General features: G+C 34.5%; 7 protein-coding genes across 9 annotated transcripts; 4 read left to right on the top strand and 3 right to left on the bottom strand.

The window, feature by feature from the left end:
* Positions 1-216: 216 nt before the first annotated feature.
* Positions 217-8,790, bottom strand: LOC132052661 (outer envelope protein 61). The gene is made up of 11 exons (XM_059444301.1): positions 8,555-8,790; positions 6,333-6,563; positions 5,226-5,282; positions 5,009-5,137; positions 4,382-4,459; positions 4,196-4,266; positions 4,003-4,052; positions 3,701-3,908; positions 2,442-3,003; positions 1,583-1,726; positions 217-739 (listed from the first exon to the last, which is right to left on the bottom strand). The coding sequence occupies exons 1-11, from the start codon at positions 8,648-8,650 to the stop codon at positions 593-595; spliced, it is 1,773 nt and encodes a 590-aa protein (XP_059300284.1). The 5' UTR covers positions 8,651-8,790; the 3' UTR covers positions 217-592.
* A 2,705-nt stretch (positions 8,791-11,495) lies between these two features.
* Positions 11,496-12,780, bottom strand: LOC132053999 (uncharacterized). The gene is made up of 2 exons (XM_059446086.1): positions 12,757-12,780; positions 11,496-12,656 (listed from the first exon to the last, which is right to left on the bottom strand). The coding sequence occupies exons 1-2, from the start codon at positions 12,778-12,780 to the stop codon at positions 11,496-11,498; spliced, it is 1,185 nt and encodes a 394-aa protein (XP_059302069.1).
* A 9,128-nt stretch (positions 12,781-21,908) lies between these two features.
* On the top strand, positions 21,909-22,803 carry LOC132052660 (putative calcium-binding protein CML19). Its single transcript, XM_059444300.1, has one exon. The coding sequence runs from the start codon at positions 22,009-22,011 to the stop codon at positions 22,582-22,584; it is 576 nt and encodes a 191-aa protein (XP_059300283.1). The 5' UTR covers positions 21,909-22,008; the 3' UTR covers positions 22,585-22,803.
* A 2,009-nt stretch (positions 22,804-24,812) lies between these two features.
* LOC132052659 (ubiquitin C-terminal hydrolase 13-like) lies at positions 24,813-45,704 on the bottom strand. Of its 2 annotated transcripts, none has more exons than XM_059444297.1 (32): positions 45,545-45,704; positions 45,306-45,372; positions 43,272-43,416; positions 43,023-43,180; positions 41,749-42,014; positions 41,450-41,668; positions 41,258-41,366; positions 41,048-41,163; positions 40,736-40,834; positions 40,381-40,490; positions 40,091-40,165; positions 36,279-36,357; positions 36,028-36,174; positions 35,860-35,940; positions 35,651-35,770; positions 33,268-33,390; positions 32,628-32,705; positions 32,447-32,535; positions 32,257-32,365; positions 31,303-31,371; positions 31,110-31,220; positions 30,173-30,228; positions 29,872-30,049; positions 29,693-29,794; positions 29,523-29,594; positions 28,959-29,024; positions 28,643-28,708; positions 26,777-26,863; positions 26,485-26,601; positions 26,292-26,366; positions 26,086-26,172; positions 24,813-25,357 (listed from the first exon to the last, which is right to left on the bottom strand). In XM_059444297.1, exons 1-32 carry the CDS (start codon positions 45,572-45,574, stop codon positions 25,316-25,318), a joined length of 3,348 nt encoding a protein of 1,115 aa, XP_059300280.1. In that variant the 5' UTR covers positions 45,575-45,704; the 3' UTR covers positions 24,813-25,315. The 2 variants fall into 2 exon arrangements, with proteins under 2 accessions (XP_059300280.1, XP_059300281.1); XM_059444298.1 differs by having other exon boundaries at positions 43,272-43,407.
* Positions 45,705-55,083: 9,379 nt separating this feature from the next.
* Positions 55,084-58,241, top strand: LOC132052656 (uncharacterized). The gene is made up of 5 exons (XM_059444295.1): positions 55,084-55,411; positions 56,153-56,206; positions 57,018-57,133; positions 57,222-57,380; positions 58,080-58,241. Exons 1-5 carry the CDS (start codon positions 55,271-55,273, stop codon positions 58,162-58,164), a joined length of 555 nt encoding a protein of 184 aa, XP_059300278.1. The 5' UTR covers positions 55,084-55,270; the 3' UTR covers positions 58,165-58,241.
* A 60-nt stretch (positions 58,242-58,301) lies between these two features.
* Positions 58,302-59,461, top strand: LOC132052658 (uncharacterized). The gene is made up of 3 exons (XM_059444296.1): positions 58,302-58,446; positions 58,544-58,651; positions 58,796-59,461. The coding sequence occupies exons 2-3, from the start codon at positions 58,643-58,645 to the stop codon at positions 59,285-59,287; spliced, it is 501 nt and encodes a 166-aa protein (XP_059300279.1). The 5' UTR covers positions 58,302-58,446; positions 58,544-58,642; the 3' UTR covers positions 59,288-59,461.
* Positions 59,462-63,147: 3,686 nt separating this feature from the next.
* LOC132052654 (small ribosomal subunit protein uS17) lies at positions 63,148-69,850 on the top strand. Of its 2 annotated transcripts, none has more exons than XM_059444293.1 (6): positions 63,148-63,278; positions 63,357-63,397; positions 63,750-63,850; positions 69,167-69,311; positions 69,392-69,481; positions 69,566-69,850. In XM_059444293.1, the coding sequence occupies exons 1-6, from the start codon at positions 63,267-63,269 to the stop codon at positions 69,654-69,656; spliced, it is 480 nt and encodes a 159-aa protein (XP_059300276.1). In that variant the 5' UTR covers positions 63,148-63,266; the 3' UTR covers positions 69,657-69,850. The 2 variants fall into 2 exon arrangements, with proteins under 2 accessions (XP_059300276.1, XP_059300275.1); XM_059444292.1 differs by lacking the exons at positions 69,167-69,311; positions 69,392-69,481; positions 69,566-69,850 and adding exons at positions 65,423-65,567; positions 65,660-65,749; positions 65,830-66,140 and having other exon boundaries at positions 63,149-63,278.
* Positions 69,851-71,291: the final 1,441 nt, after the last annotated feature.

Genomic DNA, 71,291 nt, shown 5'->3' with positions numbered 1-71,291 from the left:
ATGTCATTTATGAACATGAGTTACTTTATATCAGATCTTTGGTCACATACTTAATTTCACATGTGACATTGTCGTTATACTCTTTAATACTCGAAACAAACCAAATACAATGGCCCTACTATTGCAGCAGTTGCCGTTATAGTTCACCACATTTACAAATGTCCATATTCTATATTTATGAAATTACTAAAACTGTTGGGAATATGTCACCAGAGAGATGCAAAAAAGAAATTGTTATTTTCTGTAATATGAATTATATCTAACACAGTCAGTTCATGACTTCTGAATTTGGAAAAAGAGTAAGTCTTACAAAAAATCATCTTGAAACGGCGGGTTCTACTGCGAAACAACGAACTAAACAATTTGGCAAGTTGCAGATACAGCCTCATCAGCACACCCAAAAATCAAGAAACAGGGAGAAATGTAATATAATAAAATAACTGGTGTCATCTTCAACCAACTGGTTACACTTTCATCCACTGATTCCCATTTCAAGTGCATTACAACAAAGATTCCAAACTACTACTCCACTTGTCGAACATGGGCATACTGGCAGCTCTTTCTGCTAATCTTTGGCTAGCACCCGTAAAGTCTAGCGCCCGATGAAGCCCAGCCAGTGAAGGACGAGTGCCAAAAGAAGCACAAGTATAGCCAACATCATGCCAGGTTTACCTAAGAGGAAATTTTTCGTCTTCTTTGCGCCTTCCACTCCTCTCTGAATTCTGTCAGCCCACTTCATCTGCAACATTCAGAAAAAGAAAAAGATTTAGCATGTATATATATATTTTTTTTGATGAAGTAAGATGTTGTCATTGATATAGGGCGACTGGAAGGTGCCATAATACAGATTTAGCATGTATAGAAGGTAAGTATACATTTACACACGGAACAAAAGCTAGAATAGAAGGTTCATCTATGAATTTATCATGAATGTAAAACAAAGAGATGAATCGAACCATTTGGAAACCAAATAATTACGAATACCAAGAAAATAATCTGATGATGGAAATTTCTCCCCAGCTAGCCCATTGGTTCCAGTGGATTCTCGGGGTTAGATATTTTATTTATATAATAACGAGATGCTAGAACATGTGTTAACATTAAACATTTAACATGGCTATAGCAAATTTTTGGAATAACCAGTGGTTATTTCATTGAAGAATCCAACTCATAAATTCCTAAGTATGACAAAACCTCATAATCCATAGGCGTGATTGCTTGACACAATTTCATCTAAAGAGTTCAAAAATGTGCACCCGCTACATAGTTAACAAGACAAAGCACCACTTCACTCATAAGTGCTCCCTTTTTAGTTATAAGACCTTTCTCCTACGACTTCCCGCGGTTCAATGACCATTTATTTTTGTTTTGGACTAACATTAAAGTGACTTCGCATATCATTTTAATCCGGGCAAAAACAAGATACCGGTTCTAAGTGAAGATGCATTACAAGTGCCAATCACATGAACTAGAGATGAGTCATTATGATGCAAAACAGCTTAGTAAGATAAGGGCGCATCTTCTTTAAGGAGAAACAGAGAAGGGGGCGATACAATCACACCAGCATATTTTGAGTAATTACCATTTTTTCCAAGTCATCTGGTGACAAAGATGACATCGCCTGTTGAGCTTTCTCTGCATCTGCCTGACTGAGCTTCATACCAAATTGTTCACTCATGTTAGCCATCATCTCTGGACTCATGTTCTTAATCATTGAAGAGAACATCTGTCAAATTCAGGAAACCCAGGCGTCAAGGTGTAAATCAACGAAGACCCAGATACATCAGCATAGTAACAGGTATAGGCATGTATAATACAAAAGTAGTTAAAGGCACAACCTGTCTAAAAGCTCATAAAAGAATAAATGTAGAGGACAGAGAAGTTTAACCCCCACATTTGGTATTTGTTAGAAAAGTAGATGAAGTTGTGAAATATTCTGGAAAAGAACATAGAAGAAATGAAACATGCAAGGATTACTGACTGAACAGGATCCGAAGCAGGGTATTAGCAACTATGCTTAAATCACGTATCATGAAGATCTTTTATCACTGGAACTCATGGTGCATCCTTGCATGTGCTTTTTCACATAATCTTTTAGGTATTCTCTTCAAATATGGATTGCCGAAAAGTCAAAGTGGAGTGGTATCTAAAAACAGTTCAATCAAGTTAAAACAGAAAAAACTAGGAAATAATGGTTTGGTTAGTGGAGGGACCAGGGTATTTTACAACTTTAACTCGGGGACTTTTTGAGTTAGCATTGGGAACATTGGGGAAAATATAAATGTTGGATCTTTAGTTATGGTATTTGCAATACTTAAATACATACCATTTCCAGTAAAAGAATAAAGCCCCTAATCTGCATCAAATATTTATTAAAAAAAAAAAAAAAAAAAGAACAGAGGACATATACTATTTCCACAAGAAAGGACCAAAGTAAACACCTGTTTCATGGCTGGATCTTTCATTCGGTTTCTCATTTCTTCTTGCAGATCAACATTCGAACTTGATAAGCTTGATTGAGAACCATTATTTGAAGTAGAAAACCCTTGTGATGAAGTGCTTGCACTTGTACTGTCATCCACTTTGAAATTTTCCCTAGTGTCTCGAGGTTTTGACTGCCAACTTGACCCATTAGAATCTATAGTTGTTGCAGCTGATACTGGACTTTTCTCTTTTAACGAAGATGCCATTTCAAACATCTTCGACATTTCATCTGGAGACATCTTGCCCATCATATCAGTTGCCATTTTCAGCATGTCAGGTGTTACATTTGGAGGGACTGAACCAGGGCCAAGGTTACCCGAGGAACCTTTTTTAAGAAACGGATTTTCACCTTGAAAGGAGGAAGCCATCTGGACCATCCTTTGTAGTTCTTCCGGTGACATCTTGCCAATAACATTGGAGGCAGTCTTTACCATTTCAGGAGGTATGCCTTCAGCATTTCCACCACTTAAGGCAGATAGGGTGTCCGGATCAGCGCGAGAAATAAAATTCCGGAAGGATCTATCAACATACAAAAGAATTAAAAGTTGGTGAAAGACTGCGGACATTGGTGAACACAATCTTATACAAGGAGAAGAAGAAAAAGAAAATGATTGCTATAAAGAAGAAAGGACAATGTGTAGAGGATAGGATTTCTCATAGGAAACTGAATTTGATCATAAGCATGACATTTCAGCACCACCAAGCAAAGGAAAGATAGGACAATGGCAATATTAGACACTGCACCTAGACGAGATTTAGCATATCTTACCACAGACCAATAACCTAGATGCCAAATTATGTTTATGCAGTATGAGAATGAAATAAACAAGCGACTCTGATCGCAGACAGCTATAGTAACTCTAGTTTTCAATATAATGTCAACAACACTCATGCAAGGTAAATAAAACATCCAAAAGATAAAGGACTATCAGTGCATGAAAAAAGTTAGAGAAAGATGACTTCAATTTAAAGAACATACTACATAATCAATATTCAGACTTTGGAAGTGAAAGGGGCGGGCAATTTGAGAGTACCAAATAGCATATATTTTTGTTAAGGGAGCAATTTTGCAGCATCATGGTCATTATTACGTCATTCTTCAACTAAATGACCACACAAACAAGAGACAATATAGTTTCAAAATATGATGGGAGAAGCAGAATCTTCTCATGATTTGTGAAAATAAGGAATTACACCCCGACATCAAGAAACAAACCTAATGGATTCTGGGTCATTTTTCAAAGCTTCCAAGGACTCTGAACTTGATAAGGGAGGCCCACCAAGAATTTCATTTTGACTCTTAGGAGGGCTGATCGCTTCACGTGGTTGTGAGGCAACATTTTTTGCAACAGAACTATCCGCAGCTTCTGAAGACACTAATGGTTCTTCTTCAGTTATTTCTTCAATAACCAATCCTCCTCTACCTGCCCAAGAAAGGAGAACTCAAGTTCAATTAACATAGGAATTTAAATAAATACCACGTACAGCTAAAATATGGAAATGCATGAAATAACATACGTCTTGAAGCTCCAGCACCACCTTCTTTCACCAACCTTTCCTGGACACCCCTAAATCAGAAAATAAAGATTCTTTAGCATGTCAAACCTGACGCGCACTAGAATTTCAACAAAGAGATCTAAATAGAGAAGGGATAGGGATACCCCTTCAAACAAACATTTACCAGTAATTATAGAAGTGTAAACAAGGATACCTTAAGACATCAGCAATAGTTTCATCATCAGGAGAGACTTCATGTGCTTTACTCAAGTCAGACACAGCATCCTGTTTATGGTTCAAACCAGAAATAAGAGGCTTGGCAAATATCTGACATTGTAAAGGAAGCACTGGAACAAAAAACGAACAATGAGAGAAGTCACAAGAATCAATAAATACTCACTTCTAACTGTCCCAGCTCTCTATAAGCTTGACCCCTACGATAAAGGGCCTTGATATTATTGTCGTCATATGCCAAAACCTACACCAGCCACACATTATATAACCACCATAATCCATATTACTGCAGTTGAGATTCATATTCAAGTATGAATCAGTCTCAAAGCTGAACTAACATGACTTGAATGTCAAGTTTCCACTTGGCATAGATTTTAAAATGAGAATGGAAAAAAGTTTAATATACAGCTTTAATGAGTTAGACTTTCAGGCCGTTAAGTTATTCTTTTGATATTTCTGAGAATAATTTTTTTTTAAGAAGCTGTAGCAAGAAGTGTAAAAGCGACCTCTTAAATTATGTATTATGTAATTACATTTCTCTTTTAAGAAGGTGAACATAATTTTGAAATAGACCAGAAGAAAAAGTGGACATTCATCCCGGGATAGAATAAGCAACCCCAGCCCTTGGACAACTACAACAGAAACCCACACACTGATATACAAATAACAAGGAAGCACAACTGGAGACAGATGCACATGTTCCCCGCCATGTTACGCAAAATGTACAACATTAATTAGAATCATTGAACCTCAAATTTAGGCAAACTTATAGCACTATCTATTACTCCCATACCTCACTACCTTCCTTTATGCAGTCATCGTATTGTCCAGTTTTTAAGTAACACGACATCATGTTCAAGGAACAAGCCAATGAGATACTCCTGCCTTTCGCGGCAGGAATGCTTGACAGATTTTTCTTTGCCTGATAATGGAAGGAAAAGAAGTAATCAGAACAGTAACTTAAGTTTGTGTAGACACAAGCAAATCAAAAGGGCAGAGGTTATGCTTACAAGCGAATATTTCTGCAGGGCCTCGTTAAACTTTCCCTTGGTGTGAAGATCATTTCCCTGCAAAGATACATAGATATCCTCAAATAATTTAAAATCGGAAATAAACCAAAGCTTCCATCAAGTACCTCATACTCATTGTTTAGCATTGAAATTGAAATGCATAACAGCCAATTTTATTGCAGTATCACAGAATGTAATATTGCATCCAAGACCAAAATCATAGCAAACGAACGTAATTATGTCGGAAAGAGTAACTGCTCAGTAATGATATATACAATAGTAACTGTTATAAATCAGGATAGACCACCCATATAAAGAAAATCAGGGTCGACCTTCAGCTTACAAGTCACAAATTATTCATCTCGTGTAGAGATTATAGAGATACTTTTGCAGGGTAACTAACGAGTTACATAACCAAACATGATAGGGAGTTGTATGCAATGGTACATTATTTTTAAAAGTTCAAAGCTGGTTTGATACTACAGCTAATAAAAGATGTAAATTCCAGCTCACATGTTCTAATAAAAGTAACTCTCTTCTTATTGATCATAAGAATGAACTCATTGTGTTATTGATCTGATTTACAGGTAAATGTTTCCAGTGATTCTGTAGTATACTACTCCCTCGGGTTCAAAATAAGTGTCCACTTAGCCTTTTTATTTTGGTTCAGAATCATGCTTACAAAATCAAGAAGGAATTAACTTTATTTTTTCAGATTTGCCCCTATTTTACTCAAGGCAATAAATAAGCAAGAGTCTTATTAGTTAAGGATAGTTTAGTCAAATTACCTATTTTTTTTTTCCCTAGGAGTTAGTGTTTTCTTAAGGGTGTGAAAAAGCCTAAGTGGACACTTATTTTGAACCAGAGGGAGTATGTAATAAAAAAAGCTTGTAATTCTTTTTAAATGAAAAAAGTGACAGAGACTATCACTTCTTAACCAATAATGTGTTAAATAGGAGACAAATTCTAAAAAGCCTCAATTAACCAATCTGGGCCAGAACATCTCAGAGAACTATGTGTGCAATGAAACAAAATATACACAATTGAAGCCAAATGAGTGCAAAAACGGAATTAACGAGCATCTATGTGTATCACAAAATAAATTACCTGCTTCTTCAGCAACTCAGCTCCACTAATTTCATATTTAACCTGTGCATCCATTTGGGCACGCATCGTTGCTATTTCTTCAGGTGATGCATTAGCCATTTTCTTACCAATCTCAGCCATATCCTCCGGACGGGTATGCTTCAACTGTTCTGCAGCAACTTTTAAATCATCTGGCCTCATGTTTTTCATGCCTTCAGTAGCCATTCTCATTAAATCAGGATTAGACATCATCTGTAGATCAGCAGTGTGTCAGGACCAATAACGAACTGGTTATCCAAGTTCATTTCAAATTAGAAACCAAAAATGGTATAAAATACGTAATTAGTCTGAACGAATCAAAAATGTGGGGCATGCAGAAGTTTCATTATTGAAACATATATTATCAGCTACAATTAGTCAATTTCCAAAAAGATTGATCATTTGAAACCGCTAATCAATATCTAATACTTTATCAAGAGGTTTTCACTTCAACACAAGTTTGTTCTTTCCGATAACTGAACATCAAAAAGAAAATATTTTGCCCATGAAGTTATTTGGGTAGTGTTAATTAATTTGATATTGGCTTAATGTTGTTGCCTTGTTGGCTAAAATTCTGAATTGACCAAGCTAAGAGAATTGTGGTAGCAGATCAAATTTTCCCACCAACGATTGTCAGACGACTAGCTAGCACTAGGAGGGAACACTACTTCTCGACTATGGGTTACTTAAAGTACTTGAAACAAAGTTCCTTGTTGAAACATGTAAAGAGAAGGGTTGTACTATGACTAAGTATTACTCCCTCCGGTTCAAAAAGAGTGTCCACTTAACCATTTGCACACCCCTTAAGAATATACTAACTCCTAGGCAAAAATAGGTAGTTTGACTAAACTGCCCCTAATTAAATAGGTATTGGGATTTGATCACTTAACACTTAATAAGGACAAATTTGGAAAAATAAGGTTAATTCTTTCTTGATTTGGTACGTGGACACTCTTTTTGAACCAAAAAATAAAGGCTAAGTGTACAATCTTTTTGAACCGGAGGAAGTATTAGTCAAAGAGGAAAGCCTGTAGTATAGGCTTGAAAATTAAAAGGAAATTAGGCTGTAATTTAATTAGTGAAATGACTTCATTAAATTGATACGAAATTGAGATATGTTCTTTCGACGGTGGATGATGTTCATTATATGTACCAAATATACTACCGATAGCCAAAAAGACCAACCATTTCGGGCTAAAATCGTCTTAATGTCGTGTCTGTGGATTGTTCTCTATAAATCATTACCAAAAATGACACATGTCTCTATATGAGTATACTCTCTAAAGGCCAAAAAAAAAAAAAAAGAAGATGTAAGTCTGACCAATGCCTGGTGATCAGGAGCAAACATATAGGAGGTTTTACCCACTAAAGTCCACTAGTCCCAACTAATTTCATTACTAAAGGGTCGTTTGGTTGCTGGTTAGAGTTATGCAGGTATTAGTTATCTAGGGTTTAATTATTCATGTATTAATTATTCCATCTTCTATCCTGCATAAAATAATGCATAGATTCCCTCATAATTTATACATGTATTAGTTATGTGGGATTCTAAATTGCTAACCAAATATCATATTTGGTGTGTTGAATTATATACGTAGCAAAAGAATGCTGCCAAACATGGTACAATCACCTCCTAACCAGCAACCAAACGAACCCTAAATATTTGCATCTATACCAGTCCTTGTGACTCCAACTAATTCCATTACTAAAAGCTTGCACCTATACCTTTTTCCCCTAATGGCAGCGTCTGGAGTACCGATCATGTAACCAAATTCCTCTTGTTGGTAACCTTTCTATTGACTAGTATCTTTATTTCACATTCTTTTTTATTCGTAAATATCTATAGCTACAGCATAGATATTTATACTCCCTCCGTTCACTTTTACTTTATCACGTTTCACTTCACGAGAATCAAACTACATGGATTTTTACCAACATTTTTAACATGTAATTTTTCATCATATTATTATGAGAAGAATTACAACTTATAGTATTTTTCCTTAAGCTAATCGGCTGTGCAGTTGAAATGAAATTAAACAGGGATCTACCATTGTACCCACAAATGATCCGTCATAACATGCTACCAAATTACTAAAACTCTTTCAAAGACAAATTATATCCAAATAAACAAAAATTATTCAAGCAACCAATTAAAACTCAAATTCATAATTCTAGCAAAAAAAAGGATATCAAATTATACGAACCTGTTGCTGCATCCGAGCCAAATCTGCTGGGGACATACGACTCATTTGCTCTTGAGCCATTCTCATCAATTCTGGATCCATCATACCATTAAACATTTCTAATTGTTTCCTAAATTTTCCCAATTCAAAAATAAGGAGAAAATTGGATCGTTAAATCGTCAGATTTATCAGATATTTGACCCGATTCGAAATTTTCGTTTGAATATATATATGATTGTGTATGATAGTGATCCGTAAGAAGAACGAGAGACGTATAAATGAAGGATTCTAGAAAATAATTTTTTAACTTAGAGGCGAGGGAAAGTGAAGGCCCTCCAGCTTTTATTTGTGACGATATACACCATAAACTAATTCTAACTATTACAATACCCCTCTCACGTTTGAATTTTTTTTCTTTCTCGTCCAGTTTTATCGGTCCTGCTATTCATGCGAAACATCATGAAGTGTTACTTAATAAAGACGATTCTATACTCATGATTCGAATCTAATATTTCCTCCGTATTAAAAAAAGAGTTCACTTAGTTTTTTTTTTTTATCAAAAAAACAAAATTATTCCACCAATTTCATTTGTTTGCACTATACGAACTGTTGCTGCATCCGATCGAATGGTTGAGCCATTCTTCAATTCTGGATCCATCATACCATTAAACATTTCATTTATTCCTAAATTTTCCCAATTCAAAAAATAAAGATCTAACGGGATTTATCAGATATTTGACCCGATTCGAAATTTTCGTTTGAATATATATATGATTGTGTATGATAGTGATCGTTAAGATCTTGAACAAAGTGAAGGCCCTCCAGCTTTTATTTGTGACGATATACACCATAAACGAATATCATTAAGTCAGTTTTAGGCACTTTGTATGGATCATTTTTACCACATGCTTCACCCCACCACCAACCAACCACCCACCCAACCCACACCCACACCCAACCTTACCCCTATTAAGTGTTATATGATCAAGAAAAAATTAACCTTGTTTGTCCATATTTGCCCCTATTAAGTGTTATATGATCAAGTCTCAATGCCTATTTAATTAGGGGTAGTTTAGTTAAATTACCTATTTTTATCAAGGAGTTAGTATTTTCTTAAGGGGTGTGCAAATAGCTAAGTGAACTCTTTTTTTGATCCGGAGGGAGTATTTCTTTAAGGAGTACTTATCACATCACAATTTTTATTACTCCTCCGTTTTTAAATAAATGGTGTTTTAGGTTTTTTATTTCAAGAAGAATTTGATCTTATCCTTCCAAAATTATCCTTATTTACATAAATAAGAATCATTAAGTCGTTTTTCTTTTCTAGGCATTGATTAGGGGTAAGTAAGTAAAAACACTTCTAATTTTCTAAAAGTGACCAATTTTTAAAGGGATATGTATAAGCTAAAAACACCACTTGTTATGAAACAGAAGAAATAGTTGTTTGAATAATCGTTTAGATTTTTTATTTTGTCTTTTTAAAAAAAACTCCTATTATTACTAGTGAATTAGAGAAAAGGAAGGAACAAAGAGGGTAAAATAGAACCCACACAAATGTCCCCTTCATACAAAGTATTGCTCATAATCAATTATTTTATTCTCCACAAACATCACTTCTTTCATAAGTGCAATTATTTTGTTCTCCACAAACATCACTTCTTTCATAAGTGCCTTCATAAACTTGGATTAATTTCATGTGTACTTAGTAGTTTCCTAATTAACAAATATGAAGGAATGTCACATGCAGAGCAAGCAATTCAAATATCTGTTTTGGTGTCTCCTTTCTTGGTATTAGGCTTATTTCTTGTAATCGTTGCTCTCTTCAGTAAAAACAAACTTTCATTAATTTTGTTCTCAATCCTCTCTTTGCATATTGTGACTTATATATATATATATATATATTTTTTTCATACGGCACTAACAATCTAATCTAGCGTATGAAGGGACCTCCGTGATGGAATTAAAATAACATGGTGTCATGCGGTTTTACACGTAAACCTTAAACGATGATAAATCAGATGACAAAGAAAAATAAACTAAAAAGCATAATATTATAATATGATTTGGTCAAGTGATCTACATGAAAAACTAATATAAAAGAAAATATTAAAACTACGAGAGAGTAAATCTCCCCCTACATGAGACTCTTTTAAGGACTACATTGTGGATGCTACTGTGTTGTGTATGAGAAGAACAAATCTTCTATTTATAGAAGTCCGAAACTTCTCCTCCAAGAAATAGTATAGATATAACAGAGTCCTTTTCCACAAAGAAAACATTTTCTATAAATGAAGTAAAACACAATTATGATAGAATTCAATAAAATAGGAAATTCAAGACAACCTAACACTCCGATTGCCGAAAAGTAATCACACGAAAGCTAGATTTGGAGTCCGGAGCCTAAAGGGTATAAAAATACACGGTATAAATCAAAAGGGGTAAGCCAAAAATATATATACCAAAAGGGGTTTAACGTGGACTGATCCACGTTATACCCCAACTTTTTTTTTTCCTTTGTCAGATTCACCAAACAAAAAAAAAAAAAAAAAAAAAAATTGTATAACGTGGATCAGTCCACGTCATACGTTTCATTAATTTTTTCCCCCGACATTTTACAAATAGTTTGTAAGACGTTGCCTCTATTTAAATCATATTCGGCTGTGTTTTTAATAAAAATTTTTTATTGATTTTTTAAATTTTTAAAGCATATAATTAATTTTAGTGAATAACTCAAATAAATATTTTAACACATGCAATAATTAAATATGTGTTATATAAGCGAACGTAAATAAAAATAAAATATAAGTTAAATAAACGTCACACATTAACTAAGTAATAAATGTTAAATTACATGATAACTATTAAACGGCACAAGACATGTTATATATTCTTGGAAGATTACATAAGGAAACAACAATCGTACAAGTTAAAAAAAAACATAAAAACCAACAAGCAACAACAACTACTGATTTCTGTCGGGGCAGCGATTCTTGTTATGACCTGTTTGCTTGCACGTACTACACTTTCTAGCCATGCGAACAGGAGCTATATCCATTTCATTCCTCCTTCTAGTTGTAGTCCGCGTTCTTGAAGTTCGCTCGTATTCAGTGTTTGCAATTAAACTGAAGGGAGAAGGTGGCCAATATGCCTCATCACCCAACGGTGAAAAATTTTCACTGTACGTTTGCTTGTAAAACCTGCAACTGTAGTACTTGCTAACATAGTCCTTTGGTTGAATTCCGCGGATATCACAAAATTTAATTGCATGTGAACATGGCATATGGTAGTTTCTCCACTTCCCACACGAACACTTTTTCCCTTCGGCAGAGACTTTATGGATATTTCCGCCCTTACCTTCGTGTGCAAATGTCAGAATCTCAAACACCAGTTCAGTTGCATTGTATTGCTGCATGTCAGTTTGCTTTAGGGACCTCTCCCAGTATTCATCAAACTTCTTTTCAACAATGCGCGGCCAAAACTTTTTATCCGCAATCAACAAATCAGCAAGGGTGCTTCTCTCAACAAACCGATCAACAAGATTTTTAAATGTATAACGGTTCATAAGCGTGTCGGGCAATCCATGAGCTTTCTTCAATAAACCGTTGTAAGACTCGGAGACATTCGTTGTCATAGCCCCCCACCTATGACCGTTGTTCTTATGCCATGTCCATTTATCCTTCGGAAGAGATTTTAACCACAGATACGCTAGAGGTGACATTGTTTTGATTTGTTCTATCCTCATTTTATACTTCTTCTTCTGGTGCTCTGTAGCCGCCAACCACATTAGCTTCTCATGGTCACTGTTGAGGAACTTTTTATTGAAGTTGCTTTTCAAATGCCGAATGCAAAACCTATGGTGTGTGGATGGTGGTTGTAACCAATCATGTGTTTGGACACATTGCAAGATGCCCTGATGACGGTCAGAAATAAGTCCAATTCCTTGTCTCTCACAAACAATATGTCTCCACAACAACACAAGGAACCACGTCCCCAGAGAGGCAGCAGCCATGGACCCTGTATTAATGCGGCTAAACATCTTTGCTATTTCCTTCACTTCATTAGACTTGGTTGGATCTTGGATAGTCTCCCGGAGCCAACCGTACGATTCTTGATGTCCTAAAACCTAAAAAAAAAAAAAAAAAAAAAAAAAAATAACAAGATTTGATAGTGGTCTAAGATACCTATAAAGACATCAAACATCTAATGGAATGTAATGTACATACCAGTGCCTCATGCCTGTCTGCCATGTGTTGGTATCCTCTATGCACATTATGCGCAAGATTTTCTATAAAAGTGCGCGAGTGACGTCGATACCAACAAAAATACTCTGATAATGACTCTGGGTCTTGAGTTTCATACTCGGTTTAATTATCCTTGTCGACGATTTTCCCACAAAAGTCCGTTTGTGCAAAATTTTTCTTGATCCTCCACCGTTATAGCATACGTTTGTCATGTCCGTAATGAGAAGGATCAATCTCAGCACATGGTCCGGGAATATGTTGCTTCCTACCGAACTGTCTGAGAACGCGGTCTGGCATTGCCACTCTCGATAGATCCCACAAATAAGGGGAACCTGCGCCATCCAAATAACTTGGCCACACTGACACCACTCAGAGAGTCCATTAATGATGGCCTCTGAATAAGGCTGCCACACAAACTACGATAGAAAGAACATAAAATTACATGATAATAAAATAAATAAATTACACATAAGCGTAACTATTATATCAAAACGCCATTAACAACCATAATCATGATAAAATACCGACCATCGTTAGGTTGTCCAATACATCCTACATACGGGTAGCACAACACGTGCCTCATTTTCGCGAGCTTTTACGATGAGTCCACTTTCGTGCAAGCAGTGTGTGTGGTCGAAGGGCCACAGGTGGTGGTCGCATCGGTATAATTCGCTCCCAAGCCCAAACCTATATTAAAATTTTAAAATAAATACATAAAAACCTTATAACTATCAAATAGGACAACCAAATAAAATTATATAATTTTAAAGGTCACGTACCTGCAATAAGGAAATGAATTCACACACATCCTTGGCTTTCTTCAACGAAGCGCGGCATAAACAAGTATACAAATATGACAATGCGGCCGCCCCAAGCTTGTCTACTCATTGCTCTGGGTCACACATGTCAAGCAAATAGTCTAAATTAAGTAAAGTCTTAGGACTTATCAGGAATATCGTCGCTCACAAAGCCATAGCAAGTACAACCTAACCGCCGTTGCACAACAATTTACGGGGTCCGATCCGTAATGTCATCTAAGCCTCTAACATATTCAATTAATTTATTTAGTTCTAACCTACTAACACCATTAAAACAATCCGGACGAGTATTTTGACCAATAAGCTCGTACGGATTAATTGTTGCCACCCAACAATACTTATATTTCTAGCATTAACATCATTCAAGGGATTACCATCAACAACCATGCCAAACATGATCTCAATATCTTGTAATGTGATGGTCGCCTCACCCGTACGCGGATGAAATGTGTGCGTCTCGGTCGCCATCTCTCTATAAGTGCGATGATCGCCCAATCATATGATACACATCCTACCTCTACTACTCCCCTAAATTCACACAGGCCAAAGTAGTCAGGGATGCGATGATGAAAAGGATGACGCTTCACGTGCTTCCAAAATTCGGTATCCGCGCAGCGTGGAAACAGGCATCCGGTCGGTCCTCTCAAGGCACCATCCCACACAGCCTGTGATCGATGCTTCTCCTGGAGTGTTAACACATCATACACTTCGGCCCGAATGTACGCATACCGTAGAAGCTCCATACCTTAGATAAAAAAAAAAAAAAAAAAAAAAGTAAAGTCAGGATCAAGCTATTTGGAGTAACTTACTATTAAAAAAATTATTATTCAATTTTAGCGCGAACAAATATCTTGGCTAGATAAAGTCGACTTCCATTCGCCTTATTTAGAAACCGGCGATAGTGGACCACATTAATACCTATAAGGTATAGACAAAATAATTGTCCACCCACTTAGACTTAGGTCCCATATAATAAAGCATTATCATGACATTTTAAGTATCTTTTTTTTGGGCTACTGAGGCATCAATTAAATTTCACTTTTCTGACTATATAAATATCACATTAAAGGTATAACAATCCACAAAAATAATGTTGGACCGTTGATAATGTTAGCCACTTAGGAGTAGATCTTCCTAAAGCTCTTATGCAAATATCTAAGCACACTAATTTTTAATTGGAGAAAACATGTATTCAGTTGAGCATTGAAAAGGAAACACATGTATTATCGAGATAAGAGTGTCACCAAATCGCCAAATTTTATATAACAATCCACAAAAATAACGGTAACATAACAACAAATTCTTCAAAAGTGCTACTAAACAAATCGGACCTTTTATATAATAATGCTTCTAACAATCATATCTTAAGTTCAAACTAAAATAACACAAATAAGACAAACATATATCTTATACGTATTAAAATAACACAAATAAAAAATAACAATTAAGATATATAAGACAAACAAATATTCTACATCTACTAGAAATATACAATTATATGAGCTAGAAAAGATACCTTAATTTGGATAGCAACAAAAGATAAGGATGAAGAAGTTGCTCAAAAATTAGTATGTACGCAAGGTTTAAAAAGAAAATAAATGGAGGAGAAGGAAAAGGAGAAGGAGAGGAGGCGGAGATCAAAATGCGTAAGTTCGGGAAGATGGAGGTAGAGGCGGAGGAGACGGAGAAAAATTTAGGGCAATAAATGCTGAATGAGTCGTGGTCAGTACCACGTTTTACAAATATATTTGTAAAACGTGGACTGATCCACGTTATACAAAATTATTTGTATAACGTGGATCAGTCCACATTATACAATTTTTTTTTTTTCGTTTGGTGAATCTGACAAAGAAAAAAAAAAGTTGGGGTATAACGTGGACTGATCCACGTTATACCCCTTTTGGTATATATATTTTTGGCTTACCCCTTTTGATTTGTACCGTGTATTTTTATACCCTTTAGGCTCCGGACTCGCTAGATTTGTCCTAAATAATATATTACCAGATTTTAGCCCCCTACTTGGACCTACCTGATTTGTTTGTGCTCTCACATTCCTAATAAGTTAAGCTATATATATAAAGCTAGGAATGAAAAAGGTGATGTGGCGTATCGTCTGTACAACAACACTATTTATCTTTTTTCTCATAATTTTAAAATTTTCCTCATTTTTTGGCACTAAAAACCTCCAAAAATATTTAATACATCTTTCCTCATTATTGGTATTTATTTCATTTCTTGGAATCCCTCTCTCTCCCTTCTCTATGGTCTTAAAAGTTGTAATAAAGTAGGTACTTAAGGGGGAGGTAACGTGCGGTTAGGAATTTTAATGGATAATTGCAATATATTTAATAGTAAAAAGTCTACGAAAAGGTAAAAAGATAAATACCGCAACATTAATACCTATTATTAAATGTTAATTATGGGAAAGGGGAAGAGATAATTGAAATCAGTTTACTGCCAGAAAAATTTCAATATGGCAACGTGGAAGTGATTTTTCCCCTCATTCTTTTTGGCATTTACTTCGCATTAATCTCCTATTAAATATATGTTTAATCTCTTCCTTCCAAAGGAAGAGTACCGTAATGGCTCAATAATGAATATAATGGTGCAACTACATCCTGAACAATGGTCTATTTAAATTCCAGTTAATGAATATATATGGTGCAAGATTTCCTTTCATGCATCTCGGCTAAATTCTTAGAGAACTGGCCCTCCTTTTCCGTTGAGGTTTTTTTTTTTTTTTTTCTTTTTTTTGATTTCTCATAGGTGTCCGTCCTGCACTGCGGTGGGCCGTATCTGGATTACGTGACGAATAGCCCCACCTTTTGGGTGGCAAAAAAGAAATTTCACTAAAAAAGGATTTATTAATGTGAACTCTCTTATCTTTTTTTTTTTTTTTTTTTTTTTTTAGCTTAGAATGTATTTTTAATAGTACGCTATTAACTATTCTCAATCTGCATTCAATTTTTTTCATTCAATACTAATTTTCTTTATGTAGTAACAATCTTCTTTTTTATTTTCATTGTTAGCTTCATCAAAATGATATAGAATGATAGCTTTGTGTAATACTCATAATTGGACAATATGTTTGCGCTTTATGTACTTACAGATAATTATTTGAATATTCAATTTTATATTTTATTATAATATATGTAATTTATTTTTGTTATTTTGATTACAAGGAGATTCCTCTAACAACACGTTTAATTTATTTTTTGTCAGACAAGCGAGGGGAGAGTCAAGAAGATCGCATGAGAAAGTAAAAGTGCAACCTTGAAAACTAAAGAAAGGTGCAACCTTGGAAACTAAAGAGTGAGATTTAATTATTTTCTTTTATATTTGCTTTACAAATTCGGAACAAAAGGCTTTTGTTCTTCCCATGAAAATGGTGATGTGGCATGTCTCTTTGGCCAACAACACTATTTATTTTTTTTCTCATGATTTTAAAATTTTCCTCATTTTTTGGTACTAAAAACCTCCAAAATAAATTTAATACATCTTTCCTCATTATTGGTATTTATTTCATTTCTTGAAATCCCTCTCTCTTCCTTCTCTATGGTCTTAAGGGCCTGTTTGGAAAGCCACCCAGGTAATTGTAATTGGGTGTAATTACACAGTTTGGCCTGTTTGTTTGACCAAGTAATTACACAGTTAGGTGGGAATTGGTGTAATTGATAGGGTGAAATTACACTCTCCAATTCTCGGGGGGGGGGGGGGGGGGGCGGAATTGGGTGTAATTACACCCTGTAATTGGGGGTTACTTTTTAGTTTGTTTATTTTTTTACTTTAATTTATTTTATTTCTATTATTTTAATTTTTTTGATTTTTAATATTTTTTTATTTCTATTATTTTAATTTCTTTTTTATTTTTACTTTTTTATTATTTTTATTTTTTGAAATGTATTTTTCTTTTCTTTCTTTTCATTCCCAACCTTTACTTCTTGTGATTCCATGTAATTGCTCGTATTTTTTTATTTTATTCATTTAGCATAACCGTGTTATTATTCTAATATTTGAAACTACACCTCTTAATATTGGAAAGAATGAGTTATTAACAAACTTGACATATAACGGGTGACGTTATTAAAGTAGAATTTCATTGTGAATGGGGTTATAGACTTATATTTTTCCTTTTTTTGAATTATTTACTTAAGTTACGTTGGAACTTACTTATGTAATGTTGGAATTTGACATAAGAGTATTATGTTGAACTTTTTCTTTTGGATTTTGAATTTAGGTTATATTTTCAATTTTAAGTATTTGCTTTCACATTGCATGTTGTTGTTTTTTCACTTACATTTGATGGATTTTTTGTGTCAAACATTTGAATAATGTTATGGCATTATATTTATTAATATTATTTTTTTGTCAAACATTCAATCCATGACGTTCTCACAAAAAAAGTCTTCTTTTAAGTTTTATAATTAATTAAAATTAAATATTAATTTGAAAAATATATATCAATTATTTTTGTTACAATATTAGTTACAAATATATTATTATTAATTAATATATTTTCAAGAAACTATGTGTTATTAAATAACTAATTTAATATCATTTATAAAGGCAATATTTTTTAAATATTAATTTTAAATTTTTATAACTAAATTTTATTTTTAAATTAAACTGACTGTGTAATTACACTGGTACAACCAAACAGCAAGGTTATAATTACACTGTAATTACGTTATGACAAACAAACAGGTCGTTGTAATTACTAGGCTGTGTAATTACTACCCTAGTAATTACACCAATTCCAATTACCAGGTGGCTTTCCAAACAGGCCCTAAAGGTTGTAAAAAGTAGTTACTTAAGAAGGGGGTAACTTGCAGTTAGGAGTTTTAATGGATAATTGTAATATATTTAATAGTAAAAAGTCTATGAAAAGGGAAAAATGTTGTTTAATTTGTGATTACTGCAGTTTCTTTCTATAAAATGCATTTACAAAATTTTCTTTTGAGGGTTAGTAGATGATTACAAATCATGTTCTAAAAGCATTCATAAATTTTATATTCAGTTCTTAACATTATGGGAATTTCTTTAATATCTTGGTAAACTTATTTAATTTAGGGAGAAGAGGAGTACCATTTTCTACATGTTTGACAACTTAACTCTTAGTTTTAAAAGTTGAAAATTAAAAGGTAAACATCCAAGTCTCTTAGATCGGTATTATGGAGGTGTAGATGATGACTTTAGGAGCACTAAAGAAACTCTTAATAAAATTACATAGCATCTGATCTGCGAAGAATGATCAAATTTGTGCCACAAGCGACAATAAAGAGTTCAAGCCGCTTTAAAATTTATACGAAATACAAAAATTTCTAACCCATTGACAACTCTCAGTAGGAATTTATGTGATTTTCTTAAAAAGAATTGAGTCTCATACATTTAAATACTCTTTGAACTCTTCTTAATTAAATAAACTCCATATATTGAAAATAAGAATATGCTCTAAATAAAAAATTTAATTAATCAATCCAAATATATGCTATTTATAAATGATTCTTTCTCATAAAAAAAAAGATAATTTCTAAATTAATTATTAGTGTGTTGATTTTTTATAAATTAATTTATGTTTTTATGACCGCGCGAAGCGCAAGCGAATTCAATATATATATATATATATATAGCATTTCATTTAGTCGATTCCTATAGTACGATTATTTGTTGAGGTTCTCTTGGATGAATATGTTTGCTTGTTTTGTGTGTCTTTCTTTTCTTCGGTATTAAGGTAATAGTTAAATGTAAATACTTACAAGTGGAGTCATATTACTATTGATAGTACATGTATAAAATAAAATGATAGGAGATAAAAGAAGATATTGCTAGTCGAGTTATAAATAATTAAATACTCAATGCGAACTTCTACTTCGCTCCTATCTCTAAAGGAACTTATAAAACTCATGAGCAGAGTGACTACCTCATCTTGGTAATGTTTCTTGTGAGCTTCATTTGCACGTTATTCATTCTAAAGTCACCGCATTTTAATTGCTCCATATAGGAAGCAATTGACTTCTATGTCGGCGGTCTAACGTTGACCTCCAAATTCATGATTCTATATTGAGGAAAACTGTTTTTTTTAGTTTATCAAGTCTTATAATACATATGTGAATGCCCATACTATTGCAGGTAGCAAAATACTACATTAATTAACGTACCCTACATTAAGTCATATTTGTCTATCCGTCTAAACTAAGGCCTCGTTTGTTTCATTTAATTAAGGTCTGAATTTGAATGTTCAGACCTTAGGCTATTAAGTGTATTTGGTCATATTAGATTTAATTGAGCACTTATTTGGTCTGAATAGTTTTTAATCATTAAGATCTTGAACAAAGTCTTATTATAATTAAGAGGTATTTTTGTATGAATAATTTTTACCACTACTCTGGCCACCACCGCCCACACCACCCTCGCCCCCCACACCACCACCACTAACCACAGCTTTGTCATCACAATCACCATCACCACCGCCACCATCCCTACCCTGTGGCGGAGCCAATGTTTTATTAAGGGGGTTAAAAAATATAAAGAAGAAAACACACGAAGAAGCCAAGGAGGTTTAAAAAAATATTATTTTTTTAAAATCTGTCAGATTATAAAAGCAATACATGACAAGTTAAAAGTCTAAATTAAACAGGACAAGGGGCATATATGAAAGCAAGCTTTAAAAGTCTAAATTAAAAAGGTTAAGGGTGTGATAACATGCGTCATTACTAAAAAAAAAAAAAAAAAAAAAAAAAAAAAAAAGACTTTTGAAACTATGTGAAAGGACATGAAAATCTAACTCAAAAAAATTGAGGCAATGACTGAGTGGAATGGCCCAAGGCCTTTAAACCCCTTTGAAAGCCTTTACACCGCCTATCTGGAATAAATGGGTGCATTTCAAAGAATTTTTTCCAAAAGCTTCTTTTAAAGATTTTTAAACAATGGGGAAACAAAAGAAAATGATGAGCTTCCTTTTTGGTAGTAATTTGTCTTCCAAATTCTTTGCTTTTGCGTGTGCATTACGTGCAATGTACACTTTGCATTCGTGAAGTTTATCATCTTGTTTTATTCTACTAATTTAGATATACATGCAATATAAAACGAAATGGCTAACTACTTTCTTTACAAGAAAACTATCAAGGTTCAACCCCCCCAGCGTCCTTTTCTCTAAAAGTTTTATTTCGTGAAACATTAAATTAAGGAAGAGAACAAAAATTTAGACAAGACTTACTATATATATTTAAAGAGAGCCTCCATGTGGCATGCTGTAACATATATATAGTACATGACTCGATGATGGCAATATCAACATACGCGTCTTCCCATCCCCGCAAAAGAAAAAAGAAAGCCATCTTTCTTTTTTAAAGAATTTCCCACAAGCCAGCTTTAGAAATTCCCCCCTAAATATGCATTTTAGGCTGCCAAATTTTAGAAATGTGCATGTAAAACACATGCAAGAGACGTGATTTGCATGCATGCCTCCTAGGTTAACTAAGGTAACATGCCGTCTGATATATGTCGTTAGTTCAAATCAAATTTTAGGAATGAATTTTTGTTTGTACATTAAAAATATAGTTCTCTTTGCGCAAGTTAACAAGTTGACCTATGATTGACTTATAAAATATGCACAACATCAAAACATTCTACATTATTTTTGGGTCTAAGTTAATTACTTATGATGATATTATTTATCACAAAATAACCGTTGTCGTACTGGTACATGCCTTTTTTTTTCTAAGTTATCAATCTCCAATGGACAATTACTATGGTTCTTTTTAAGTTGATCTAACAGTAATATAAAACATTTTTTACAATATTAGTATATGCAAATGAAACTCAACCTAGAAAATAAATAATACTCCCAAAGTCTCAATTTATGTGACGTAATTTGACTGGGCACGAAATTTAATAAATAAATGAAGACTTTTAAATCTTGTGATCTAAAACAAGCCAAAAAATTTTAAGTGGTTATAAATCATCTCATTAAGCTGATAAAGTTTAAAGTTAAATTGTTTTCAAAGAAAGAAATGTGTCATTCTTTTTTTCACGGACTAAAAAAGAAAGTGTGTCGTATAAAAACTAAAATATCATTATCATTAACAAATATCTTGAACCCCAATTTTACTTTTGACTTTTAAGAACCCTAAAAAAGAAAAGTTAACAAAAAGCCACATATTCATTTCTGCAACCCAGCACGAAGCTTCCTTATACGCGCAAATCCCACGGAATACCGACTTTCTAACCGCCATTTAACTACTAATTTCCCAGTGGTTTCATAAACCCTAAACTATATATTACTAGTATTACTCTTCCTATATAAGGCCCATCCAATAACAATTTTATTGTTCTAAAAAAAAAAAAATCATGTTCTCTACTTCTCATATTACAAACTAGTGAAGAGAAAAAAGCCGTTTTTTTTTTCCCATATAGTATGTGCATGGAGACTATTTCTAGTACGGAAAACAAGTCCGTTTTCTCAAGATTAAGGAATAAATTTTCGTCGAAAAAGCCGATCATAATCAACGATACTACTACTAGTAATAATACTCTTTCCGTGAGTATAATTACTAGTAGTAGTAGTAGTGAAAATATGGTTCAATTGGAGAGGGTATTTACGTACTTTGACGAGGACGGAGACGGAAAAGTGTCACCAGCGGAGCTAAGGCGTTGCGTGAAGGCGGTAGGCGGTGATCTGACGGTGGAGGAGGCGGAGATGGCGGTGAGGCTATCGGATTCCGATGGGGACGGGTTGTTAGGGTTTGAGGATTTTAGTAAATTAATGGAAGGAGAAAAAAATAAAGAGAGTGAATTAAGAGGTGCTTTTGAGATGTATGAAATGGAAGGGAGTGGCCAAATTACACCTAAGAGCTTGAATAGGATGTTGAGTAGACTAGGTGAGTCTACATCTATTGATAATTGCAAAGCTATGATTCAAAGATTTGATCTTGATGGTGATGGAGTTCTTAGCTTTGATGAGTTCAAAGTTATGATGAATAGGAGTACTTAAAATTTGGGAGTTTATTTTTGGAAGACAAATTACATGATCATGTTGTGTAAAAGATTCTTTGGCCTTTGAGCTCAAATACTGCTGGTTGATCACATTATACATGTTGTTATCAAGATTTGCGACAGATTATTGATTGTAATTGCTTATAATTTTATGTATTGACATTATTATTAAGTACTTAGAAGTAAAACAATTTGCAGTTGAGTGCGATTAAAGCAATCTAGAATCTCTTTATAAGTTATGTCCTTCAAAAACTTGTCGAATAAGCTAGAAAGTTTTGCACGTTCAAGAGTGTAGTCTAGTGATTGATGAGAGGAGAACCACGAGGTTTTAGTTTCAAATCCACCAAAGGCCAAAAAACATTAGGATTAATGTCGAAGTGCGCGCAAACTGACCGACTACCAATATGTTCACACCAAATGAAGACGTAAGATGTGTCTTCACATACATTATCTGGTACATGTATTGGTGAGAGATAGCAAGTACCTAATAGAATAGTCGAAGTGCGTCAAGTTCGCCTAGAAAAGCTAGAAAACTTTGCTTAGAAAAATACTTACTCGCGCTAGATATTTACACCAATGATGTCATATGCATCTTTCACATATACTGTTGTCATTAGACAATATAGTTAATTAATATACAATATTCTCACATTAATTTATCACTTGACCGTGGTAAATGAATATAGTTTAGTGCAACATTGATTGCGTTTAAGTTTGCCCTTTGTTTGACGGATATTGCTATTGAGAAGGATTGGTTTTTCCACCTTAAAGTATGACCATTTTAAGAGTCCCACTTGACGACATAAAATTCAGGAAATTGAATCTCGTCCAATGCGCCCCTCGATTAATTAATTCGAGACAATTTTCTTAGAACATTTAAAATATTTTAATTATAACAGATTTATTTTCATATACGTCTCTAAAGTAGTAATAATTAGTAGGAATTTCATATTTCAATTTGGCCCAAATTTGGCCAAACCTATAAAAAGACCATCATAACCTTTTTGGGAAAAACCCCAAAATTGAATTGATGGGAGAGGATTTCATGCAAATTTTGAATTAAATGAACTTTGGGAGGAAAGGATAGAAATGACATAGACTAAGCATAAATTATCAAATTTAACCTAGGTAATTATGCGAATTTATTGAACTACCCTCATTTGAGCCATTGTGGCCAAAATCAGTGTGGCACAAAGACCTTTCCCTAATTTCATGATGTTGCAATGTTACCAAAGTGCAAAATTTGTGAGGATATCAAGAGATCCAATTAGCTAGCATTTGGCCGACTTTCATGCAAAAGGTCCAGCAATATATTTGGGAAATTTCAAAGTTTTTGACTTTGAGTTGCTGGCTATCATTAGTTAATTAAATTCTTCCAGACTTTTGCTAGATACATGGAGGGATTCAAGTCACCGAACAACGAATGCAGCCTAACAATATGAAACTTCTTAAACGGCCTATTGCCACACTAGGCCGGCGTCTCTGGTCCACTTACTGCACAAATCTCTTCTAGAGTCATTTTATACGATGTTACTATTATTTTATATTAGAAGTTAAATACTTTTTATAATTATTTTAGACGGCAAACTTCCTACATTTATTTTTTCAATAATATAATGTTTTAACTTTACATTCGTGCGCGAAAATCTTATTCCATCCAATTTTTGTTTTGTAAACAATTCACCGGTCATTACATCCGTAAACCCAACAAATCATTAAACCGTTTGACTGCTTGCTCTTTATCAACAATTCACTGGCCCAGAAGTTATATTTTGAAAAATTGTCGCTGGAAAGTACTTTTTAATATAATATTTACATGTGTAAACCGAAAATTAAGTATTGGTATCAGAATGCATTAATCACATCAATCTTGTTTACATAGAGAGCGAAATTAAACAGCTATGTAAGGGCTCAAATAATTCAAACATTGGGAAAAAGACAACTCAATCTCTTCGCTCAAGTTCACCGGACTTGCTAATCAATTTCAAATCAAATTTAGACTACTCCATTCAGTACAATTTGGATCATTTACACTGGTGCCTTTTTTTTTTTTTTTTTTGCCTGTAATATTTTCTTCCACTAATATCTATCTAATGCATCTGTCAAATTAATATCCTAAACTATGTGCGCATACAAACAGTTTCACATAAAATTTGCATGTTTGCTCAACGATGGCCTTTCTGCTTCACTCATTACAATTGCAGTTGCGTCACAGACTAACATATTGCATGAAATAACCAGCATTTCACTCTCCAATGCTCAGATTATTACAGTTTCAAGAATTTTCAAACTTTCTTACTCGTTACAACGTTGGAAGGCAATGTCTTCAAAATCTCTACTAGAAGTACAATTGATAGCTTTAGCTTGTACTGTTATCCCAGATGCACACCGAGGAGATCAGATAAAGCCAGAAATGAATCAAAACACTATATACGATTTATACATTCGATTGTTCAAAATTTTGCACATTCGTGTGACTTACAGTTGCATGAACAGAGATTAGTCATAGTTTGCAGATGAGATTAAGTCATGGCATATGGATGCTGCATCTGAACCACACTTCACATCCATATAAGAAACAGATGCTCCTGGAACAAGAATAAAACCTGTACAGACTCAACATGTATTTAGCAAACGAGTGGCACTGCTGCTACTGACTTCATATGCTTGGCCTTGGCGAGAAGTGCAATCATTATTAGTGGAATTTAATCTTCATTTCTGCTGTGTCACTAGTTGTATATTTTCACAGGCTTCTCATAAGAGTGGCGATTCTGCAACATCAAAGGAAAAAGTTATATGTAAAGTTAAAATTCTCATCCACAATGAACGCTAATTGCATTTTAAACTAGCTCAAGTGGGAAACCCTCTCAGCAACCAAAAGAAAAGAATCATTAGTCAGTGGATGACCCTGTAATATTCTTTCCATTCCAACTAAATGGCAATTCACGAGAAAAACTTCTATACAAATACACGAAGTCCACACTCGCAATCTGATCATTTTAACTCGTCCCAGGGACATTAATAGTATAACTGGGTTCCACTCTCCGGGTGAACATTTTTTAAAGCTGGTGCTCTGTCGTAAATCGACTAAATTTAAGTAAATACCATTTTGCTCATCTTGAATGAATGGCAGCGCTTTATCAGCATTCAGAAAAATAAATAAATGCTCCACTCTACAGATCACTTTCTGTTACACACAATGCCACTACTAACAGTAAGGTCCCTTGTATAGTAAATATATCAAAGTTCAGTGCAACAGCGGCTTAAAGCAATTGGGCTCAAAGTACATATAACATCCTCAAGGCAAAGTGACTATATGTTCCTTTCCTCCCATCTAGTCAATAAACCGCTACAACGAGTACAATAAGAAATTTTAGTAGCAACAGTAGCCTAGTCAAGTCAAACTATGTCATGAGTCCAAGCCTCTTCTTGGTATCAATCTTAGGGATTAAGCACTGAATTGTAATGCCCACGTGTAAGAACCGGATACATAAATTACCTGATGTGCTGCGTGAGTCCTTTTAGGAGCACCGTCAGCATGCTCCAATCCAAGATACTGCTCCCAAGCACCACAGGAGTCCCTTCGCTGCAGAGGAACAAGAAGATGTATAACAATCTAACATTTGGCTCAAATATATTTAATCACACAAAGATATATAACAATCTAACATTCTCTTTTTCAGATTTGAGGGGTCATTTTAATACCTGGAAACGACTGGACAAGATGTCCGAGTCCTCAAGGTACTCAGGGCGACCAAGCGAAAGAAATGCAAATTTCCACTGGAAAATTGTAAACAAAAGAAGTAACTACCACATATAGGATCTAAATGAGAAATGAATTCTTGTACTATTTGAAACCCCTCATTCATGGAAATGGAAACCTCAAGTTGCAAATTACCTTAGCAAAGTCTTCCTCTGGGACCTGCAATTTCTTCTGTATACGCACCTTAACTTCAGCTAATGTCTCACTCTTGTGGATAACCAAAAGAAATGGTTCCCCAAAATTTTGAATTTGCTGTTAGAGACAAGAATATAATGATAAGACAAATTTCAGAATTTCAAGTAACTGCAGAAAAGTTTGTCTCCTAACTTAAACTCTCTTCCATCTCTTCTTTCTTTCCTCCTCCCTCCCCTAGGGTCAAAGGGAGCACCTATCTGAGGGTGGGGGCACGGGTTCAGAAGAACCTTACCATTTGGTTTTGTGCTGCCTCCTTATTAAAGTGGTATACATGAATCAAACGATCATGTGTGCCAAGATTTTTCTCTTCTTCAGGTATCTGCGAGAAAAAAAGGATCCACAATGATGAACTGCACTATAAAACAACTTCAAATGTCACAGTGTCGTATCTAATACTGAATGTCAGGTTGGGGAAAGTTATTGCCATGTTACTCCTGAATAACTTTCATGCCATGAATTCTGATGTAACAGTTCAATGCCTATCATAGGGTTCAAATGGAAAAACACAAGGCAATTTTCATGTCAGTGAATACTTATATTGAAAACATCAAACAAAGATCAGTTAATACCACTTTGCTTTTGATAAAATCTACATCACCTTAAGATTAATGATTTAACCATCAGTTTATCAATCCTCTTATACTAGTATATCCTAACAAGAAAAAAGCGCTCCTATAATTCGAAAGAATAAAACACCAAATCAAGAAAACAGAGGAATATGTTAAAGTACTCTCAGTTCTCAAATCTGTCTCCTCTTGAAAAATCTCAGAGAACATAAAATTCTTCATGATCAATGGTTTTATAGAGATTTCCTTTTAATGGAAGAAGAACCAACCAGCGTTTCAACCGTGCATTCCATCGAATCTCAATAGAAGAAAAATCTCAGAGAGCATAAAATTTCATGACCAATGCTTTTATATAGATTTCTTTTTAATGGAAGGAAAAGTAACCAGCCTTTCAACTGTACATTCATGGAGTCTCAATAAGCTGCGTTATTGAATAGATTGATGCTCAACTGGATGAATATGGGAAAGTGGACACAATTAAAATCACTAAGAGCATTTCGTAGAATATTCTTAACGTTTAGATTACTCAAGAAAATAACTAAGAATATGAGAAGAATATTCTTCATGATTGTATCAAAATTTATCCAAGTCATTTAACTCAAATTCCTATATAAGGAGCACCGTGTATGAAGTTATAATCAACCAATTGCAAGATGATTTTCATTTCTTTTCTTTTCAAATGGTACCATAGTCTCCAGGTCTTGGTAGAGTCCTACGTACCTTCCATCTTCTAACAAGAAACCGTATGTCACCTATCAAGCCAAACTCTTTCTTTCTTTTCAAATTTACAATTATTGCCACTTTCAGACACAGCTCATAATTATGTTGACATGCAACTACCACCGCAACTCTTTTTAATAATCATCCCAATGGCACCATTTGTTCTGGCCATTTTTCTCATGATTTTAGACCATTCATAATTATACTGACCATGTCGGTAGCATCACAATTCTTCTCATAAGCATCCCAATGGCACTTGAAAGAGGTGAATCGGCTTCTTCCTCAAGACAACTTCCAACTACTTCATGTTTTAGAGAGGATAATAAAGTGGCTGATGCCCGGAAAATTTTACCATAAATTAGCCATCATAAAAGTGTTCTTTCAGTTAAATTCCTTGCCACCTGATGTTAGAGGTCTAATTAAGATGGAAAAAATGCAAATATCCATTGTTCAGGATTCATCAAGGTAAACCTTCAGCATTGACTTATGATTGATGATGCAGAATGATTGACTTTGACCTAGATATTCTGTAAGCTGACAATTGTGGCCATCTTTCTAGCTCTTGAAATACTTCTTTCATCACTAAGAATTGCAATGGGAGAACTCCTACCAACCTAGTGCTTGTGTGCACATTTTATATCACTCACTGTATCGAAGCTTAATTTTCGTAAAGCTGCCACGATATGAAAAAGAATGAAAGTCTGTCTTCAAGTTGTACATAAGCATCTTAACTACTCTCCTCTTGCTTATATCATTTAGACCCCTCAAAAGAGAAGAATGAGTTCAGTGAAACGGAGAAAGAGAAGCAGAACCTCTTCGGCCCTTAGCGTCCAGTACTGGTCATTTATGTTTTCTATCTTCTCTGTAGTCGGGAATATCTGCACAAAAGTAATCATTAGGAAAAAGAGAAAAGATAATGCAAAGAAAGACAGCCTTCTCTCCAGAAGGAAATGAATAGAAACAACCATTTAAGGAACCAATAAACTATGCAGATGAAGCAAGCTTTAACTGCTCCTCTTAGGATACTGCCTTACTATTACTTGGATCTTTGCCAGAAACAATAAATCAGGGAACAAAGATTAGAAGGTTAACTTTGAGGCAATAAACAATATGAATAGAAAGTAATACCTTGTAAATCTTATGGTAGAATACCTCTAGCAATCTTAGCTCTGCATCTGGATGCGACAACTCAACCTGTTTCACGATACAGCAGAGTAGCAATCAAGTAAAACTAATGTTAGAGAAACTTCAACAAAGCAGAAATCTTATGCTATGCTCAGCTGGGGATGAAAGAGGAAGGATACGAGGAAGGCGCATAAAGAGGAAAGGTAAGTGTCCCTTGTTTCATTAGGAAGAATGGAGAAGAAGCTAAAGCCAAGGGCTTGTGACCCTCCACATTGCCCTTTTTCACCCATCGGATATTCATAAGAATGTAGAAGTTAAATAGCTTTACTTCCCTACAAGTTGTACTAAGCATCAGGAGAGAGGAAAAGTATTCAAAACAAAAACAAACCAACCAGCTCAAACATATTTCCCTTCCCCACCTTTGAACCATGGCATAAAAAACCCGCTAGGAAACCAAATAAATGTAGCGAAAGGATCGGGCTGTTCAGTAATTAGAAGAAAATTTATTGAACTTAGCTTTCAAGAAGACAAGTTGCAACCAATAACGCTACCAGGCCCATATATTACCTTTCCCTTTAGATCGTTAATTACATCACCCACAGTACTTTGTTTTGGCAGTCTCATCGTGTGAATGACCACCTAAAGAGTAAAGAAAGCCAGAATTGAAAATTAATATCTTTATAAAAATGAAAAAGAAAAAAGGAAGAAAACAATAAGAATCAGTTTTGCATACTCACTTCATCTTTGGTAGCATGATGAAAAGCTACTCTTAGGGTTTTTAAACCTTGCAGTTCTGGCAAGGGAATGTCCAGTACTTCATAGTACAAAATATCAGAAGTCTGTCCAAGATTAGTTAGAGATAATAAGACTTTCCGGAACTCATGCTCAACATTAGCCAATGAATTTTAGCACTCACCTGATTGTAGTGCACCAGCATATCTGCAAGGGTGTCTACCCCCCGGTATTTTATTGGCTGAGGTTTAGGTTGCTGAGAGTAGCAGTTGTGGGATGTGAGCCTAATTTTGGAGGGATCATCCAAGTTGCGTTGTCGAGCTACTCTTCCCACCACTTCATCATATGTACTGATCCTAGACCTAGCATTTACAGGAAAATGTTTGAAATAGTGGTCAATGGCATAAAGAAACATAATAAAACAATAAAAGGGGAAAAGAGAAGTAAAATGACATTAACAGCATATCTGAAGTTTTTCAACATACAGCTCTAAACAGAAATCCTCCTCCTTGGGTTTATCTAAAGATCGGAAGTGAACAACCTGCGAAACATAGTAGTATCAGAAATCTGATGATTGCCAAAAGAACAGTTAAAGTCACAGACATACTTCAATGCGTCATGATTTCTTGAAATGGAGCAGGACCATAATAGAACAAAGCACTGTTGGGAAACAAGTTGATTTATAGCAAACGATCTCACAACTCACAAGTTCCATGTGTATAAACAGATCTTACCTTACTGCTTATTGCTTTGAAATTAAAATCACTAAGTAGATACTAGATATTTTCTTTTGCTTTAGGTGAGGTTTCATTTCTTTATCTTCACATTCTTTTCCAAATTTAGGTAACCAAAATCAAAGTTACAAAGACCAAACTCTTAAGGGTTTCAGTTCTAATATTCCATTCTGAAATCTGTAAAGTTCCAGACAATGAGTCAGCAGAAAGCTTCTAACAAAGAACAACTAAAATAATTTGTCATCTTATCACAATTTTAAAGATTTTCAGCTACTATGAGTTGAACACTGTATTCAGATGAAAATCTCAATGCCAATTGTATGGAGGAAGTCAGCAAGTTTCCCTAGATTGAAGACCGCCTTAAGTGTATGCAAGTGTCCAAGGAATTTATCAACAACCCAGTATGTAGGGCAACACAAATCAGGATTTGGATTTCAGCTAGTTTTCCCTCAGTAAAAGTGTTCAGTATATGCAAGTAATTTGAGAAACAATCCACAATGGTATCATCAATCTTATGAAATTAGCTACAACAATACTGCTATGCCTCAGTCCAAAGCAAGTTGGGTCGGCTATATGAATCCTCACTCACCATCTTATGAAATTAACTAAAAAGAAGAAAAATCAAATGAATAGATTAGCCAATAAATCTGACTCCAACTTGTTATTTAAAAATTTCCACATGAAATACCTGGCGATTGTGAACATACTCCAGGAATGAAGGAACATCAGGATAACGGAATTGCTGACGACTTTCAGCCGTTAGAGATTTTTGAAAGCATACTATATCACCATCCTCAAGCTACACAAAAAAGGACAAAGAACCATTCAAAAGAAGTGTATATTGGCGTGACTATACACATAATGGTGTGGTCTGGGCATACCTGGCTCGATCGAAAAGCGGATTTCTCGTCAATGTTTTCACACATGACACTTGGTTCGAACTTTATTTCCTGGACACAGAAACACGATAATGGGGGTTTTACTACAATTGTCATAATTCAAATTCCTTATACTTTTTCATACGATATTACAGAATGACAGCGCAAAACTGCCACTTAAATATTTCAACTTCCCATAAATCATAATTAATTTTTAAAATGCTTCTAGCTATACAGGAATGCTTCATTTTCTCAAAAACTGCGAAAGTTTAATTGTAGTCCCAACCGTCTAGAATCGTTGAATTTAATCATAAGAACTCCCCAAAAACAATTTAAAGTAAAATAAAAACTCATGAAAATAGTGGTACATCTAAATTTGTCACGTATTCACCAATACAAGAGAGAAAGAGAAAGGAGCAAAAATATAATCAAGACAAGAAAGCACCAACCCGGGAAGCTTTGAAGGGGTAAAATATACTTTTATACAAACGAGGGCTAGTCTCTTGTCCGTCGTAGACTTTTGGGTTCACCACAAAGTTTTAGAGTTAGTTTAATAACTGGGTGTCATTTGCAGAAAACCATATTTTGGTGCGGTGTCTACAATTTGCATGCCACTTTGGAGTTTTCCCGCTAGATCAAAACATTTATTACCCAAATAAAAGCTATTTGATCAGAGCAGACAGCGTAACATAATTTCATAGTCTTGAGCCCGAGCACATGAAACTGGACCCAAGGAGTGAAGGCAATGGATCCAAACATTTTTAACATACAGCCAACATAAGGAGGTTGAACAGAAACAAACTAGAAAAGCAGAAGCACTTTAATTCTAGTCAACAGCAAGTTTTGGAATAGCCAGTGATTTGCACCCTAACGCACCTCAACAAATTCCTTGCTTCCCAATTGGTAAAGTGTGATCAAGGAGTGTAGAGAATATCTAAAGATGTTCTAGAAGCAAACCTCATAAAGCTCAATCTCTTGATCAGGGGCATAGCCAGCCATTTCGTTTAGTTTGCTTAAGATTTCAGTTGGCTTACTGGTTCCCTTCACAAGGAGTCTTCCAACATACCTGTGTACAGGAAAGACATCATAGATCGCCAAAAACAACTGCCATGTAAAACCAAAAAATGAAGAAGATAATTTCTGATACCGCAGTTCTTCTCTCTCAGGATCATAAAGCTTGAAAAAAAGCAGGATATCATCTTTGGTCTTTTGCGGTGGAGAGAGGGGCGTTAGTTCCTAAACATTATGCATAAATTATATGAATACTGGTAATAAAGAGAAGATCTTAAAATAATCACCAGTACAGCACACTCGTAATGAAGATTTACCGGTCCCAACTCTACTTCCAGAAGCAATTTTAGCTCTGCATTTTGAACCTTATTGGATACTTCCCTCAATTGTCCAACCTACATTCAGTTAAAACTTGTCAAATGATCGAGCAAGCAAATGATTTTCAGAGCATGAACCTTTTTTTTTTTTTTGGTGAAGTAATTAAAATGTATTAGAATGGCATCAAGAAGATGCAGAGGTTACAACTAAGCATAGAGCTGCTTCAAACAAGAATTAACATGAAGCTAGCTAAGCAAAAATCTGTAAACCAGTCAAAAGATCCAAGCCCGTAACGTGTACTAGTAAGAGTGCCAGTTTGTGGGGTACTAGTAAGCTAGTGTATCAGTTCTCATCCTCCAATCTGGAGTCACCCGTAATGTGTACATCCAAGCCTTACAAGCTCTAGTATCTTCGCACGTTATAAATAATTATAGATTCCTGTTTAATACTCTTGGACAACGGATAACCTTAAAATATTGACCCTACAGTGTGGGATGAGGATACACATCTAATTTTCTGAAAACCCCTACATGCGGGAGCTTCATGTACTTGGACATCCTCTTTATACTATAGCACCCCTTGCAGAAAACCGCTAATCCCAACTGTCTAAATGAATTCTAAGAAGAGAAATATATTTACAGTTTGAGCTTCTTCAAGCTGTGTCAATAGCCGATTAGGACGATACGTATGATTCTGACGCTTTGCCCAGAGCCAATAACGTTGAAATTGCACTGGTACACCAAACTCTTTTGTGATCTCCTCCTGCATACAGCTATCTAATTAGTCAACATAATAAAAAGTATGTCAAGACATTGTAGCTAATGCATCAAGAAAGGTTAATGTTACTGTCAGGCTTTAACTAAAATTTAATGCTGCAAAAATAAATCTGAACACCACAATTTTCATAGTTTTTCTTGCATTGATACAGACACACGACGCAACCTGAAGGTTATCAGGGAAACAGGGCAATTATCACCAAACAAGGCCCCAATATGGCTTAAGTAACATGGACTCATAATATACTACAACAACAACAAAAACAAAACCTCTGCCCCAAACGGGGCGGGCTATATGAATCCTAACCAAACATATTTCTCCATTCAAACTCATCCCAGACTAACATATTATCAAATAAAATGAAATAAAACTAAAAAGTACAAGTTCTCTATATATGTCATATTTTTAAGTATCGAATTTGGGAATGAATCAGAAATGGGTATGTTCAACTTTTTAGCCATTCTAAAGGATACATGCAAAGTATCAATACACATGTAATATCTGTTCAATAAGCGTTATCCTAGGCATCAAAACTGGAGTATAGAAATGGAAAGTGCTACCAGTGTGTTCTGATAGAAGGATGCATACGACAGTGAAAGGTAACTTCTACAGAACAGTTATAAAACCGGCACTGTTATATGCTAGTGAGGGTTGGGCTGCTAAAGTCCCACATATGCACAAGATAACTGTTGCAGCGATGAAGATGCTGAGATGGATGTGCGGTAATATAAGATTAGATAAGATTAAAATAATCACATTTGCCAGGTGCAAGTAGCATGCATTGAGGATAAAATGAGAGAAGGTTGCTTGAGATGGTTTGGTTATATCCTGCATCAACTTACAGATGCACATGTGAAGCTATAGTCAGAGAAGGTGTTACAAGGGGACGAGGTAGACCTAAAATTACATGGAAGGAAGTTGTCCTGAAAGACCTACACAATTTCATGGAATCAATGCAGGCTTAGCTAAAGATAGGGCACAATGGAAGAAAAAAATTCAAATAGGTGATATCTACAAGTTGAGAAGAGGTTTTAGTCTTGTTAGCACGTTGATTTTGATCCTATTGTTTTTCTAGGAAATATTTTGACCTTATCATAGAAATACAGAGAACTTCTAACTATTTTATTATCATTCTTATTATTATTATATGATTACTTATTTATATTTAACTTATTTTCACTTTTATTTTACAAGGTAAACTTATTTTTCACTTTATTTTTTGGGTTTGATATGGCATGAGTTGAACTTAAATGAATAAACATAGTCAGCGAGGATTCATATAGCTGACATCAACTTGTTTGGGACTGTGTAGTTGTTGTAAGGGTACACGTAGGAAAAATGAGAGGTCCATTTAACATAGAACATAACTAGGCTATTAAGAACTGGACATAGCTAGGATATTAAGAACTGCCTTTAACGAACTGACAATATAAAAAATAATTGAAATTTAGTAGATATATTCAATTAATCTAATTGAGAGCACTATAAACTAAACAAAGTAAATCAGCCCATGAGAATGTAAAGTACCTCGTAGTGATAAGATCCAACATTAGGCTTACCGTAAATTTAATAAATCAATATAATTGTTATTCTCAATATGATAGATATTAGATAATGATAGATATTTTTCATGAGAAATCCTAGCATGAACCAAATATTTTCTGATCCAACGAACAAATTAGTAGAATTTCATACATAACCTGGAATTCCTTGTTAGACCATGTGCAAATCTGATTGTTGGACAGGATTCTCGATTTGGTTTTAAGAAGAAGCTTTTAATGGTTATATTAAGGATTAAAAAGGAACAATATTACCAAGATTGTCTGGTTGAGCGACAGCTTTATACAGCAAGGTTATATTAAGGATCAAAACGGACAATATTACCAAGATTGTCTGGTTGAGCAACAGCTTTGTACAGCAAGGGAAGTAATGCATACAGTAGCAGTGAATAGACATCAAATTATTAGCTGGATTTTACTCGATGCATCTAAGAGTCTTATGCACAAGGTCAAAAAGTGTTAAAACCCAGATACGTTAATGGAGACACCTTATTTTAAAGAAGTATGCATCTGAGCATCTTCATCTACTTCACAGGAAATACTACCAATTTAAGGTAACAGTAATAATCTGTATCTCATTGAGTCTTAATGAACTTATCTTTGCGTTAACTAGAGCTTACAGCACATAGACAAACAAATAAATCCTCAGACTAGTAGCATTTTGAGATTAAAAGATAGCCTGTTACCTTGAAAACACTAAAAGGTGTCTGGCTTTGAATGCGAAAGCTCTTAACTTTCTCATGATCCACCAAATCAAAATATATATCCTTTCCAATCAGCTTCCGCAGGTCTTCATCACGAGCAACCTAGTCACGTCATGTAATAATTAAAAGGTTACACGAGCAACAGGAGTTTGTCCTAAATCATTCTGAATGATGGTAGATTAATAAAAGACCTTTATAATTGTGTAAAGGTGTGCCTCTGCTTTTTCCTTCTTCTTCTGCTCTTTATCCTCGTGTTCTCTTTTCAACCTTGCCTAGAAGATGTCCATAAGTATAGTCAGATAACCATGCGAAATGGGTGCAATGATAAACAGTCATCTCATGCTGCTGCTGCATATTACCCTCAGGTGTTCAGCTATGTCCTTTTGATCAACAGTACACATTATTTTCTCTTTGTCACTTTCTCGTATATAGACCAGCATGTAAGCATTTGAGTACTTCGTAAATTTAAAGGGTGTATTGTTGAATCCAGGATTTGTCTGTGGCAACTGTTATCAGATCAGAAGCAACATTAAACAGGAACTCAACAAATCTGATATCCTGAGAAAAATTAAGACCAATCACCAATGAGTAACAAGAAGTCAAAGATTACCTCCTCTTCACCACCATACTGCTCTTCTAATACCCTTTTTGCATCTTCCTTGGTCACTCTTTCGTCATCAAATTTATACCTGGAAACCTTCGCGTTACTTGCCTAGGAAAAAGACTCATAGACTTGCAGAGTGAACCAAAGCACGAAATAATAAAGCAGACAAATGAAAAATGGTCAGGTAATTGAAGTATCAGATAATTAAATATGATGCAACGAAATATTCATCGTCCAATTATAGACTAAAAGATGAAAGGAGGACACATCTGGAGGTTGAAGTAGATTTATCGCCTAACAACTCCCCATTCATAGCACTTATTCCCAAGAAGAAAGGGGCAATGGAGCTCAAGGACTATAGGCCAATTAGTTTGATTGGGAGCACATACAAAATCATAGCAAAGGTTCTTGCAGAGAGACTGAAAAGACTGATGGGAAAACTAGTCCCAAACCAACAGAATGCTTTCATAAAAGGAAGGCAGATCACAGATGCCTCACTCATAGCAAATGAGGTGCTTGAGTGGCAATTGAAACAAGGGAAAGCTGGACTATTATGCAAATTAGATGTGGAGAAAGCTTTTGATCAATTGAATTGGTCTTACCTCATAGCTATACTCAGGCAGATGGGGTTTGGTGATAGGTGGATAAAATGGATTCAATTCAACATCTCTACTGTGAAGTATTCAGTCTTAATCAATAGGAGTCCAGTAGGTTTCTTCTCCCCACACAGAGGTCTAAGACAAGGTGATCCCTTATCACCTTTTCTGTTCATTCTAGCTATGGAAGGACTAAGCAGAATGGTGGATAAAGCTAAAGCAGAATGCTGGATAGAGCTAAGGAATTGCATTGGCTAAGAGGTTTTGATCTAGGAAGGAACAGAACAGTTAAAATTTCACATCTACTTTATGCAGATGACACTTTGATTTTTTGTGAGGCTGACAAAGAACAAGTCCAGTATCTAAATCTCACATTGCTCATCTTTGAAGCAGTCTCAGGGCTTCACATTGACATGCTCAAAAGTGTAATCTACCCTGTTAATGAGGTGCTGAACATTGAAGAACTGGCAAGCATAGTGGGTTGTAGTACTGGAACTTTTCCTACCACATACCTGGGTTTACCACTGGGGGCTAAATTCAAGGCAGAAGGCATTTGGAGTGGCGTAATAGAGAAGTTTGAAAAGAGGCTTGCTTCTTGGCAGATGCAATACCTTTCAATGGGTGGCAGACTAACACTAATCAACAGTGTGCTTGATAGCATACCAACCTATAGTATGTCACTCCATCCCATCACCAGTAAGGCGTTGGAACAGCTGGACAAAATTAGAAGGAACTTTCTATGGGAAGGGAACAGCACCACTCACAAATTTCATTTGGTCAAGTGGAATAAGGTCTTGCTGCCAAAGGATGTGGGAGGCCTGGGCATCAAAGACCTTGCACTACACAACAAATGCTTACTAATGAAGTGGCCATGGAGATACACACAGGAGGATCAGTGCCTATGGAAGGATGTCATTATTGCCAAACATGGAGCCTTGAACCACTGGTGTTCAAAAGTCTCAAATGAACCTTATGGGGTTGGTTGCTGGAAGAGCATAAGCAAACAATGGGATTTGTTCTCTCAGCACAAACACCTGGTAGTAGGGAATGGCCATCACATCAGTTTTTGGAGAGAAGTGGTTGGGCAACACCCCTCTTAAGGTTGCATACCCCAACATTTTTCAGATAGCCAATGAACCAGATGCTACAATTCACCAACACAGAGATGGAAACACATGGAACCTCAACCTAAGAAGGAACATTCAAGACTGGGAGATGGAAGAACTGATCAACCTTTTAGCAGCACTTCATAATGCCACAATCAACAACCTGGTGCCAGACCAACTAAAATGAGGGAATAGGAGGAAGGGGGAATTTTCAGTTAAGGTTACATATAAACTTCTTGGCCCTCAGAATGCAATCACAGCTCACTGGCCTTGGAAGCTTATTTGGAAAGTAAAATTACCTCCTAAAATTAGTTGTTTCAGCTGGACAGCACTACATGAAGCATGCTTGACCCAGGATAACCTAGCCAGAAGGAATTTTCATCTGGAAAATAGGTGCTATATGTGTTTGAAGGTAGCAGAATCACACAACCACCTTTTCATACACTGTCCAGTGGCAACAGAGTTATGGAATATGTTTATTACCCTGTTTGGACTCAATTGGATCATGCCACATCGTATCAGGGATGTTTTTGAAAGCTGGAGTTGCTGGAAAGTTGATAGCACCATCAAGAGAATCTGGAAGATGATACCTGCTGCTATTTTTTGCAGCATCTGGGATGAAAGGAATAGGAGATGCTTTGATGGAATATCAACTTCCTTCCAATCTTTAAAAGCTAAATGTCTTATGTTTTTGTATAGTTGGATTTACTTGTCCCCAATAGATTCCCCTGTTACCTTTATGAACTTTATCAACTCCTTAGCTCTTAACTAGACATGTATTGGAGATGATAAGTTCCTTTTGCTACTCTTCTGTAACTACTATTCATCCACTTGATGCCAGCAATGAAATTACTTACTTCATCAGGAAAAAAAAAAAAAAACTCCCCATCATGACTCTGACCCATTCGGTAAGCAACAATAAGTCTCGATGATCATGACATATACAGGATGCACATAACAAGGGACATTTCAATGTACCGCAACTGGAAAATACTCTCCTTGAATCCATTTAAATTTAAAGGTAATATAAACTAATAGAAGGAGAAGTTTAATTCACCAGTAATAAGGCCAGAAGAGCTATTAGATAATATCCATTTCATACTGCCAACAAGATCAGATAAGTATCTCATCCTAATATTTCAGCATATTGATCATATTTCAGCATATTGATCAGGCAAAATAGTAAAGTTGAGTTATTATTACCTTTTTCAAAAAAAAAAAAAAAAAAAAAAAAGTGAAACAGCAGCAAGGTGATTACAGCAAAAGATAGAAGATAGATGGTGCCAGTGACTAGTGCTAAATACAACCATAGAGATTAAAATAGATACAAAGATGGAGATACACATAGGCAGTGTGAACACAAAAGGCAACCAACATATATACAAAGAAACAGATGTTGAAGTATTCCATTCTAACTAAATACAAACAACTTCATTTGATCTGTAATACAGACAATAATGTGGACTCCTTACAAAATGTACACCCCCCCCCCCCCCAAAAGTTTTAGCAGGTCCAATTATGGGTCGGACGTTTGTCAGACAAAGGGTGAAACTCTTACTCCTCTATACGGTGAAGAAAGTTATAGCCTTTTTGATGTGGGTAAGGATGATTTACATGTTCAGATCTGACACCCAAGCCCCATGAAATATGTAGTTATTTCTCTTTTGAAAAATAACTAGTTTAATGGTCTCTCACCATTATGATAAATAGGGGAAGTGTCAGTTCACCTTCAGCAATAGGGATGCCCAACATGTTGGGGAAACTCATACCTCAGCCTAAAGCTTAGGATGCTTCAGGTAATTTCCCAAGTTCACAAGCCACTGGAGAGACAAGGAGAAAATTCATGCAATACTCAATACAACAGAAAATGGTATCACAGAATGAGACCAATAATGGTTCTGTCTGATGAAAACAATGGAGAAACCTGAAGAAGTATGAGGGATGGCCTTTTGATAAGAGAATTTCAATAAACACAATTTTGTACAATGTCAATAACTACTCCAATTTCAAAGCAAAAACAATTTACTATCCAAAGGACAATAAAAATGCTTCATGAACATAGAATTACTAAAACAACTCATGTATAAAGAGACAAACTCATGCATTAAATGTTTACCACTGGTTTGAAAGAGTAGGCCGTATGAAAGCATAATAGTGTCCACCATGCACACCACCACTATGGACTAATACACTGCCAAGAAGGAGGTTGAAATATGTACAGATGAGTTACATTATCCACAAAAAAAAAAAAAAAAAAAAAAAAAAAGAGAGAGAAGAAGAAGATGAACAGATGAGCAAAAGTCTTTGATGTGAATTTCACAGCCTTAAGAACAGAGAAATAATACTATTCCAGTTGACTATCTTAGGTAGGCTTCATCATAATTAAGACTTCAAAGCATATGATACCTGTGAAGTGTGTAAAGGTTTCTGACACTTTTATCAGCCTGAGGTGACAAGTATTTACCATTCTCTCTGTCCAGATCAAGTTGCAAAGGGAACTCATATCGGTCATTAATCTACATTGCATCACCAATAAATAATTGAATCAATCAAACCATACCAAACAAATTTTTTCATAAGGCATACCAAACAAATTTAAGATGAGATTTTATATAAGTAATATATAGAGGAGAAGCAGCAGACATCCAAGAGCAGAAGAACGATTGACAGTCTTCTTGAAACTGTAAGAACGCGTGACAGTCTTAAAGATTTAAAATCATGGAATGTTGACTGGCACTTGCTAGACTAAAAGAGCACTGACCTTTGTCATAATGTCTCGCATAAAATCATATTCAAAGCGCTTTAACTGAAGCTGCAGGACGGGGGGAAAATCAATAAACAATGAACCCTTCTTAGCATCCTGAAACGACCAAAATCCTCAGCATGAGATAAGGTTGATTCGCAAAAGAGAGACAAAAACCCTCAACAGTAGAAACATGCAGAGAAGCTGAAAAGAAATGAGAGACAAGGTAGGCAACAGACAATTGCAGCTTAACTTCTCTGAAACTCTCCATCAACTTGCTCAAATATCATAGCAAAATACAAAACTCAATAACTCATGTTCCAATCTTACCTGCAAACCATGTTGCTCTGCTTGATACTTGTTATCACCATCAAGACGTTCAACTTCGACATATTTATCAAAAGAAGCATAAATATCAGAACAGCCTTTGACATCAAGCTGAAGATCTGCCACACACAAATGCATAGAGCACCATAAGGTACCAGGATAAAATGGCTAAGAAAGATAACAGCAGGAGCTTGTCTGATCAACTGAAGGTACCATAAAATGACTCCTTTCTCGTAGATTTGTAGTCCACATTGATACACTCAATATAGTTCATATTGTGCCCTTCAAATAAATGTTGTATGGTTCCCTCCACAACGGTTCCCTAACATCAGCAGAAGAGCAGTTATCAATCAGTTACCAAAGCACAAAAGAATAACTTGATATGTGCTTAGAAGTCTGATTTACCTTCATCTTTTCCTCAAGCTTTTCACATAGAACTCTATTGAGCTCTTGCACATCATGCTGCAAGAAGGAATCATATGTGTCCCACCCAAATGACTTTGTCAACTCCTTTGTTGCTACACTGTTGTCACTGTATTGGAGCTTATAGAATAAACTTTGCAAGGCCAGGGGGATGCTTGCAGACGGCATATCATTCTCAGTTGTAGGCATGTGGTATACAGCCTGCGCACCCGGTAAAATCTTAATGCATCACAATGAGTCCTTTAATTGGCCACATAAAAGAAAGGAACGCAGTAGCTAACCTTCCTGAAGTAAGGAATATGGTAGAGCGTCTGGAGCAGAGAGTTCATATAACAGGTAGCTCCTTGATTCTTGAGTCCAACAAAACCAGTTTCCTTTTTCGAGTCATACGACAAATAATCAATGATTTTTCGAACCGCAACCTCAGCTTCAATGACGCACACACCATCAACAAGATAACCTCTTTTTTGATCATATAGATCAGCAAGTGGCATAAAGGATGTGAAACCCCAATCACTTTCCCTAGCATTGAATTGGTGTTGTGTCTCTGCAAAGCATAAGAAGAAGAACTTTTATAGAGACCTATAGAACAGCAAATGCAATTATTCTTAGTTCGTTCTTTTATGGGCTTAGCTAAAACAGCCTGAAGTATTAACATTACACATTGGTAACTGCCAGAACTCCTAGTTACTGTTCTTTTGTCATGTGATCATTATTAGTAAAATACACGATCCTGATAGGGAAGTAATCATGGCCAAAGGAGTCTAACCAGCATTGGTGTCTCAATGAGAGCACAGAATCAGAACAAGGTAATGGGAAGGCAGCTGATTATAATGAGAAGAGAACGGGCTACTTGGAGTTCATCGAGGACTTTTGACAACTTACTCTTAGTTGGGACATCCGCCTTAAGACGTCTGATCTGAAAGCAAACCTCCTGTCGGACGAAACACAAGGGAGAGATAGGGGATAAAGGAGGGTTCCGACTGGAAGGTAGGCATTCAAATACTAAGGTTTAGGAAAATTCAACCATTACCTTGATCCAAAAAGCAATGTTCAACCATTATCTATAGTTGAAGGAAGTAGAAAATCACTAAGTTGGAGGGAAATAGACTTCTAAATTTCGGGGAACGCTTGTATGTTTCATTCCAGGGGAAGGAATAGAGTTGCTAATTGATATAGAACAAGAGCCAAGGGGAGCAAGTGATAATGGGAAAAGGGATAGGAGGGTGGGAGGGAAAAGAAGTCAGTGAAAACACAAAAAGGGATGTGTATGATAGAAGGGAGAAGTATGGGGAAAAGAGAGAAGCAGGACGAAGAGGGCGAGCAGGGATAGGGGAAAGGGCAAAGTGCCCAAATTGCATCTTAAGATACACTCTGGTAAGAACTGTTCTCTATGACTTAATATAGTTATCTAACAGTCAGGTTATTAACAGGAAAAACCATCAGTAGCACAGGCACGGCAGAAAATAAATTCAAAAAATCATAAAAGAAAATTTTGGTCTATCAACTGGAGAAGAGGAATTGTATATGAACATTGAAATATGAAGTAAAGGACCTTTTCTGATTGAGTAATTGCTCTCAATTTGATTAACTACTGACAAGCTGAACTGGGCATATCTACTCCACCCATAAGGTAAAGTAGCTGAATCAGCAACATCCAGATACATAGACAAGTAATCAACATTGTTGCCCTTCGGGAAAATCAAAATCCGCCTGTCAAACAGTATGGGGGGAAAAAAGGCATCATTGGACCTACGGTAATAGCTTTACTTGTAGCAAAGAATATGGAAGAATATTATGATACCATTTATAGCCTCCAACAGCAAAAACATCGGAGTAGAGCTTCTTCACATTCAACCTAGAGAAGTTCTCTATCTTCCACGTAAACCTTGATGTTTGGGGATCCTCTTGTTGCTGATTTTCCCCATCATTTCCGGTTTCTGCTTGTGCTAACAAATCAACATGGAGAAACCATCAGATCCAGACCTCAAAAGTCAGTTGTAAATAACATAGCATACATATCGAATACGCCAATGTACAATCAACTAAGATTTGGTTTAATTTGAAAATTCTAGCAGCTTGAAATGAAGCTGCATGGCATAAGCCCTGTGGTCAAGCTGCACTATATAATTCTTTCTCATTCCCATATCTCCAACAACATCATCCATAACAGTCATTCTTTAGCTATCCATAAAGTTAAAGCTCCTCCAGAAAACATACAAAAATGGCTCTACTCAACCATTATACTAATAATCCAAAGGGTTAAGTAAATGAATCTCTTGTGATTGCAAACCATATAAACTCAATAATAAGTTATTCAAGATGATTATTCACTTCCCGATATTGCATTGGACAACAAGCAAATCTAAAATGTGAAAGTATGATCTAACATTATCAGTCAACTTGCCATAACATGGATTCCTATACCTCGAACCCTTTGGATTATTAGTATAATGTTTGACCAAGCATTCAAGATCGCCAACTTGCCATAACATGGATTGCTATACCTCAAACTTATATTTTAAAAAATTACATATCAGTGCCCTAGTTTAGCATAGGTCACAACTATTTAGTAAACAGAAGGAGACAAGTTATGTTCCTTTATTTTCTTTCTGATCCTTTAGTTCTTTAACTACTTGTCTACTCCTGTGTGACCAAGCATTCAAGATCGCCAATGTGGCATGAATGAGTATTCCCCTTTGAACAATCCGACAACTGTATAAACATTATATTAGAACTCCAAAAGGTTAAGTAAATGAATCTCTTGTGATTGCAAATCATATAAACTCGAGAATAAGTTATTCAAGACAAAATTCACTTCCCGACATTTCATTAAGCAACAAGCAAATCTCTTATGTGACAGCATGATTTAACATTATCAGTCAACTTTCCATAACATGGATTCCTATACCTCAAACTTATATTTAAAAAAATTATACATCCATGTGCCCTAATTTAGCATGGTTCACACACACCATTTAATAAACAAAAGGAGACGAGTTTTAGTTCATTAACTTCTTGTCTACTCCTGTGTGACCAAGAATTCAAGATTGCCAATGTAGCATTAATGAGTATCCCCTTAAACAACCCATCAATGGTATAAACATGGGGAATGTTCTACTGATCCTCTAGTCCCCAATGTTGAAATACTAGAATACAAACACATTGCTTCATTTTCTTCTTCGCATTGCTTATTCATTTATCCTATATTAACACGAAAGATAAAAATAAAAGAACCCTAGAAATCGTCTTGAATAACTTATTCTCAATGATTATTCACTTCCCGACATTTCATTGGACAACAAGCAAATCTAAAATGTGAAATTATGATCTAACATTATCAGTTCCATATCAGTACCCTAATTTTGGAATATTTCACACACACAACATTTATTAAACAAAAGGAGACAAACTAATGTTCATTTGTTTTGTTTCTTTAATTCTTTAACTACTTGTCTACTCCTGTGTGACGAACAATTCAAGATCGCTAACGTGGCATGAATTAGTATCCCCTTTTAAACAACCCTAAACATTCAAGTCAACCATTCTTAAAATAGTAAAACACAAACACATTGCTTCATTTTCTTCCTCACATTACTTATTTCATTTATCCTACATTAACACGATAAATAAAAATAAAAGAACCCTAAAAATCATTATGTTTAATGAGTATCCCCTTTTAAACAAGGCTAAACATTCAAGTCAACCATTCTTAAAATAGTAAAACAAAAACACATTGCTTCATTTTCTTCCTCACATTACTTATTTCATTTATCCTACATTAATACGAAAAATAAAAATAAAAGAACCCTAGAAATAATTAATGCTTAATAGATACCTTCCATTGGCTGAGGACCTTCAACAGGCAAATCAGTACGTGGAACCACCATCTCCTCGTCTTCTTTCTACTCCACACACGAAAAAAGAAAAATTAAAGATATTATAAAAACTAAACCGTAATTTATCACAGTACAAAACCCTAAATTAGTAAAATCGAAGAAAGACTTAGAACAATTGTATGTCAATCCAATTTGTACGTAATGTATACTGTGTTCATTTATCGATAATTAGACTTACATCGTTAGATGCTGGAGTAATAACAGTCATGGATTAAGAAATTTGAGTTAATTTGGAAGATATTTTGGGAACAAAATGGGAAGTGAAATTGAGGGATCAGCTTAGAGAAGAGAGAAAGTAAGAGGGAAAATGGAAACTGGCGAAGAAAATAAATTGTACCGGGTCTTTTGATGGAATGAAGGAGGGTATTTTGGTCATTTTGAGTACCGATTCACGTTTAATTAACTTGATGATGGATGAATGGCTAAATAAACAACCCGTAGTTGCACGGAATGTGCTTCCAGCCCCCGAGATTTCGTGCAATTATAAATTCAATAAAATAACTGTTTTATAATCGCATCCAATGTTTTATAAATTGCATCCATAATTGTGTTTTAGTATACCAATAAATAATTGCGTTTTATAACCAGCATTCGGTAATTGCATTTCATAAATTTGCATTATGTAAATCATATCAAATAACTATGTTTTGGTTTCCCTCAAAGGTCCTTTGGAGATGCTTGGAGTCTAGAGGTGTGATTGTGGCCTACATCAGGACAATTAAGGACATGTATGATGGGACAAGACCCGAGTTAGGACAGCAGGAGTAGGAGGTGATTCAGAACACTTTCCAGTCGTGATGAGGTTGCACTAGGGATCATCAGCCCTTGGTTTGTCTCTATTTGCCTTAGTGATGGACGAATTGACACGACATACTCAGGAGAAGGTGTCGTGGTGTATGTTATTTGCGGATGGTATAGTTTTTTGATTGTAAGAGACGAAAGGTTGGAACAAAGTTAATCGATAGGTTTGTGGGTTCGGAGAACGGACAATCGAAAGGTTTCATTTTAACCAAACTAACTAATAAGTAAGGGTGGGCGTTCGATTCTTCGATTTTTGGTTATTCTAATGTGTGTACCGAACACCCTTCGATTCTTTCAGTATGAGCCTGATTAATTAGCTATTTTTCTACTTGTAAAATGAGCTACTTTTTAAACTAAAATGAGATGATTACGTATACCCAGAGAACTAGACAATTTATAACCAAAGGCAAAACTTTTGTTGGAAGATGGAGGACAGAACGCGTCACTGAGGAGTCTATTTTATGTAACCTCTTTTTTAAAAAAAAAAGAAAAAAAAAAGATAACAAATAGCCAAAAAAAATTACCCTGGAGCTGAGTTTCGAAGATCTCAAGGAAAAGAAGGCTTTGCGAGGAATTAACCAACCAACACTTTTGTTATTTGATATATTGATATATATTCACTAGATCTTCTAGTACTAATACAAGATTTACGCAAAAGCTATTGGGTTCGTCCGAACCCCCCTATTGCACTATAGCTCCACCCTTGGGCTGGAAGTTTGGAGAACAACCTTAGAATCGAAAGGTTTCACGTTAACCGGGACTAAGACATGTCTCATTGTTTTCTTCTCTTCCCAATACTATCTATATTATTAAATATCTCATTTTTTTCTTCTCTAACTAAATATTAATAAAATATTAATAAATTTCAAGCTTTTTTAAATTTTACAAGGATTTAAAAAAAATAGACTTTCATGGGAAACATATAGTAATACAGACATGAGTCTAGTCTGAGAGTGGACTCTCGATCAATCGATTTAGATAGTTCAATTGAGAGAACATCTCAAACTGCATTAGCTTTTGTAAAAAAAAAAAGTGAGACACAAGTTCAATAATGTTGATTACCCTTTGTATGGCCGCTTAACTATTCAAGGATTCATCTAATTAGCCATTGAAAAAGAAAATTAATTAAATAGATTTGAACATAGTAAGAGTCTAGTATAGGGGATTGCATCATTAATCCAATTTTTTTTTTTTTTTTTTTTGAAAACTAAAAGGTTTTTGGAGAAAATAAAAGCGAATGTTGACTTTCAGAAGAGTGAGATACACTCCCTAACTCGCACCACACGTCGTGGGGATGTAAACACCAAAGGACCCCGATGAGTAGGAGAGCGTGACAGTCACTACAAAACGTTGAGCATGAGTCTGGACGGAGCGAGCGTCGGTGCAGATCTTGGTCTTTTTGGTATTCAAATTCCCTTATGAATGTGGAAAAGATGTATTAGCCATTTCTGACTCGAGCTGGATAACGAGAAGAATGAGACTGCGGGTTGCATGATTGTTCTTTGCTCCCGAGAAGGTGTTGAGGTAAAATCGCATCCATTCGATATTCTTGATAATTCTTTTTGCATCCACCAAAAGTATTTATTAGAAGGACAATAAAGGAAGTGTGTTTTCGTTTTATCACTTCCAGTTCTTGATAATTCACACTTTACAAGTCTTTCAATAATTATGCGTCATTAATAATTACATTTTATACATCAAATGTATTAATTACAAGTCTTAATGATAATGACTTCGTTCATAATGTGTGGTTGAGTTCTACACGCAAATAAAGAAACATAAAAATGATAATTTTCATTTAAAGTAACACTTCAAATAATTGAAAAATCAAAAAAAACAAAAAAATATATATATATATATATACATCTTGCTATTGTCTTCAAAACTCATTCATGGACCTTTCTCGTTGTAGTCTCATTCTTATATTTCACTATCGTCGTTATCGCCTTCTCGACCGTATCTCATTTTTACTTATCTAACTCAATATTATCTATATCGTTAAATTTCATTTCCATCAGCACTGTCATAAATCATTATAAAAGGATTTTAAAAGAAAACTTTCATGGGAAAGATGCAGTGATACGCATATGAGTCTAGCCTGACAGTGGACTCTCGATAAATCAATTTAGATAGTTCAATTGAGACAACATCTCAAACTGCATTATCTTTTGTAAAAAAAAAAAAAAAAAAAAAAAAAAAAAAGTGAAAGGCGTAAGTTCAGTAATGTTGATTACCCTTAGTATGGCCGCTTAACTATTCAAGGATTCACCTAATTATCAAAGGAAAATTAATTAAATAGAGTTGAAAATAGTAAGAGTATAGTAGAGGGGATTGCATCATTAATCCATTTTTTTTTTTTTTTTTTTTTTGGAAAACTAAAAGGTTTTTGGAGGAAAATAAAAGGGAATATTGACTTTCAGAAGAGAGAGATACACTCCCAACTCGCACCACACGAAGTGGGGGGTGTAAACACCAAAGGACCCCGATGAGTAGGAGAGCGCTACGGTCGCTGCAAAACCTTAAGCGTGAGCCTGGACGGAGCGGCCGTCGGTGCAGATCTTATTTTTTTGTTGCATTAAAGTTCCGTTATGAATGTGGAAAAGATGTATTGGCCATTACTGACTGGAGCTGGATAACGAGAAGAATGAGCCACTTATTGACTCTGGGTCGCATGATTATTCTTTGCTCCACCTGTTTGGAGAAGGGTACCGAGGTAAAACCACATCCATTCTTGATATTCTTGACAATTCTTTCTTGGCGTCGAACTACGTCCAAAGGTATTTATTAGAAGTTGATAATAATGGAAGTGTGTTCTTGAGTGCGATAACAATGGAAGTGTGTTTTGGTTTTAAAAATTGAGTTCGATAATTCACACTTTATAAGTTAGATTCAATAATTATGTTTTACAAATGCATCAATAATTACATTTTATACACCTAAACTTGTTTATAATGCGGTTTTACATGCGTCTAACTACTAAAGAGTTCACTGTTACTCTAGATAATAATTGAACTGAACATAATAAATTACATGATCTACATGCAAACAAAGAGACATAAAAATGATGAATTTCATTTAAAAGGACACTTCAAATAAATAAAAAATCAAAAAAATAAAGTACACCATCTTGCTATCGTCTTCAAAACTCATTCATGGACCTTTCTCTGTTGCACCCTCATTCTTATATTTAACTATCGTCGTTATCGTCTTCTCTACCATATTTCATTTTTTTCTTCTATAGCTCAAGATTATCTATATTATTAAATTTTATTTCCATCAATACCGTCATAAATCATTATTAAAAAAAACTTTCATGGGAAACATACAATGATACACACATGTGTCTAGTCTGATAATGGACTCTCGATCAGTCGATTGGATGGTTTAATTGAGACAACATCTCAAACTACATTATCTTTTGTTAAAAAAAAAAAAAAAAAAAAAAAAAAAGTGAAAGACACAAGTTCAATAATGTTGATTACCCTTTGTATGGTTGCTTAACTATTCAAGGATTCATCTAATTAGCCATTGAAAAAGAAAATTAATTAAATAGAGTTGAACATAGTAAGAGTCTGGTATAGGGGATTGCATCATTAATCCATTTTTTTTTTTTTAAAACTAAAAGGTTTTTGGAGAAAATAAAAGCGAATGTTGACTTTCAGAAGAGAGAGATTCACTCCCTAACTCGCACCACACACTATGGGGATGTAAACACCAAAGGACCCTAATGAGTAGGAGAACGCTACAGCCGCTTCAAAACCTTAAGCGTGAGCATGGACGGAGCGGCCGTCGGTGTAGATCTTGGTTTTTTTTGGTATTCAAGTTCTGTTATGAATGTGGAAAAGATGTATTGCGCATTTCTGACTAGAACTGGATAACAAGAAGAATGAGCCACTGATTGACTCTGGGTTGCATGATTATTCTTTGATCCATTTGTCTAGCGAAGGGTATTGAGGTAAAATCACATCCATTCTTAATATTCTTGATAGTTCATTCTTGACGTCAAACCACGTCAAAAAGTATTTATTAGAAGTTGATAATAATGGAAAAGTGTTGTTGAGTTCGATAATAATGGAAGTGTGTTTTCGTTTTATAAATTGAGTTCGATAATTCACACTTTATAAGTTATATTCAATAATTGTGTTTTATAACAACATCAATAATTACATTTTATACACCTAAACTTTTTCATAATGCGGTTTTACATGCCTATAACTATTAATGAGTTCATTGTAACTCTAGATAATTGAACTGAACAGAATAAATTACATGATCTACTTGCAAATAAAGAGACATAAAAATGATAATTTTCATTTAAAAGAACACTTCAAATAATTGGGAAAAAAAAATACACCATCTTGCTATCGTCTTCAAAACTCATTCATGAACATTTCTCTGTTGCAGCCTCATTCTTATATTTCACTATCGTCGTTATCGCCTTCTCCACCATATCTCATTTTTTCTTCTCTAACTCAATATTATCTATATTATTACATTTCATTTCCATCAGCACCGTCATAAATCTTTATATAAAAAAAATTAAAAAAAAAATCGTGGGAAAGATACAGTAATACACACACGTGCATCTATCGACAATGGACTCTCGATCAATTGATTTAGATGGTTCAATTGAGACAACATCTCAAACTACATTATCTTTTGTAAAAAAAAAGTGAAAGACGCAAGTTCAATAATGTTGATTACCTTTTGTATGGCCGCTTAACTATTCATGGATTCATCTAATTAGCCATTGAAAAAGAAAATTAATTAAATAGAGTTGAACATGGTAAGAGTCTAGTATAGGGATTGAATCATTAATCCAACATTTTTTAAAAAACTAAAAGGTTTTTGGAGAAAACAAAAGGGAATGTTGACTTTCATAAGAGAGAGATACACTCCCCAACTCGCACCACACGCATTGGGGATGTAAACACCAAAGGACCCCGATAAGTAGGAGAGCGCGACATTCGCTGCAAAACCTTAAGTGTGAGCCTGGACGGAGAGGTCGTCGGTGCATATCTTGGTCTTTTTGGTTTTCAAATTCTGTTATGAATGTGGAAAAGATGTATTGGCCATTTCTGGCAGGAGCTGGATAACGAGAAGAATGAGTCACTGATTGACTCTGGGTTGCATGATTATTCTTTGCTCCATCTGTCTGGCGAAGGGTACTGAGGTAAAATCGCATCCAGTCTTGATATTCTTGACAATTCTTTCTTAACATAAAACCACGTCCAAAAGCATTTATTAGAAGTTGATGACAATGGAAGTGTGTTTTTGAGTTCGATAATAATGGAAGTGTGTTTTGGTTTTATAAATTTAGTTCGATAATTCGCACTTTATAAGTTAGATTTAATAATTTTGTTTTATAACTGCATCAATAATTATATTTTACACAACTAAACTTGTTCATAATGCGGTTGTACATGTCTCTAACTATTAATGAGTTCATTGTAACTTCAGATAATTGAACTGATTGAATAAATTTCACGATCTACGTGCAAATAAAGAGACATAAAAATAATAATTTTCATTTAATTGAAAAAGAAAAAAATACACCATCTTGCTATCATCTTCAAAACTCATTCATGGACCTTTCTCTGTTGTAGCCTCATTCTTATATTTCACTATCGTCGTTATCGCCTTCTCCACCATATCTCATTTTTTCTTCTCTAGCTCAATATTATCTATATTATTAAATTTAATTTCCATCAGCACCGTCATAAATCATTATAAAATATTTTTTTAAAAAAAATAAAAATTCATGGGAAACATACAGTGATACACACATGTCTAGTCTGACATTGGACTCTCGATCAATCGATTTAGATAGTTCAATTGAGACAATATCTCAAACTACATTATCTTTTTATAAAAAAAAAAAAGTGAAAGACACAAGTTCAATAATGTTGATTACCTTTTGTATGGCTGCTTAACTATTCATGGATTCATCTGATTAGCCATTAAAAAAGAAAATTAATTAAATGGAGTTGAGCATGGTAAGCGTATAGGGGATTAATCCAACATTTTTTGAAAAATTAGAAGATTTTTGAAGAAAATAAAAGGGAATGTTAAAGAGAGAGATACACCCTCCAACCCGCACCACACGCATTGGGGGATGTAAACACCAAAGGACCTCGATGAGTACGAGAGTGCGACGATCGCTGCAAAACCTTAAGCGTGAGCCTGAACGGAGCGGCTGTCGGTGCAGATCTTGGCCTTTTTGGCATTCAAGTTCCGTTATGAATGTGGAAAGATGTATTGGCCATTTCTGGCTGGAGCTGGATAACGAGAAGAATTAGCCACTTATTGACTCTGGGTTGCATGATTATTCTCTGCTCCACCCGTTTGCCTAAGGGTACCGAGGAAAAATCGCATCCATTCTTGATATTCTTGACAACTCTTTCTTAATGTCAAACCACATCCAAAAAAATATTTTCTATTATATATAAGTGCCTTAAGAGAACTAACACAGCATTGAATACTTGTACTAGAAGCTATATAAATTGTACACTTTAACACAACAATGAATACTTGTATCAAAAGTTATATAAATTGTACACTTTAACCAATTACTTCTTTATCCCACGTGGACTTATGTCATAGTACTGAATATTTGACTTATGTCATCGTATGAATATTTATTCTCTTCTCATGTACTTCCTTATGTACTTCCTTTGTTCACTTTTACTTGTCCACTTTAGACTTTTCACGTTGTTTAAGAAATAATAAATAGAGTGCATAATTTACTAATGTACCCATATTAATTAGTGCATATTTTTATTAGATTTAAAAAATGATTTGAATTGAGTAATTAATACTATGGGTAAAACAGGAAAAAATAAATTGTCTTATCTTGATATGCTAAAGGTGACAAGTAAAAGTGAAAATTTATTTTTGAAAACTTTGGATAAGTAAAAGTGAATGGAGGGAGTATACACGTATGCACTTCAATTTTAATTCCCCGATACATTTATTTTCTCCGTGCACTTTTACTTATTCACTTTTGACTTTTCACGTTCTTTAAGAATTAATAAATGAAGTACTCCCTCCGTCCCATAACATTACTAAAAATATATGTCCAAATTACTTATTCATTTACAAAACCAAGATAAAATTAATTAAATCTTAATTTTGATTTCTCTGTAACAATTCTTTTTATCTATAATTATTAATATAAAAAATTATAATGTGACTAATTTACCCCTTATTAACATATTTTTTAATTAATTTAATAAAAATATTTTATTAGTTTTACTTTTAAAAAATTCAAAATATACAACAATGGTTCTTATGTTTGGATCTGAATGGTTAGTTAATTGAGATATATATCAACCCGTCGGTATACATATAAGATATTGAAGAATTTAAAAGAAAAAATCTAGAATCAATATGTTAATTTCCCTTCATATTCTTACTAATTTTCTTTTTCACATCGATGAACAACTTTCATTGTCATGATAATGAGAAAAAAAGTCCGGCTCTTTCTATCTCAAAGACTTAATTCCATCATTTTTTAACTATAACTAAAGTGATGATACATAAAATATATTTTGTATATGTTGTTATATATAATAACAATTAGAATATTTTTAAAATTTATTTACAAAATATAAACCTTAAAGACTGGCTAATTAAAGAGAATGAGTTTAAAAAATAAATATAGACTTTTGAATCTTGTAGTTCTAAATTAAAAATGTGTATAATATAATAAAATATCCTTTGAATCTTGTGATTATAAACTTGACATGTAGGATATTTGAATTGTCAACTTATTAAATTTAAAAAGAGGCGGACATAACCAAAATAAGATAAATTTTAACAACAATTGAGAAACTAAGGGGGAAAAATAAGAAGGAAAAATTGAGAAATTAAGGGGGAAAATAAGAGGGAAAAAAACAAAATATGGAGACTCACGGTATCCTTTGCAAAATATAAAAACGATAAAGACTAACTAAAGTGAATGATAAAATTAATCACGTTGGGCTGCACGGGCATAGTTTGCTAGTTTATTTATTAAAAGTTGATAATAATGAAATCATTTTTTTGCGCGGAGTGCCCTTCTTTTGGGGTGGTCTTTAAATTTTGCCCCTCATATTTGTGGTCTTTAAATTATGCCCCTCATATTGTCAGTCTTTAATTTTTGCCCTTCGCATTGCAACGTTGAGCTTTCGCGCCGAAATAATGAGGTTCGAGTTCGAACCCCGCTCGAAGCATAAATTAAAAAAAAAAATCGCAAGACAAGGTTTGGGTCGCGTGTATGCCGGACCCGGCATACTTTTGTTAAGGAATTACACATTTTATGCCGGACCCGGCATACTCATGCCTTATGGGCCGACTTGGCATAAGTATGCGGTCCCCCCGGCATAACTTTGATAATTCCTTCTGAGATTATGCGTTAGGGGCATACTTTTAATGGGCAAACTTTTATCTGGGACCCGGCATAACTTTAGAAGGAATTATCAAAGTTATGCGGGACCAAGATACTTCTTGTCTCCCATAAGGCATAAGTATGCACGGTCCGCATAACTTCGTAATTCCTTCACAAAGTTATGGCGTGGGGGCATACTTTAATGGGCAAACTTTTATACGGATCCGGCATAAACTTGTGAAGGAATTATCAAAGTTATCGGATTCTAAGATACTTATGCCAAGTACGCATAAGGCATAAGTATGCCGGGGTCCGGCATAACTTTGGTAATTCCTTCACAAGTGTATGCTTTACGTCGGGGGCATAGCGAAATTTAAACTTGCCTTGCGAATTTTTTTAAAATTTTGACTGCGTGTGGGTTCGAACCCGGAACCCATGGGTTTATTGAAGCGCAAAATTTAAAGATTTCAAATATAAAGAGCGAAAATTTAAAGACCACCCCCAAACGTAGGGCAATTCTGCGAATTGCCCTAATGAAATTGGTGTTGTTAAACGGGCTAACCGTTGATACAAAGCCCAATCCATGTTGGGTTCCAAAGGTCCATCATAAAGTCGAAGCCCTATCCACCAGTCTCTATGCCCGTATGTTTCACAAAGTCAAACTGCAACACAATTGGGGCATTTTGGGATTAGGGTTTAATTCTATTCGGATCTAAGAAACGAGAAATCGGACTGATGGATAAGCGGGAAAATAAGGAGAAATCAGACGAACAAGGATCAAATTCCGAACCCATTTTGATACGCAGTGACGATGAAGATGAGGATCTCAGCTTGAAAATTGTACAGAAGGCTACGTTACGGCCATGTTCCAATGTGGTAAGTGGAAATAGAAAGAAATAAAAGAAGAAAACTGACCAAATTGAAGGGGATCCTGTGAATTGTTGAATTTTTGAAAATCAATTAATCATTTATATTGCTATTAGTTGTTTATTTGGATTACTGGTGGAAGCATGTTTGTGTAGCATTTAGAAGTTGGTTATACAAATTTGTAGCATTTAGAAGTTACGGGTGTGTTCCAATGAGGAAGAGGCTGAGATTTTGACAAATTTGAATGTGGTAAATGGAAATAGTAGTGGAAGAAGAAGAAAATGACCAAATTACTGTGATCGAAGAGGATCCCGTGAGTTGTTGAATTTGTTAAATCTATTAAATATTGATACTAGTTGTTTATTTGGATTGAGATCACTGGTGGAAGCATGTTCATATAGCATTTAGAAGTTAAATCAATTTACTAACATGTGTTCCAGTGTTATTGATAAGGAAGAAGCTGAGATTTTGACAAATTTGAAAGTGGTAAGTGGAAATAGTGAGAAATAAAAGAAGAAGAAAATGACCAATTTATTGCGATCGAAGAGGATCCCATGAGTGGTTGAATTTTTTAAATCGATTAAACATTTATATTGCTATTAGTTGTTTATTGGGATTGAGGATCACTGGTGGAAGCATGTTTATGTAGCATTTAGGAGGTGGTTATAAAAACTGTAGCATTTAGAAGTTAAATTAATTTTACTAATATGTGGTTGATTAATAGGATTCCTTCTCAATTTTGTTGTTCAGGTGTTAGGTGGAATAGACAAGGGTTTCAAAAGCTTCTGCAGCGACATGTTTCCGGTAGTTTGAATTGTCTGCTGTAAATTGGCTATTAGATTTTTGCAAATTGTATATTACTGCGTATTTTTTTCCTTGTTGTATTGCCAGCAGTCTTCAGAAAATTAGTATTCCCTTTTTTGAGTGTTTTGACCAACTTAAAGTCATTTTGTGCTAAAAATAAACCTAAAAAATTAATTGGGCCCGTTTGGTGTTTGTCTTGCCATAAAGGTTTAAGAGGCTTATTTGGTTTGTGTGTTATCTGGGTGGTAATGAAGGAATTGTAAAACTAACAATTGAAAAGTCAGTTTAATAGGAAAAACATCGCATTTGAATGTGCAGAATCCCATTGTCTGAACCCCATCACAGGCAAGATGAGGAAAAGTTTCGAAAGGAAATACACATTATATTTCAATTGTCAATGGATGGGTTAGGCTAAATCTGGACAAGTTTAAATGAGTTGACTTGTAAACTGGTCGGGTCAAACTTGCCCAAAGTTTGATCGGATTAAGAAGAGTTGGGTCAATCAGGTTGAAATTACTCAAAACCGTTTCAAATCTTCTTGTTTGTTTATTATAAGTTGTTTAGTCACTTTTACATTTAATGGTCTAAATTTGACACCCCTACCCTTTTTGGAATAAATACTAATTACTGTCATTTCTGCTTTATATTTTGTCCCCTTTCTGTTTTCAGTCGCAAGGTTAAAACTGTAGTTTGTTTTATATTAATTTGGAAGTTATTGAAAATATTTCTAGTGTCTTAGAAACCATAATACATATTAAATGTTGAGCTTGTGATCTCTAGCATTGCTGATTACTTCTTTTTAATGCATTAGGAGGACAAAGTGAGGGAAGAAAAAAATATAGATACTACTAAAGCTTTGTATACTGGTGATTGTGAAGCCAAAAAGAATCCTGTTGAGGTCTCTGATGAGGCTTCTTGTGAGTTGAAGTAATATGATTTGCAGTGATGTTTTTCCATAATCCAAAATATGGATTGGTTTGGTCCTACATCTTTATTATTCGCTATATGATCTCAGCGGGGCCCCAGGTACTTTGATTCTCCAGATAAGAGTTGAGGAACATGCTATAATTGCGGTGAAGAGGGTCATGCTGCGGTTAACTGTACTTCAGCTAGACGTAAGAAGCCATGTTTTGTTTGTGGGAGTTTCGAACATAATGCTAAAAATTGCGCAAAGGTTAGTGGATAAAATTGCTTACTCTTCCATTGGAGTATGTGACCCCATACTGCTTGTTCTATGTTGCTTATTAGTCTTCTGAACTTTCGTTAAATTGGTCAAGGAGAATTTATCATACTTGTATATTCTTTTTTATTACTACATTGACGTGGATGAGCATTTTGGAAGTTTCCTTCCACCCATATATACCGCAAATCTTTTGTCACAGTAACATTTAATTATCTTTTAGTTCTCTGCAAAGCCATTTTTTCTCAGCAATTCAATAGACCCTTCTGTGATGCATGTTATTTATATGGACTTGCCCAGTTCACCCATGTTCAAGCATATGGTGCATGTTTTTGGTTGACATAATTTTGAATGGTTGATAACACAGTATAGCTGACCCCAAGTAGTACGGGATTGAGTAGCTGATTGACTGATGGTATAATCATAGATATACCACTGTGCGTCTTCACTTCATTCAGGGAAGCAAATTGTGCTTGCTTTTAGTTTGATAGGATTTTGGATAGTTGGTAAAATCATTAACTGCATTGTAGCATGATTCAAAGTCTTCTGTAGCTCAGGGGGAGCAAAAGTAAAATTATGTTTCCTTGATCATGAAATTTTTATATTTTTTTTTTGGACATTAAAACACCTACTATATGTTTTCCATGTTTTGGTGATGGACTGATAGTTGTGCACTCTGCTTTATTTGAGCAGGGAAAAGCTTGTTTCATCTGCAAAAAAGGAGGTCATCGTGCAAATGATTGCCCGAGAGAAGCCATGGAGGACCCCAGAGTTCTAAAATATGTCTAAAATGTAGGGATTCTGGCCACGATATGTTTTCATGCTGGAACAACTATTCTGCTGATGATCTAAAGGTGTGTTGCTGAGGAAATTTTCAACCTAGAGTTCTATGTTGTGTTGTCTGAATTTGTCGGTGTTCCATTTCTCCTGTTGCCTTTGATAGGAAATACAATGTTACATCTGTTAGAGTTATGGCCATCTTTGCTGTGCAAAATACCCTCATAGTGGTCCGAGAGAATTTTCCTGTTACAGATGTGGCCTACTAGGCCATACTGGTTTGGTAAGTGAATGTCCTTGTAGTTATATTTCTGTGTGTTGCTTCTCCTTAAGAACTATATTTTGTGCTTACATTTTATCTGACATGTTTTCCGATACAGGCATGCACGGCATCTCGTGGAGAGACTAGCTTTACTGGGTCACTTAATCCCTGTTATAGGTGTGGTGAAGAGGGTCATTTTGCACGCGAATGCACTAATATGAGCAGAGTAAGTTACTGTATTCATGTTTGACATGTGATTCGCTTCTCCTTATCATTTCTGTGTCGTCTTCCTTTATAGGTTAGCTGTCTTTTGCTACATTATATCTTATCTTCATGATGAAACCTTATTGGTTTTTTGTTTTGTACATAGGCCGAAAAGCGGAATCATGAATCATCAACCCCCAAGAAGAAAGTCCAGAAGAAAAGAAAAGAGCAAAAAGAGTTCAGGTCTGTACCTCGTGATTTTGGTAGGGCATGGAAGAAAGGGAAAAGTGAAGGCGGATATACGTCAGGCTATAAGGCGAAACGAAGGGGTGGTTGGATCCCGGATGATCCTGAAGACTATCCTCAACCCAATAGTTGGAGATCTCCTTCAACTCCTAGAAATAATAGAGCTAAGATTTCTAACTTCAGTACTGGTGGTCACGCTTCTGCTTCTCGTTCATCTAGAAAGTCCAACAGGCTCGATTTTGATAATTCCGCTTCTTATGGGTCAGGCAACTATCATCACCATAGGTTTTCAGCATCTGGTGATTTTCATAGTCTTTATGGATCGGGCAAATATCATCATCACCATAGGTTTTCAGCATCGCGATTTGGAAACAGTAGTCACGATAGGTGGAGGAGAAATAATGATTGGTAGCAGAAACTGTTTCTCATGTGTAGTATACTTGGTTGGAAGCTTCTTGGAGAGGTTTGAGAACCCGTTTTCGTTCATAATTCATATGAGATTGGTTGCAGGAGCTCATTTGTGAGATTCTTCGGGTTGTTTGTCCAAGGGAGCATGGAACTGACAATGATGCTAAAGCTCGATCTCATCTGCTTGTAACTTGTGTGCCTTTTATTATTTTCTTTTTCGCGGTACATCTTATTTAATTGTTACTCTTCTTTTTGTCTAAGAGGTGTGTAACTTTAAAAAGTAATAGCAATAAGCTAAATTGCCAACTGAAATGCAATATTTGATTTGTCTTTTGGGGGTACCTTTGTCTTCCAAAAAGTAGGAAGCCAACAATTTACCATTTATTATTACATTATTCTGTGAATTTTGCAAATGGCATAAAGAGTTGTATTGACAGTAGATTTTGAATACAACTAACGACACATTTTAAATAGCTAACATCACATTAAAAGTATTTAAAAATGCGATTTAAGCTAATGTTATGTTCCATATTATTGGTTATCTCAATTAACTCAGAACACATGTAAATTGCATTTCAAATATGTGTTTTACATTTTTGGGACTCACAAATATTACATGGTAGCAAAATTTTCCAGCCAAAATTGTTTAGAACCTTTTTTTTTGGGGGGTCATAAAAGGACTTACATTCTAAGTTATACGGACTCCGGTGCGGGTATCCGATACGGGTACGGATTCGAGTGTCGGATTCGGCAAAATCTAAATTTTAAGATTCGGGGGTGCGTATCCAGTTATGGATACGGGTGCGGGGATTTGGCTGTAAATATGAAAAAAAAATAAAAGGCATATGAAAAAATACGGTTCTAGAATAATCCGTTGTACAAATGGGTCAGTTTTATTATGTTCAACCAATAAATATGTCCGTGCTTATGTGCGATTAAAAATATAAATTAATTATCAAAAAATTGACATGCTAATAAATAATTTAAAAATTATCCCGATATTGTATAAGAAAGAAACATTTATAAATAGCATAATTAGGTGCCTTTCAATTTTGTGTCACAAGTAGCATATAATGGAAAATAAAAGAGATAAAAATAGCACATATGAAGAATAAAGGGGTCATTTTTGTACGTTAATACAATTAAGACTTTTAAGAGTCCTAATTTAGCTTGTACATGACTACATGTCTCCTCCCGCTGTAAGCAGTCGTCTCCTTCATATTCCCAAATTTCCTTTTCAAGGTTTTACAGAGCAAAGTTTTCAAGCCTCTAGGTCGTCTCTTTCACAGTCTTTCATTCTTTCCTCAAGATAGAAAGAGAAAGTCATTCAAGGCCGAAAACAAACCCTCCATCTATATTACTGCTTCTCTCTGCCATCCGAACTCAACACAACCTTGTATTCTTGGTTTATATGAAACATGAAGCAGAAAATAAAAGTACTATAATATTGAAGGTATGTCATTTTCCCTATCTTAAATCTGTTTTATTTTTAATTTTGAGAAATCAAAATCTCAAATTTCTCCCCAAAGTCGACGGACTCCGGTCAAAGTATCTGTATGTAATTGACCATATCTCGGACATTTGCCGTCCCTGCACCGGCACCCGACCGTATCCGGGACGGGAACGGCACCCAAAATGGCGAGTCTGTGTAACTTAGCTTACATTATAGAACAAAAGTTGCACACATACATAAAGCATATCCTATTATTACTACTATACTATGCTAGAAAAAAAATTGAAAAATTTGATTTGGGTGAAATTTTTCAATTTTTGAAAATATGTTTGGCCATAATTTTTCAAAACATATTTTACTTTTTGTTTTTAAAAACATGAAACATCATTACTTATAAAAGCTATCAAGAATACCTAACCATACAAAATATATATACTTGCTAATCTTAAATTATGCAGAACATTTTATCATAATAACAACTGCTAATAACACATTTACTAGCTACTACAATTCAAATTACAATACAAAGATCCATGCGTGCAAGAAAAAAAATGGTAATAACTAGCTATTATTTAATATAATCTTCTCACATTGTACGAATAATCTTTTCACGACGGCAGTAACTAGCTAGGATTTCTTCTTCTATTGTTTGGGCACAGCTTAACTCGTTCATTCCATATAAGAGACTGCTTTAATTGTAGAAACATGGTAGATATGATTTTAATGGAGAAACAGGGTAGATAGAATTAGCTTGGTCATGATAGATTTTTTTATTTTTATTTTAAATACAAAAGCTGGGGTAGTTTATAAAAAATTTGAAAAGGCCAAAATATAGATCTTGGCCAAAAACAAGTTTGAGCCAGAATTTGGGATTTGAAGATTTGGTTTCAAAATCTGTCAAAATTTTTACTTAGTGTAGCTGCTTCTGAGAGGTAATTATTTATAATAACTACCTTTGAATTTATTTATAATTAGTAGCCATAGTGATTTTATAAATTACCATTCGTAAAAGTAAGTACGAATTGTAATTTGAAAAATGGTAGCTACTAAAAATATAGAAATATCTTCTGCTACTCCCAAAAACACTTATTTCTCTCAAAAGCTTGGCCAAACACTTCACTTTTTTTTTAAAATAAATACTTATTAAAAAAATAATCATTTTTAGATAAAAATAAGCTTGGCCAAACAGGCTATATTACTGCTTAGCGTACTTAACACAGGTTAGGACCTTAACACAGCTATTGCAAGAAGTCATTTGGTATACCGTGATTTGATAATAAATTTATACCTTATACCAAACAAAGTATAAAGTGCATCCCAAACTTAAAGAATATCCCATCTTATCCTATTAATCCTGGGATTATTTTATCCCATCTTCTAGATGGGATAAATTAATGGAAAATTTCAGTTATAAACAATTTATGGGTCAAAATTACATATTCATAGCTCATATTTTAAATTACAAACCTACAGCCCAACATTTCATGGCACAACTTGAATGTTCACCTTTATACAACAATATACAACTTTATTTACAATGTATACAATATGTATAAGACTAGTATACAATATTATACAACAATACATAACTTTATACATCTATAATGTATAAACCTTGTATAAAAGTGTGTAATAATGTATAAAACATCTTAAAAAAAGCTGAAGAGGAAAAAAATGGCTATGGCGGGTAATTTAAAAGTTTGTAATAATGTATAAGACTAGTATACAGATGGAATATACATACAATACATAAAACTAAAGATGCTTTTCTTATACAAAACATACCAACAAAATTATAAAGTATATAGAATGTATTTGGACTTAATGAGATATGTATTTTTTAAGGAAAATAATCTAATTTTAAAGTGTATACTTAATTATGTATAAAACTAGTCCTTTTCTAAAAAAATGATAGACACAATGTACCTAAAATTCATCTTCTCTCATAATATAACTTTTCAAACTAATATTACAATTTTTTTTATTACATGTGTATTAATTGTATATAAAAAAAATGTGCGATCATTGTGTATTTGAAATATGTATAAATGTTGCTAGTATATGGAAATGTGTATGGAATCTCGTTATATATTAATTTTTTAGATAAAAGTGTGTATGGGCTAAAATGGTTTGTAAATCAAAAAACTTAATATTATATGCCATAATCTATACATACTTTGATTAGATTTTATAATTAGTACTTTATCATAATCAAAATATACATACAACTTTTAGACATATTTGTAAAATTCCCTAAATTAACCCAAATATGATGAAATAAATACACATAATTTTAATACATATTTCATATACAAAAAATAACAAATTTATACAAATTATAATTTTATCTACTATTTTCGTTGGTTTTTATTTTGAGCCCATATGTAAGTTGGCCCATTTTATAAGTTCAGTCCAGAGTATCTTATCCCAAACAGAGTGGCTATATTTGTCTAAGCCCACACGTCCCTCACTCTCTTTTGCAAATTAGGGTTTTCGCATCTCTTCTCATCTTCCTTCGTAACCCTCAAACATGGCGGAACAGGTTCACTCTCTCACATCTTGCCTGTCAAATTATTTGTTTCTTAGAGAAAATATGTAATGTATTTCTTTTATGTTACAGACAGAGAAGGCTTTTTTGAAGCAGCCAGGTGTTTTTCTAAGGTCAGTGTCCCCACTTATAAGTTATATATATATTTTAATTTCCTTGTCGTTGTTTTCGTAATTACGACTGTTACTTGAAGTAAATAGAACTTTTGCTTCTGCATTATTAGATCACTGCACAATATTAGTTGATATTCTCGCATATGTTAACTTTTAGTAGGTAAATTTTTTGTCTTGTTGGAAGTCAATATTAGTTGATATTCTCGCATATGTTAACTCAATCTAGCATAAAAATCTGTTCAAGTATTTGACGAAATATAGCATATGTTTTTTTTTTCTTTTTCTGTGCAAGTCCGTATGTTGGAGGAATTTGGAATAAGATTTGCGCTTTTTTGTTTATCTTGTTGGACAGCTCTAAGAAAACCGGAAAGGGAAAGAGACCAGGAAAAGGAGGGAATCGATACTTTAAGAGTATTGGTTTAGGATTCAAGACTCCTCGTGAGGCTACTGAAGGTCAATATTCATTTCCTCTAATTCTGTTGAAAAACATGTTCAATTACTTTATTTCATTTGTTTATTTATATTAGCTTCTTAGTTAGTAAGTATAGTGAATCAATCAATCAATTATGCAAAGTAACTTCGACTACTTTGGGAGTTAGGAATGGTTGATTGATTGATTTACATATGGTTCGAGCCTGAAGCAATGGGCGTGCCTGATGGAAAAGACCAATTCCTCACCTGGATTATGTAATAAGTTGAAGTTTTAGTTCTTGCAATGTGGTTGTATTCGGTAAATCTGTCTCTTGAGAATTTATTTTGTTTAACCGGGGTGGGTTGTAGAACTTTTTATTAGCTGGTTATTCAGGTTATTAATAAGTTGTTTATCTCTGTTTAAGATTGATTTATTCTGTCTTGCTTTGACCAGACAAATATTTTGGAAGTAATAATTGGAATTTTTTCACTGTAATTTGGAAGTCTACTCCATAACCGGATAATTATGTGTTTGATTGACAATCCATAACACCTTGTTTTCATGTGGTCTTCTCTTGATTTTTTTTTTTTTAAATCTTCGACAGAACTAGAGATGCATTAAACCTTCGAGAACTAGACATCTGGGATTTTATGGGCCAAGTTGAATCTTTTGACTGAACATTACCTGTCCCAATTGCCACAGGGAATAAAGACATTCACATCACCAGCATTTGATTACAGTTATCTAGGATATGATAGATACACACTAACCACTACTAACTAATCTAGCAGCTAACTAACAAGCATCCTTATCAAAAAAAAGTTACCTAGGATATGATAATGTGAATAAAACCCTTCACATTACTGACAGTTGGTTATAGGTATGGATCTCAGTAGCATATGGTTATAACATTTATGATGTGATGACCTTACTATATTGTAAAAGTATTGAATCAAAAAGGCATAATTTCAGAGGTGAACAGCAGTGGATTGAATTTTAGCTTATTTATTCTTTTGTTTCCTGCTTCAACCTGACTAGATTAAGATCAATAGCACACTGTAAGGTGCTTATGCAGGCATTTATTTACTAAATAGAAGTAATAGAAAATAAAAGGTACTTCCTAAATAGCTATCTTTGTGACGTTTATGTGGACATGATGCTTGTTAGTGTAATGTTCTCTAGAGTTTGGATAGTTTAGACTGACTTAGAAACAAAGATTTCCTCAGATTTCAAGTCAGCTTGTATATCCTTTGCACCACTCATCATTTGATTCTTTCATAGCTTATCAGAATTTTTAATGTTGTGATTTTGTTATTGCTTTTCATTCATTGTGCTTCTTTCATTTCTCAAGATAGATATTTCCAAAACATCATGATTAATCTATGTACATTTAATGATTCATTTTGGCCAATCAAAAAACTATGTACCTTTTAACTCAATTCCTACTTTAATCTATTATTGCTTATCATCCATTGGATTCTTTCATTTATTTGTTTGGCTGAATATGGTAGAAATTTCCCAAAACAACAGTCCTGTGGTGTAAAAATGGCTATGATTGCTCAATTTCATCTTGTTCTGCAGTCTACCTAATAGTTTGGTGTGTTTAAATTTAGGTACATACATTGACAAGAAATGCCCATTCACTGGCAATGTTTCCATCCGAGGTCGTATCCTTGCTGGTACATGCCACAGTGCTAAGATGAACAGAACCATCATTGTTCGACGGAATTACCTACATTATGTCAAGAAGTACCAGAGGCAAGAGCTTGTCACTTTAAATGTGGGCTGCTTCGCTTTTTTTTTTTTTTTTTTTTTTTTTTTTTTTTGTTTTAACACGCACATTATTTCAGATATGAGAAGAGGCACTCTAATATTCCTGCTCACATATCACCATGCTTCCGTGTGAAAGAAGGTGATCATGTTATTATTGGACAGTGCAGGTTAGGACCATCCTATTCTGATTTTGCTGCAGTAATTTTCATTTTTGCTGTATAATGTAATAACATTTTCTTCTTCGCAGGCCTTTGTCCAAAACCGTGAGGTTCAATGTCTTAAAGGTGGTTCCAGCTGGTTCTGCTGGTGGGGGGAAAAAGGCTTTTACCGGAATATGAGCTTGGTGCTCCCATTTTAAATGTTACTTCTAGGAATGATGTCAAGACTTTTCTGCTCTTACTGAATTGTTGTCTTCATTGGTTTTCCCTTTTGCTTCAAATTTTGAAACTTAATACTAGCAAGTTCTTTTTATTAAGCCTATGTACTACTAGCTTATAAGGTGTTTAATGATTGAACCTTATTTAAAAAAAAAAAAAAGGATGTTTGGTGATTGAGTTAGCACCGCTTTTACTGTCAGTTGAGTTACTAATTTCTGGGGCAGTTTAGCTCTTTGCTTTGAGCCTAGCCTTCTGAAAATAGAGATTTTTATTGATATATTGTCACAATGGAAAATATTTACCAACTTTTTTTTGTTTTTGTTATCCTCTGTTGGTCAATCTTCAGAAATCAGAAATGTAGAAAAGAGTACATTCGAAACCGTTACTATACTACTCCCTTATCTGATGAATTTAAGTGAACCGTAGCTAAATGGAGCTATTCAGTCACAGGTGCAAATGTTAACTGTGAGTTTCTTTACAACCTTTATGTGACGCGATTAGAAGTAGTTAAATTATTTAACTTTCAATATGAAACTGGACATACTTCAAATTTGAAGCGAAATGTATTAATTTAAAAAGTAAATAAAAGTATATAAATTGTAATAATTAAAATATTAAAAAGACGTGTGAGAAAAATTACGGTTAAATAAGGCATCCTTACCCTCCATCGAGTAACCATGTGTCATAAAGATATTAGACCTCTCTATAATATATTCACCGTCTATATTTCACTATGTTATAATCTTTTACCTATAATAACATATTCTGCAATATAATTGTATACTCTTAAAAGCATCCCTCTATAAAAACATTACACATTTTAATTGATTTCTATTATTTTTCACTTTTCGTTGCTAGTCATTTATTCATAAAATAATAGAAAGAATATTAATGTTATTTTGTTGTTATAAAGCCACAAAGATAGAATTTCTTAGATACTACAATTGGTCTGATTTTGACCTAATATATTTACTTTTTAATACACCGATTTTGACAAAGAATACTACATCAAGCATACTTAGGTCAGTAATTTTTTCGTTGAACGATTTGTGAAGGACTTACATGAAAATTTGCATATATTTGTAAAGCTTTTCATCTCGTAAGGGTCAAAATTCAAAGCAATTATGTGAGACAATTATTGGTTTATAGATTAAATATTATTCATGTCATAAAATCTAAAATTAAGCTATTACGTTTTGATATTTTAAATTAAAATTTTATTACGTTTTATACATTAAATTTAAATATTTTTTCTTTTATAACATTAAAAAAATTGGATAACATTTAAAAAAATTGGATAACAGTTGACATCGGTTATAACGTTACATACGAGTTTCTATATAGGAAATTGATTGTCATATATGTATAATAATCAATCGCTATAAAAGGCGAAAAATATAAAAAGGCTATTTTAGAAAGGGATGACTGTAATTATATTGATGACTAGTCATATATTTCATATCGTTGAAGCTCGAAAATGTGAGCAAAATCACCTGTCAATTGTAGCATCCAAAATGCATATATAATCAATTCTGAGACCGCAAACATGCTTGACTTGTTATGCACACAAATTTATAAACCTACACACTTTGGAGCAACTACAAAAATGCGGTGTTTAAAATTTTATATGGCTGAAATTCAGACACAATATTTGGAGTTCGTGTCATTTTTGCTTGAATTTCATTTGCACATATAATAGTCACGCTATGTCATCCACAAAACCTTACTTAAGAAGTTGTTCCAAGTGATTAATGTGCAAAATAAATTTAAATACGGTACACATATTAAATAGCGGGATTCAAATAGGCTACTCGTGAAAGTGTTACACTTTTAGTTGGTTGAATTTTGAGCCCATCTGTAAAAATTAGCCCATTTTCTATGTCCAGTCCACAGTCTATATCCCAACCTGCACAGAGTACATAAGTTTGTCTAAGCCCTCGCTCTCTGCTGCATATTAGGGTTTTTGCTGCCGCGCATCTCTCCTCAACTACCCTCAATCATGGCGGAGCAGGTTCCTCTCTCTCTTACACACACACACATCTTGCATGTCATATTATGAGTTTGTATATAGAGAAAATCTAATGAATTTGTTTTGTGTTACAGACAGAGAAGGCATTTTTGAAGCAGCCTGGTGTTTTTCTAAGGTCAGTATCCTCACCAATGCTCTATGCTTTGTTCGTTCAATTCCATAAATTAGATTAATTTGAGGCTAAGATTTGAGTTTTTGTTTAGAAAAGAAGACTGGTGATGGAAATGTTGAAAGGGAGGGAATCGATACAAGAGCATTGGCTTAGGCTTCAAGACTAAACTTGGCATGCGAAGGTCAATATTCATTTCATTTCATCTAATTATCATGCTCAATTTCTATGTATTTCACTTGTATGGTTGGCTTAAGAAGACTGTAAGGGATTTATATTAGATATTAGGTTTTTTAATTAATTGGCTTAGGCTTGAAGATAGATATTCTATAAGATTGATGTAGTAAAGGTCAATATTCATTTCATTTCATCTAATTATTGATATTCTATGTATGAATATCACTTGTATTAAGAGAACGCGATTTATATTAGATAGTGTTTTTTAATTGCCAATTATTTTGGGATTAAGGAATGGTTGATTAATGTAGTGAATGCCAATTATTTTATCCTGGTTGATTGATTATAGTGAATATAGTTTTATTTGGTATCATTTTCTACTTTGATGTATTGGATTCATATAGTGAATGCCAAGTTAGATGGGATTAAGATTGATCGATATACATATGATTCAAGCCAAAAGCAACTTGTACTTGGGCTTCAAAAACCTCTCCTGGATTATGCTTCGTTCATTTCTCATTTGCCAAGATAGTAAATATTTACAAAGCAACAATGATTAATTTATGTACATGTGATCATCATTTTGCCAATAAGAAAGAATTGTACATGTTCTGCTTGTGAATCTTAACGTGGTTTGTTATTGCTTATAATCCGTTGGGATTCTTTCACTCAAGTTATGTTTGGCTTAGATGGTAAATTTTCCACATCGACTTTTTAGATTTACTTGCTTTTTAAAACCCTATTAACAATAAGTTGCAAGAACTTAATGTTGGCTTTCAAATATAGAAAAGTATATTGCAAGCAATTTTTTCCTGCATTTTAAAATGGCTATGATTGCTTAATTCTCTTTGTTCTATGGTCTAACCTAATGGTTTGGTTTGTTTGAATTTAGGTACTTACATTGACAAGAAATGCCCATTCACTGGCAATGTTTCTATCCGAGGTCGTATCCTTGCTGGTACATGCCACAGTGCTAAGATGAACAGAACCATCATTGTTCGACGGAATTACCTACATTATGTCAAGAAGTACCAGAGGCAAGAGCTTGTCACTTTTAAATATATTGGCTGCTTAACTTCTTCTTTTGTTAGTTGTAACATGTAAATTAATATGTCAGATATGAGAAGAGGCACTCCAATATTCCAGCTCACATATCACCATGCTTCCGTGTGAAAGAGGGTGATCATGTTATTATTGGACAGTGCAGGTTTGGACCGTTCTATTTTTATTTTGCTATAGTAATTTTCTTTATTTTCTGTTATTGTATGTGGTAACATTTTCTGTTTTACAGGCCTTTGTCCAAAACCGTGAGGTTCAATGTCTTGAAGGTGGTTCCAGCTGGGTCTGCTGGTGGTGGGAAAAAAGCTTTTACCGGAATGTGAGCTTGGTGCTTCCATTTTAGTTGTTACTTCTAGGGATGATGTTGAGACTTTTATGCTTTCACTGCTTCATTAATTTTCCTTCGAGCTTCAAATTTTGAAACTTAATGCTAGCAAGTTTTGTTAAAGCCTATGTACTGGGTTGTAAGATGTTTGTGATTGAACGCCTTATAAGAAAAGGATGTTTGGTGATTGAATTATAGAGTAGCGCTTCTCTACTGTATTGGCACTTGAGTTACTAATTTGCGGCGCCCTTTAGCTATTTGTTTTGAGCTTAGTCTGCTAGAAATGTAGGTTGATGCCTATTGGTTCATTGCCACAATTGGAAACTTTCTTATCGTGATTCTTAATGTTTTAAAAATGAGTGCAAAAGTTACTACGCTTGTGTTGCTTGTTTGAAGTTTATTGGAAAATAATAACTTAGTAAGACTTATTTCTATTAAAATTTTAACTTGATTCGCCTGTTGAATGGGAAATCACCTGCGTTTGGCTATCTTGGATGTGGGATAATTTAGTCCTAGGATTATAATTGGTACGTATAATACCGGATAACTTTGTCCGCGAACCAAATGACTCCTTAATGTTTTTCTCCACTAACTGAGGTTGGTGTTTTCTAGATTCTTGTTTTTAGTTTTCTTTCGGTCAGAGACTTGTGATTCTTATGAACATACTAGTTTTTATAAAAATTTTGAATTGCCTTACAACCGTAACTACGTCTTTGTGGAAGTGCTTGTACCATAGCAGTCTTGTTGGATGATTAAGAATTTTTTTGATGCTAGAAGAGACGGAACTCAATTGCAGCAATGGACCGGGAACATGCACTTCAAATTACTCAAATGAGGGCTTAATATTGATCCAGCCTGTGTATTCTGTCAAACACAAATGGAGTCGAGATCGTATATTTGTAGAATGTCCATTTGCTACAACAATCTAAAATATAGTCCTGAAGAGAAGGGGGATCCATGAGGCTACCTAATTGTGTGTGAGCAAGACAAGTCGACCGATCCATAATGAAAGAACCTGTAGATAGAAGCCATTTGTTGATCAGTGGACTCATCCTCAATACCGTTTAGGCTCTCCAGTTAAGTCAGTTGTCCGCCACTGGGATCAACATATAGGAAGTAGTTCTATTCAGAATTCAAAGGGGAGGTCAGTTGCTGATAAGATTTTTAAACACATTACACATCTATGCAGAAGTCTCTAGAGGAGCTGAGAGCATATGTAGGGTGCATAAATGGCGAATGTTAGAGCTACTGACACGATAGTCTGAAGTTATAGTCTTGGTTGTGTTGATTCTAGTTCCCTCTCTAGGATAGATGATTGTTTGTTTCTTTTCAATTTTTATTTGACGTTTGATTCTGTTAGCTAGATATGTTGGCTAAGCTATATGGTTTGTAAATTTTACTTGGTAATTAATGCAAAAGTTATTTACTAATACGTCTTGATTTCAAATAGTCGATCGATTATATGACGGACAATGTTTTTGTGACGGACAATGTTTTTTCATTTAATTCATCTATTGCCTTCGTTATACTCCCTCCGTTTCTAAATAAATGGTGTTTTAGGCTTTTTATTTTATTTCAAAATAAGTGGTGCTTTAGGATTTCAAGAAGAACTTGATCTTATTCTTTCAAAATT

The sequence above is a fragment of the Lycium ferocissimum genome, chromosome 4 (assembly GCF_029784015.1).
Source record: "Lycium ferocissimum isolate CSIRO_LF1 chromosome 4, AGI_CSIRO_Lferr_CH_V1, whole genome shotgun sequence".
Taxonomy (NCBI): Eukaryota; Viridiplantae; Streptophyta; class Magnoliopsida; order Solanales; family Solanaceae; genus Lycium; species Lycium ferocissimum.
Note: the sequence above shows the minus strand (reverse complement) of the source record. Positions and strands in the feature narration are given on the sequence as shown.

What these genes read in the sequence shown, in the direction of transcription:
- LOC132052661 (XM_059444301.1), bottom strand. Translation starts at nt 8,650, where the DNA reads ATGTTTAATGGTATGATGGATCCAGAATTGATGAGAATGGCTCAAGAG. An exon ending in CCCTGCAGAAATATTCGCTT is followed by an intron (nt 5,138 to 5,225) that starts GTAAGCATAACC and finishes TTCCATTATCAG; the next exon opens with GCAAAGAAAAATCTGTCAAG. An exon ending in TGGTGCTGGAGCTTCAAGAC is followed by an intron (nt 3,909 to 4,002) that starts GTATGTTATTTC and finishes TTTCTTGGGCAG; the next exon opens with GTAGAGGAGGATTGGTTATT.
- LOC132053999 (XM_059446086.1), bottom strand. Translation starts at nt 12,780, where the DNA reads ATGGCAGACAGGCATGAGGCACTG. An exon ending in CAGACAGGCATGAGGCACTG is followed by an intron (nt 12,657 to 12,756) that starts GTATGTACATTA and finishes TTTTTTTTTTAG; the next exon opens with GTTTTAGGACATCAAGAATC.
- LOC132052660 (XM_059444300.1), top strand. Translation starts at nt 22,009, where the DNA reads ATGTGCATGGAGACTATTTCTAGTACGGAAAACAAGTCCGTTTTCTCA.
- LOC132052659 (XM_059444297.1), bottom strand. Translation starts at nt 45,574, where the DNA reads ATGACTGTTATTACTCCAGCATCTAACGAT. An exon ending in AGCTTGAAGAAGCTCAAACT is followed by an intron (nt 32,706 to 33,267) that starts GTAAATATATTT and finishes AACTGAATGTAG; the next exon opens with GTTGGACAATTGAGGGAAGT. An exon ending in TTAACGATCTAAAGGGAAAG is followed by an intron (nt 29,025 to 29,522) that starts GTAATATATGGG and finishes ATCGTGAAACAG; the next exon opens with GTTGAGTTGTCGCATCCAGA.
- LOC132052656 (XM_059444295.1), top strand. Translation starts at nt 55,271, where the DNA reads ATGGATAAGCGGGAAAATAAGGAGAAATCAGACGAACAAGGATCAAAT. An exon ending in TACGGCCATGTTCCAATGTG is followed by an intron (nt 55,412 to 56,152) that starts GTAAGTGGAAAT and finishes TTTGTTGTTCAG; the next exon opens with GTGTTAGGTGGAATAGACAA. An exon ending in ATGCTAAAAATTGCGCAAAG is followed by an intron (nt 57,381 to 58,079) that starts GTTAGTGGATAA and finishes TTATTTGAGCAG; the next exon opens with GGAAAAGCTTGTTTCATCTG.
- LOC132052654 (XM_059444293.1), top strand. An exon ending in CAGCCAGGTGTTTTTCTAAG is followed by an intron (nt 63,398 to 63,749) that starts GTCAGTGTCCCC and finishes CTTGTTGGACAG; the next exon opens with CTCTAAGAAAACCGGAAAGG. An exon ending in TCCTCGTGAGGCTACTGAAG is followed by an intron (nt 63,851 to 69,166) that starts GTCAATATTCAT and finishes GTTTGAATTTAG; the next exon opens with GTACTTACATTGACAAGAAA.